Source organism: Hylobates moloch, unplaced genomic scaffold (genome assembly GCF_009828535.3).
Source record: "Hylobates moloch isolate HMO894 unplaced genomic scaffold, HMol_V3 SCAFFOLD_77, whole genome shotgun sequence".
Classification (NCBI taxonomy): Eukaryota; Metazoa; Chordata; class Mammalia; order Primates; family Hylobatidae; genus Hylobates; species Hylobates moloch.
The window spans coordinates 161,862-215,204 of NW_026652352.1; the positions used below are offsets into that span (position 1 = coordinate 161,862).

Genomic DNA, 53,343 nt, shown 5'->3' on the forward strand with positions numbered 1-53,343 from the left:
CTCCACCTGCAGCCCCAGCTGTGGGGAGAGAGGAAGGCTTCAGGGCTACCTCGTAGGGGAAGCCCAAAGCCCAGGCTCCCACCAGACCACCCAAGAACCAACAAAACAACTGTCCTCTGGCAGCAGGGAAAGGCCTTCTGGAACTCTGAGGCTTAGCCCCAGCAAAGGCTGGGACCGTGACCCAATTCCGGGAGGCCAGATATATCCACCTTGGGGGTCCTTTGGGCTCAGAACCTGGGCCCTTCCTCCAAAGTCAATCTGTCAGGAGGCCTCGGTGAGAGCTTGGTATCTAAACAAAAGAAAAGAGATTGCTTTTCCTTTACAAAACTCGGGCTTATCACCATCCCTTCTTCCCAGTACAAGGTCACATCTGTGCCGACCAAGTTCAACTGGCAGCTCAGGGGCAGGGGAGACTTTAACCCAGGCAGGATGTGGCGGGGCCAAGCAAGTGCTGCATGCCGAGTCTTGATATCTTCTCTGGCAAGAGTCATCCACACTGAGGCCCCATGGGTCTCATGCTATGGTCGCATTTAGACTTCTCCCTTGGTGTGCTCTGGAAGTTTTTCAGACACAAGAAATTCCCTGGTTGTCACTGAATTTTTCAAATATGGATTTGGGGCTCCTTCCTCACACAGATGATCTGGTACTAAACTTTGACCAGAAAAGAGAAGCTGCTCTTTGGCTTCCAGGCAGGTCCCCTCTGGCATCCTCAAACGTAGGTATTGGGATTTTCTGGGCAGAATCTCAGGTGAAACTGGGAGCGTCTCAAAACTTTTCCCCAGGGGACAGTCAGGCCTGAAGGGGTAGGTCACATACTCATTCTTTTCCCCTCCTAAATTGTTTTCCTGAACCATTCTTGCTTCATCTGTGAAGATTTCTTGCAGAACATTCCCAAAGTTCACCACCAACTTGTCAATCACCAACTTGTCACTGGGGGTGGAATATGGTTTTAAGATCCTGTTTCCTGTGTTCATGGAGTCATCAGACTCCTTCAGGTTTAGCTTATCCTGGAAAAGAAAAAGGGTCATCCCAAGTGGTCATTTAGGAGTCACATATGACATAGCCAAAAACTCGTTAGGCTTGGAACAGCAAATGCCCACCTCCAGAACAGCCCCCACCTTCCTCCCAGGCCCAGAAGTGGTGGCCAACCCTCTCTGCATGCCCTTCCACAGAGCTTGGAAGGAGTGGCACATTTCCTGAGAAACAGTGCCCTGGATTCAAACAATTTTTAAAATTTATTTATATACATGTATATAATTTTTTTTTTTTTTTAAGACAGGGTCTCACTCCCGTTGCCCAGGCTGGAGTGCAGTACCATGACCACCACTCACTGCAGCCTCAACTTCTCAGCCTCGGGTAATTCTCCCCGCTCAGCCTCCTGAGCAGCTGGGGCTACAGACGCACACCACCACACCTGGCTAATTTTTTTTATTTTTTGTGGAGATGGGGTTTTGTCATGTTACCCAGGCTGGTCTTGAACTCCTGAGCTCAAGCAGTCCACCTGCTTTGGCCTCCCAAAATGCTGGGATTATAGGCATGAGCCGCCGCACCCAGCCAATTCAAACAATTTCTTCGGCTAGAGTGTGCAAGGCTATTTTCCACACAATCCCATGCTCACAAAACCCAGTTAAGAGGGAAGCACCAAAATTAGAACTCTTAGTGATGGAAAAACCACATCATAGAGACAGACTTGTTCAACCTCACCAGAAAATCAGAGGTGGCCTCATGGCAGGGACAGTGACTTTGTCATTTGTATCCCTAGGGCCTAGCCCAGCACCTGGCATGTAGTGAGTGATTAATAAGTGCTGGCTGTAGAGGCCCAACCTACAGATTATTCAAAAAGCATGTTAGTTATCAGAGAGCACTGCCTATGAATCCATTTACTCTCTAAATGACATTCAATAAGCAGGAAAGTAAATGGGGGTATAAATCAGTCCAGTATACCGGACTGATAAGAGGAGGAAATAGAAAGAAAGCCCATTATAACAAAATGCCCATGCTCAAAAAAGACTTCTGAATGGGAATAAGGACTAATATTTAAAATGTGTGCATCAAGGAAAAACTGGAAACAGCCTTTCAGTAATAAGGATTTAAAGGTTATATTTGATTGGGCTTGTTTCTACGTAAGCAAGAAATTAAACTTTAAAATTTCCCTAGCAGTTTTCCACTTAAAAATTTATGCAAATGGAGGGTTTCTAGTTAAGGAATACTCACTAGAAAACCCCAGTGCCAGTTAAATAAAGCCTGACTCTGACCGTCCCCAACCTGAGAAAAGCAACCTGAGGCAGCCTCAGACTGCCATGCCCATCGACATTCCCTGGTGATATTTAGGCAGTCTTTAAATTAATGTGCTCCTGGCTGCTTTGTAAATGGCTTCAAATCCTATAGCCAGGCCTCCTCTCTCTCTAATTAGCTCATCAGGTCAGGAAGGGTAGGGCCAGTGTGTTTATTCTGCAGCATCCTTTATGGGACCAGTTCCACCTGGGAACGCACTGGGTCCTCATGAGCCTGGTGAAGCCCTTTCCCCTTGTCAAAGCATGAGGTCAAAGCCATTGCAGGAAGGCTGATTCCATCTGCCCTGCCTGCCATTCCCTGAGACTTTTCAACTCAAGTTCTCTTGATGTGAACCTCGAAAAAAGCTCAGCCTAGGACGCTTGCCCCTCTCCATTCACCTTGTCTACCTCCCACGACAATGATTTCCTTAATAAAAACAGGAGAGTTTACCTTGAAATCATCTCCACGCCATGTGGCTATACTACTCTCAGCAGGGTTGGGAACGCTGGGCCAACACAGGTGAGTCAATTTGCTAATGAGAGAGAAAATGTTAAGATGGGAAGTGAAGCCAAGAGGCATTAGCACCATATGGCTGAGTGAAAAGAGTGAGGCTGTGCTAAAGGGAATTGTAAGGTTCCCTCCTAAATAAGGGCATGTCCGCCTGACAGAACCTGGGAAAGTGGAGTTGTTTTGCAGTGTGTGTTGGGGGATGACATTGCAAGTTCTCTGTGGGATGTGATCAAAGGAGATTCTCCCCATACAAAGCTTATCTTCCCCTCTCCCATCCCGGCATCTCCATACCTGGTCCCGATGCTGTAAATTGCACCATCACAGAGTCATTCCTTTGAGGCTTATCCTCTGGGAAGGACAATATTTATAAACCTTATAAGCTACCCACACTTTCCTGCAGTGGTTCTCGAAGTGTGGTCCCAACTAGCAGCATCGGGATCACCTGGGAACTTGTTAGAAATGCAAATTTTGGGGCTTTACCCTAGAACCACTGAATCAGAAGCTTTGGGGGTGAGGCCTGATTCTGATGCATGCTAAGATCAAAATGATTACTTAAGTGCATAATGTACAAGAATCTACGCTGGTGGCTTGGTTATTACCTACAGTTGGTAACTGAGGTTGATATTAGCTTGACCATTAACTAAGTGCAGCTGCTTGACAGAGATGACTCACAACTGTCTAATTTGGAGAGACAGCTCAAGCAGGGAAGGACCGTTAGGGTGCCATAAGGCTCACTGCAGAGAGAGAGTGTAAGACCCTGAAGACATGCTTTCTTCCCCACAGTGCCCAGGGCAAGCGGGGTAAAGGCCCCTGCAGCCAGACCCTCAACACTGCACCACAAGCAAGCAATAAGCTTGCACTCACAGATGACTGGCCAGCACTCCAACACCGTGGAGACACTGCTCCCTGCTCTGCCTGAGATAGAAGCTTGCAAGAAGGCCTCTTGCTGCAGCCAGGGGCCCCACTAGACACTGAGAGAAAGGGCCCGCTCTCAACTCCAGTCTCAGACGGCAAATGGAGCAGACAGAGCCTGTGGGGCAGCTGGCACTCTCCTGGCCTCAAAAAGGCCTAGACCTGGGCATGCAGCTCTGGGAAACGAAAGTGCTCTTGCTTGGTCAGAATTCTGATGAGCCACTGAGCGTGGCCTTTAATAACCTCAATAAATAAGCACCAAGTTAATAAATGAATGAACACCCCTTAATGGTAGAGTGCCCTCTCCTACGAAGCACCTATGATGACTTCAACCCCTTTTTGTCCCTGATTTTTAAGGCACCCACTGTTGTCTGCAGACTCACTTGGGTTTTTTGAGACCATATGCCACTGTCAGGATAATGAGAATAAGAAGGCCTCCACCAATCAGAGAAGTTATAAGGATAATCTCAAAGACACCTTTGAAAAAGAAAGAACAAAAGTCAGTAGTGAGTTCCTCACCTTCTTGACAAAAATCAATGATTAACTTTTTCTTCTAGTATCTTCAGCAACACAATTTCTTATTAGTTTTCTTTCAATTAAATTCAATTTCTTTCCACTAAAAAGACCCCAGGTCAGGAGTTTGAGACCTGCCTGGCCAACATAGTGAAACCCCGTCTCTACTAAAGATACAAAAAATTAGCCGGGTGTGATAGCGTGCACCTGTAATCCCAGCTACTCAGGAGGCTGAGGCAGAAGAATAGCTTGAACCTGGGAGGCGGAGGTTGCAGAGAACGCTGATCATGCCATTGCACTCCAGCCTGGGCGACAGGGCTAAACTTGATCTCAAAAACGAAAACAAAAACAAAAAACAGAATTTTGTGCCTCCCCATCTAGGTGTCTTCCTGGCAGCATTCATTCCAACAGCATTCATTCAGTGAATATTTATTGAGCACTTACTTTTTAATTTTTATAAATATTTTTTTGAGATGGGTCTCGCTCTGTCGCCCAGGCTGGAGTGCACTGGCATGATCATAGCTCACTGTAGCCTCGAACTCCTGGGCTCAAGCAACCTCCTGCCTCAGCCTCCCAAGTACCTAGGACTTACAGGTGCAAGCCATCATGCCCAGCTAATTTTTAGATTTTTTTTTTTGAGATGGAATCTCGCTCTGTTGCCCAGCCTGGAGTGCAGTGGTGCATCTCGGCTCACCGCAACCTCCGCCTCCTGGGTTCAAGTGATTCTCCTGCCCCAGCCACCCTGGTAGCTGGGATTATAGGCGCCTGCCACCAAGCCCAGCTAATTTTTGTATTTTAGGTAGAGACTGGGTTTCACCATGTTGGCCAGGCTGGTCTTGAACTCCTGGCCTTGAGTGATCCTCCTGCCTTGGCCTCCCAAAGTGCTGGAGTTACAGGCATGAGCCACTGCATCCAGACAGCAACTTTAGCTAAGGTGTCCAGGGCAGGAGTGAAATTCAAGCTGATCTTAATAGTGTGAAGGATCCAGCCACGCAAAAACATGGAGAAAAGCATTCCAGGCAAAAGAAACAGTGGATGCAAAAGCTTTGAAGCAGGAACAAGGTAAGGAAGATAAACAGAGGCAGAAAGCAGCAGGAAAAATGAAGTCACTAAGCGATAGATGATGAAAGACCTTGAAAGTTATAGGAAGGAGTTTAGATTTTCTTTAAAATATAATAAAAGTCACTGGTGACTTTTAAGCAGAGAATTCAGGGTTTGAAACTCTGGCTGCTGTGTGGAAAATGGATTATAGAGGATCAAAAATGGAAGCAGGGTGATTTATAATCTATAGACCAGGGTAGGAAACGTCTAGGTTCCAGGGCTTGATCTTGCCTTCATTTAACCCTTGGAGAAAACTCTTTGAGCTGATGAAATTTGTGCCCAGTGTTGCAAAAATTCAATATAGCTTTAAAAGATTTTAAACAGCATATCAAAAAGAGTTCCTAGAAGGCAATGTTAGTCCATCAAAACAGAATATGTTTTCTCTGTAAAAAAAAGTCATACTCACATTTTCCAGAGTCATAAAGCAATTTTATTCTTGAAAAATGTGATGCATAAGAGGCTTTCAAGAATATTTCAAGCAATTTTTAGCTTGCCTCAGTTATTGCAAAAACTTGGCAGTGTTCCTTCATTTTTAATCTAAAAAGTTGTTCATTCTTTAAGACAGTTTCAGTACGTACTTAAAAATCAAATCTCTGTCACTCAAGGACTTAGCAAAATGAGCATATTTCTGTTTCTCCCATCCTCCTTCCTTCTTTCTGCTTCATCCCCCTCCTCATTCCATCTGCCTGCCTCTAAATCTCCCTTAACCAGCCATCGTATGAAGCTACATTATATTTTACATTATTTGTTGTCTCTAGTAAATTTTTCTTGCTATTTTTTAATGTAAAAGTGGGTAAGTTAAATATATCATATGTCTTTTTGCTCAAAAAAAAACCTCCACAAATGATGAGGTTAAGCCCCTTCCTATGGGTCAGTAGTCCTGAGTTAACCCAAGGTTTTCCCTTGAAGGCCCTGTTGTACAGTAATATGGTTTGGCTGTGTCCCCACCCGAATCTCATTTTGAATTGTAGCTCCCATAATTCCTACGTGTTCTGGGAGGGACCCAGTGGGAGATAATTGAATCATGGGGGCAATTTCCCCCATACTGTTCTCATAGTAGTGAATAAATCTCATGAGATCCGACGGTTTTATAGGGGGAAACCACTTTCACTTGGTCCTCATTCTCTCGTCTGCCACCATGTAAGATGTGCATTTCACCTTCCACCATGACTGTGAGGCTTCCCCAGCCACGTGGAACTGTGAGTCCATTAAACCTCCTTTTCTTTACGAATTACCCAGTCTCAAGTATGTCTTTATCAGCAGCATGAAAACAGACTAATACATACCGTAACCTATAACATGCAGAAAGTGGTGACTGTGAACGGGGAGACAGCCTTGAGATGGGCGCTGGTTTGGTGCTAAGACTGAAGTTGGCATTAATTTGCCACCTCCTCCTCCAGATGATTTGTGGCTGCCCATGAGAAACGACCAAAATGACCAGCGTTTCCAAATTTGGCTCTCAACTCGCCTGCTCTCTCCCTCCCGTCTCCTCACCTATATGCTTTCCAGGAAGGTTGGTGAGCCAGAGAGCAGGGCGGCTCTTTTCACTAGGCACTGCCCTTTCATTTGGCTTTCTCCAGCTTTTGGCAGATGTCATTTCTCTCTGATGTAAGGTAAATATGAGGGAGAGGTACCTAAGGCTTGAAGGAAATACTCACTGAATGACAATGTCTTGAAATTTATGCTGGTCCCGTTGGTTCCCCCAGCACTGGTGCTGGCCATGACCTGAACAGTGTAAGAGGTCTTTCGTTGCAGGGACTCCAGGCTGTACTGCAAGATGCTGGAATTGACTGTCTTGGCTAGAGGAAAAATACAGAGGTCAAACACCACAGCCAAACCAGACTGAAAATTGTGTCCCAGTAGCACCAAAATAAGAGCATTGGAACCTGTGCTTCCAAGCTCAGCTGTCTCATATTCTGACCCCTATTCATGTCCTGCTTAAATATCAAGATGGATCAAGGACCTCAATATAAGTGCTAGAACTATAAAAACTCTTAGAAGACAGCATAGGATAAATCTTCACGACCTTGAATTTCACAATGGTTTCTTAGATATGACACCAAAAGCACAAGCCGCAAAAGAAAAAAATAGATTCAGCTGGACTTCACTAAAATTCAAAGTTTTTGTGCATCAAAAGATAATATAGAGAATGAAAAGATAATCCATAGAATGGGAGAAAATATTTATAAATCATATATCTGATAAATAACATATCCAGAATATAAAAAGAACTCTTATAAATTCAATAACGAAAAGACAACCCAATTTAAACATAAGAAAAAAGATTAAAAAGACACTTCTCCAAAGAAGATATACAAATGGGCTGGCCGGGCGCAGTGGCTCACACCTGTCATCCCAGCACTTCAGGAGGCCAGGGCAAGCAGATCACCTGAGGTCAGGAGTTCGAGACCAGCCTGACCAACATGGAGAAACTCCATCTCTACTAAAAATACAAAATTAGCTGGACGTGGTGGCACACGCCTGCAATCCCAGCTACTTGGGAGGCTGAGGCAGGAGAATTGCTTGAACCTGGGAGGTGGAGGTTGCAGATGAGATCATGCCGTTGCACTCCAGTCTGGGTAACAAGAGCAAAACTCCGTCTCAAAAAAAAAAAAAAAAAAAAAAAAGAAGATATACAAATGGGCAAAAACTACATGAAAAGATGCCCAACATTATTAGTCGGTAGGGAAATGCAAGTCAATGAGACAACCACCACATACCTACCAGGAAAGCCATATAATTTTTTTTAATGAAAAATAACACATATTGACAAGGATGCAGGGAAATGAAAACCCTCATACATTGCTAGTAAGAAATGTATAGTGTGGAGTACTCACTGTGGAAAACAGTTTGGTGGCTCCTCAGTAAGTTAAACTAGAGTTACCATATGATCCAGCAATTCAACTTCTAGGTATATGCCCAAAAGAACGAAAAGCACAAACTCAAACACATATTTGTACACAGCAGCATATGTTCGTAGCAGACATCTGTTCATAGCAGCCCTATTCACAGTAGCCTAAAGGTTGAAACAACCTAAATGTTCATCAACTGATGAATGGATAAACCAAATATGGAATATCCACACAATGGAATATTATTCAGCCATAAAAATAAATAAGTACAAAATCATGCTGTAACATGGATGAACTTTGAAAACATGCTACATGAAAGAAGCCAGACACAAAGGCCACATATTTTATGATTCTATGTATATGAAATATCCAAAATAGGCAATCCATAGAGACACAAAGCAGCTTGGTGGTTGCCAGGGGCTGTGGGAGGAGAGGAATGGGGAGTGACTAATGAATGGGTATAGGGCCTCTACTGGGCAGAAATAGAAGAGTTCTGGAAACAGTGGTGATGGTTGCACAATATTGCGAATGCTTCTAATGCCACTAAATTGTACACTTTCAAATGTTTAAACTGGAAAAATATTTTACATGTATTTTAGCATAAGAAAAAATTATTTAGCCTAAGCAAGAATCCAAGCCTTGCCCAGTATTTAAGATGTCAGGAGATAAGGTGGATTGAAAAACAAAAGCATGATTTGGCAGGGGCAGTAGAAGTCATGGTGACAGGGTCTGTTCCTCCTCACTCTTTAAGCCAGGCATGCCATTCCTGGGAATGATGGTCAGGGAGCTCCCGGGAGGTCAATTCAGGGCCCAACCAGGACAAATTATAACAACTCCTTCCGTTTCCTCAGGACTCTCCTCTCAGGTACTGTCACTTCACTCTCATTTAACCCCCAAAACCCCAAAAGGCGGGTGCTCTTGACCCCATTTTCAGAGAGATTTAAAGAAGCTAAGTGATTCATGCCAGGTTGCAGGTCACAATGAGATGGGGGAGCCATGCCTACAACAGGTCTATCCATAGCATCTATCTGGGGCTTGGGGTTTTTTTCCACTTGGTTATGGGTGCGCTTACAGAATCCTTTTCCACCTTCAGCTTGGTAAAAGATGGTATAGTTGCAGATGATACCCTTTCTCTCACTCTTGGGAATCTCTTTCCATGCAATCGTGACCGTCTTCACGCCAATGTTCTCCACCTTGGTCTCAGGACCTTCTGATGGAACTGGAAAGGACAGGGGGATAAATGATAATCAATGAACCGCACTCCAGGAGATCGTTCCCCCACAAAGGCTCTGGCCAGTACTCAGACCAAACCACAGTGCTGGAGGCGAGGGGTGAGGGGTGAGTAGGGAACCGATGAATCAGCTTGTTTGGGAAAATTGTTTTCTAGAGCCATCTCTCTTAAGCAAGAAGAGAAGTGGCAACAAGATCACTTGAAAAAGTCCTTTCTTATAGATGTCTCACTCCAATTTGGTACCCAGCTTTTTCATTCATATCTGTAAAGTGTAGTTATTATCAAATAGTTGAAGAATATGGCTCCATAGGCTACCTTTGAGTGGCAGAAGATATTTTCCAATGTTGAATCTGGAAGACATGAACTTCCAAAAAGATAAAAGTAAAGCTTGAGCCATTTACCAGTAAAGCCTTTGCTTATTGCTACATAATTAAAAATAATTTTTTAACATCCCTAGCTTAGGATGAACTCTGTAGGCTCCCTGATGTGGTCTTAATTCAAGTGTTATTGCTGGTAGTAGCTCTATTTGCACTGTTTATTTGTGACTTTGGGCAAGTTATTTCACCTCTCTGAGCTTTAATTTTCCATTTGTGAAGTGAGGGGATTGGACTCAATGATCTGTAATGTCTACCTCAGCTTCAGAATTCAGCAAATTCATAACATACAGAGCTCACTACAAGATGAAGCACAAATGAGCCCTAAGATGGCTGGGAATGAGCTACAGGCACTTGCAGCCTTACTGACATGTGGGACAGGTCCCACTGTTTCCTTTTCCCCACAGGGCCTTGTCCATTCATACCGCCTTCTTTGGCATAAGCCTGGATGGAATATGGCTCGCCAACTTTGTCGTGCAACATTGGATACACAGAGATGTTATAGCACCAGAAAGGTTTTAATTTATCTGTAAAAAAGAAAGAAAAAAAAAAGCATAAGTGCAGAGAATGGCACAGTGGAAGGAATACTAGACTAAGAGTTATGGCCAAACACTTATGGAAGATGTTCCATTTCTCTATAGTTTCCACCTCTGGAAAATAAACAGGTTAGGTTGAATGGTCTCTAATGTCTATTGCTTTTCTCAGATTTTCTAATTAATTCTTATTTTTAAATTTAGCTTTTTAGCTTTTTCTTTTTTGGAGGCAGGGAATTCCCGGGTCTGTTCTGACCAAATACTGTTGCAGCAGAGAGATCCATAGGATCGTGGAACACGCTGCCTAATTAAGTCCTAGAACAACATATCATCACCCTGTCGATCTCAAACACTGTGACTTCTATCTCCTCTACTTGCCTGCATCCCTGCATGTGTATTATTCTTAATATGGATGTTTGAAGCATTAAGAAATGATTGTAGTAACAGGATTAAAAGGGTAAAGCCTCATTAGGGAGGCTGAGGCAGGAGGATCACTTGAGCCCAGGAGTTTGAGGTTACAGTGAGCTATGATTGTGCCACTGCACTCCATCCTTGGCAGTCAAGCAAGACCCTGTCTCTAGAAAATAAAAATTTAAACAAAATTAAAAATAAAGAGTAAAGCCTCACTCGTGTATCCTACATAGAGCAGGAACTTTCCTGAAAAGAAGGCTATTCCTATAACAATCACCTGGGAAGGGGGCCTAACTCTTAAACAGGCAACCAGAACTGAAGAAAGTATCGTAGGTAGGCCAGCTGGGATCCACACTCTGGAGTTATCCAAGGGATGACCCAGCTCTCCGGGAAGGACTCTCTGATGGTGGGTGTTAAGATGGTGTTTTCCACCTGGAGACCGATCAGATACCTGGTCTGCTTGACACCCACGGCTTTCTGTGCCAGCCTTGCCTTGGAAATACCAAGAAGCGTGTCACTTCATTAAGCTTGCACAAGCTTGTCAAATGCTATTAACCACACTAACAGCTTTGAAGCCAAAGTTAAAGATCTAAAAATGGATGAAAATGAAACCAAACCCTGCAATGAGGGAACCTGTGGGTTCCGCCCTGGCTACCTTGCTGGATTGTCCAGTTCGTGGCCTGAGACACAGATTCCCAGGAAAGGGTGGTGGGCTCTGAGTCCACGTCTGGAAACCATTCAATCATCCAAGTGTTCACGTCTAGAGCAGAGCTTTGCCACTTCACCACTAGCTGGTCCTCAGCAAGGCAGACCTGCATGACCTCGATGCACTGAAATGCTGAAAGGAGAGAAAAGGACTGCTTCACAGCTACCCAACTCATTCCCCAAATGCAACAACCACATTGGCATCCTCATTGCCTCAGCTGTAAAACAAGGCCAAAGTTCAGGATCTCCACCACAGCCTCCCTGGATGGGGCTCTTTTCACTCCCTTTATTGCATCCTTTTTCCCTACACAACACCTTTGAGGAGTAAGTGGCTTCTTCCTTTACCTACCCCAAATTGACCTGTTTCCAGAAAAGGATCTCACTAGACAGTTGATGTCTAAAAAGACTTACCTTCCACAGGTGTCTCTGCAAGTCAAATGGAAAGGAAACCTGAGACAGAGAATCTCCAAAGGTAGAATTTCAGGCTTTGGGGAATTGTGTGGCTGGGAAGCTGGGAGATGGAGACCTTAAAATCATACCAGGGAGATGGCTTTACACTTTCACTATATAGTCTGGCTCTACACAAACTGGATATGAATTCCTATCCTAAAGGCAGCAAGTATTGCATTTGTACCAGAAAGATAAAGACATTGCCATCCAAATTACCTAGTATGGATCAATACATAAATGGCAACATTTTCTGCAGGACTGGCCAAAATAATCTGGAAACAGGTCACAAGGATTTATTTAATAGAAAAGTTGAGTGTGTGGCTTCCAATCCAATATCTGGAACTTAATCAGAATCAGAGAGAGATCTTATTGAAATATTCAAACACACAGAAGAGAACTATTGGAGGTGCAGCGAGGCAGAGGTGGAAGGTACAAACTGGGCAGGGCTCAGAAATTCCAGGGCGTGCTCTCCCCTCACCCAGTCCTCACCAGCATAGCACTCCTCAGCCTGCAAAACTGAAATCCATGGAAGAGCATTTCTTTTTCTTTTTTTTTTTTTTTTGAGGCACAGTCTCACCCTGTCACCCAGGCTGGAGTGCAGTGGCATGATCTTGGCTCGCTGCAACCTCCACCTCCTGGGTTCAAGTGATTCTTGTGCCTCAGCCTCCCGAGTAGCCGGGACTATAGGTGCATGCTAACACACTTGGCTAATTTTTTGTATTTTTAGTAGAGATGGGGTTTCACCATGTTGGCCAGGCTGGTCTCAAACTTCTGACCTCAAGTGATCTGCCCAACTCAGTCAGTCTCCCAAAGTGCTGGGATTACAGGCATGAGCCACCATGCCCAGCCAGGAAGAGTATTTCAATCAATGTCAGAGATGATCCTGGATACAGGCACAAAAGTGTCCTGCAAAAAAAAAAAAAAAAGAAAGAAACCCAAAAGCCTTTTGAAGCTGGAAGCCTAGGCCACATGTAGGAATCTGGGGTGGGGACTGGGGGTCCTGCATCCTGCTATTCCTTGGCAACAAACCTCAGCAGGCAGTGTGTATATTTAGGAGTCTTGTTCTTGCAAGCCACAGTTGACAGATCCTTTTCCCAAACAGGGTCCTTAGGAGACACTCCAGGGGCTAGTCCTAGCAGCAAGGCCAGGTAATTTATCAACCTGAAAAGGTAACTCTGAGAAGGACAACTGAGGCATGGAGGCAATGTGAAGCCACAGAAGGAGTGGAGGCCGGGGCAAGAAGCACAGAGCCTGGAGATGGACTCCTCCCTAACCCTAGGGCTTTGAGTTTCTCCTTCCAGCCTTCCCCTGCTCACCGCCTGGAAGCAGCCCCAGCCAGTCCTGGCTGCAAGTCCCTGCTGGAGCCTTGGAGATGTAACTAGACTCGTCTAGCAGCCAATGTTGGTGCTCCACCCAGACCCACTCAGCTTCCTTCGTACTGTGTGCGTGTGTTTTGCTTGGCAGGGATGACTATGAGATGTCACTCACACTCTAGATAGAGTTCCCTGCAAGATCCAGTGGGAACCCCCCTCCCTGGGGCTTTTATCTCAGATTGTACCTGTTACAGGTTGAATTGTATCCCCCCAAAGTATATCCCCAGTGCCACAGAATGTGACTGTATTTGGAACTAGGCCATTGCAGATGTAATTAGTTAAGACAGTGGGCGCTTTGTGAGAAAAGAGGAATCTGGGCATGGAAACAGAGACACACACAAGAAGCTAGCCATGTGAAGACTGAAGGAGACATTTATGGAAGTTACTGGAGCTACCACAAGCCAAGGAATACCTGGGGCCACTACAGGCTGGAAGGGGTAAGGAAGGATTCTCCCCTAAAGACTTTAGGGAGCATGGCCAACCAGCACCTTGATTTGGGACTTCTGGCCCCCAGGACCATGAGACAATAAAGTTCTGTTGTTTGAAGCCCCCCAGTCTGCAGTGCTGTTTTGGCAGCTCTGAAAGCCCACCTTCATCTCAGCCTCTGCCCTGTCCTGGCCTGCTTCCGCAGCTTCCTCATCTCCCTGGAGGCACTTTTTAAAAAAATGATTGCCCACAAATCCTGGCCTGAAGAAGCCAGTGTTGGTGTCTAACCCCACACTCCTTCTCACCAACGCTGGAGCTCTGTGGAGCAGGGAGAGCCGGTCTAAAGCGCCAAGTGCACGTCAGGGACTGCAGAGACCACAGGGGCGTGGCGCCCGTCCCAGGAAGCCATGAGTCAACCTTGAAAGGGGAAAGCCTGGCCACACCAAGGGGCGCCAAAAGGGAAGTTTCCAAGTCATCACTCTACTCAATAGAAACGAATCGCCAGGTCCTTCCATCATTCAATAAGAGCTTTCTGAGCAATGACTCCAAACATCCCCAGGTGTGGTAGGAAACACAGATCCTTCCTTGAAGAAGCAGGGAGGGGCTTTGACTGTGAAAGCCATTGATTTCTTGTGATCTGCATAAAGACAGTCACTGAAGCTCAAGTGCTGGTGCTGCTTCTCCTTTGCCAACCGTCCTGGCCCATCCTGGGCTCTGCCTCACCTTGGGCCCATCTTCCTCCTCCAGCCTCATGACACAGTGGCCGGGCTTTCCCATGCCCTGCCTGGGACCACGCCGCCGCCGCCTGCTGGCTCAGGTCTCACAAAACCCAGGGCGTGCTGAGCAGAAGGAACCTCATTCCAAGCCCTAATTCCAAGAGGGAAACATGGAGGCCCGCACAGGTCAATAACCAGTTCAGTGTCACACCGCATCTGTGACTGGAATTCAAGTCACTTTATGAATAACACATCTAATGTTGTGGGATATGGTACGAGTTGGGAATTCTGCAGATCCGAGCTGGAATCCCACTCCAGAGACCTTGGGCACATTACTAAGCTTGCCTGAATCCCTTTGCCATCTATAAAATAGATCTCACACCATCTACATCATGAGTCATGTCAAGGCTAAAATGGGAAAACCTATGTTATCTTAGCACAATTCCTGACACATACTAGTAGACAATGTATGATAACTATTACTTATTGATAGTTATACTTACAAAAATTATCTTATTATTCTGTAGTTATTATTCTCATTCTCCAGTTGCCTCCACTTTAGTAAGCAAAATTCTGTAGAATATTACTTTCTTTTGTTTGTTTTTGAGACAGGGTCTCCCTCTGTCACCCAGGCTGGAGTGCAGTGGTGCAATCTCGGTTCACTGCAGCCTCACCCTCTTTGGCTCAAGCGATTCTTCCCCCTCAGCCTCTCAAGTAGCTGGGACTACAGGCACATGCCACCAGGCCTGGCTGATTTTTTTATTTTTGTATTTTTTTTTTTTTTTTTTTTTGTAGAGACAAGGTTTCACTATGTTGCCTGGACTTGTCTCGAACTCCTGAACTCAGTGATCCACCCGCCTTGGCCTCAAAGTGCTGGGATTACAGGCGTGAGCCACCGCGCACATCCAGAACATCATTTTCCTATATGTCTGGGACTAGCATCTGTAAAGTTTCTCTGCAAAGAGCCAGATAGCAAATATTTTAGATTTTAGGTTTTGTGGGCTAGGTCATCTCTGTTATAACTATTCAACTTAGCCACTGTTGCACAAAAGAAGCCATAAACAATATGTGAGCAAATATGTGTGGTTGTGTTAGAGTGAAACTTCATTTATAATAACAAGTGTCCAACCAGATTTAACCTGCAAGCTGCAGCTTGCCAATACCTGATCTAAGACCCTTATAATTGATGATCACACAGTCGTATCTGACACAAAGCCAAAAAAAACTTAAGTGAATTTAGCATAACTTTAAAGTGTATTTTATATTTTTAAAGTTGATAATCCATGTCTAACAGAAATTTGATCAATCAGAAATTTTATTAAGAATGACAATAAGCCAGGAGCGGTGGCTCACGCCTATAATCCCAGCACTTTGGGACGCCGAGGCAGGTGGATCACCTGAGGTCAGGAGTTCGAGACCAGCCTGACCAACATGGAGAAACCCTGTCTCTACTAAAAATACAAAATGAGCCTGGCGTGGTGGTGCATGCCTGTAATCCCAGCTACTCAGGAGGGTGAGGCAGGAGAATTGCTTGAACCTAGGAGGCAGAGGTTATGGTGAGCTGAGATCACACCATTGCACTCCAGCCCGGGCAAAAAGAGCAAAACTCCATCTCAAAATTAAAATAATAATAATAATAACAATAGTAATAATTAGCACCAAAGCATTTTACATACATGATCTCATTTAATCTTCACTACAGCTCTGTGAGGTAGGTATTATTATACAATAGCTCCATTTTACGAGTAGCTAAGCTTCAGAGAAGTTAGGTAACTTGCCCAAGGTTAATGGTATCTTGTGGAAGAGCAAAGATTTGAACCCAGGGCCGCTGGACTCCAAAGCCCATGCTTTTATACCTTACTCTTTACCGCCTCCCATCCTGGGGCCACACTGGGAAACTGAGGTCACTATTCAACAGCACCTCCATTAACAAAGAATGTGTGCCCCAACGACACGTGCATTTGTCAGGAACTTCATCACTAGGGTGTTGGACAGGCAGGAACTAGGATGTCAGGAAATGAGGACTACAGGGAGCACTATTAAATGCTAACTAAAATAATATCAAGTGTAGCTCAAAATACAAAAATATAAATATCTAGGAATTACAAAATGAGGGCTGAAGGAGAAGAGATGGAAGGGAGCACAGGCAGAGAATTCCAGAACTGGTTGTGTAAATGTCTGAACCAGTCTAGGTGTAAGCAAATAGAGAAAGGTGGTGAATTGGAGAGAACATTCCTAACTATGATACGTTTCCACAAATAGTTACTGCGCACCTGCTCTATGCCAACTGCTCTATGCTATTTTAAGTGTTGGGAATTAGGTTAAAAAAAAAAAGAAAAGAAAAACAGACAAAAAATCCCTGCCCTCATGGCATTTACATCCTATTGAGGAAGAAAAAGGTAGTAAAATAAATAGGATAATTTATAGAATAAGGGATAGTACTAAGTTTGAAAGAGAAAAATAAGAGAGAAAAGAGGAAATCTATTGTCTGCAATTCTTTGAATGAAAATTTTTTATTCCAAAACAGGATAAATATGAGTTGGCCTGGGAGCAGTAATATGTCAAAAACTACTTAACCAAAAGTGTAATGAACAATCTATTGGCAAGTATAAACACTAGAATTTTTCCATAGTGACAAATGGAAGGGGAAAAGGAAGAAAACAGGACAGCAAGCATTAAACCAAGGATGGGGATGTGGTGACTACCTATTTGTGGGGAGAACAGTTCAAAAGCAGCTTCGGTAACAGAGGACAAATGTGAGAAATAGGACAGTTTCATAGGACTCGACCCAGCTTACATTCACTCAGACCAGAACAAATCAAAGCTGCACACAGAACTTCTAGGCATATGGCTTTGTATTCTGTAATTTATAAAGTCTCTGATTTTTAACAAAGGCTTTGTTCCAAAGGAACATGACTTCAAGTGATTCATTGATTACCAGCAAATTCTCATTGCTTCACCACAACCTAAAAAGTCCCCACTCCATTTTCATTTTGACTCAAGAGAAACAGCCACCCTTGAAAGCACAGGGACTGCTCCTTGGCCAGTCGATGGGACCAGGCACCTAAGGAAGAAGTTGATGCTCTACTTACGTTTTTCCTGAATAGCTGGAATCCTCAGGGTGGCCACTGGAGACTTCCCGAGAGAATTATAAGAAATCACAGACACCCAATAGCTCTTGCCTCCCAGATGCAGTTCAAGCTGCTGGTTAGTGGTGTTCATTGTTTCTGTGAGGTTAGTGTTGTTTTCTGGATAGTACCATATGTTGTAGCCAAGTGTTTTCTCTAGGACTGGGGCTCCTCTTGCCTTCTGAACCCAAAGAAAACAAAATTTATTGCCAACAACAAAGAAAAAGAAAGGCATTGAGACAGTGAGAAGCGGTGGGGGTGAGGGTGGGGAATAAGGCTAACTATTAGATACTAAACTACAATCAGGTAATTACCCTCCAGGGATGAATAACACATCCTGGGCTGTGATAGTAACGCTTCAAGTGCCAGAAGAGGGGATTTACTAAATTTCGTCTAATTCCATGAGGCTAAACTAGAATGCCGAAAACAATGTAAACAAGCCACCCTTATTTCCTTCTGCCTGTATCTTTCGCTCCATCCCACTCGTGTAGAGGAGTAAGGGCTAAAAAGCTGACACATTCCCTCTGAGCCCATCCAAGTCTGGTCCGGCTCTGAGTCATCTCTTGCCTGGAGTATCCAAGGGTTGGAGAGTACCCTATGCCCTAGTCTTTTATTTCCATGCCTCTCCCTCTGAGAAGAGCCAGCTTCCCTGGACCAGGCACCCCAGCCAGGCATCCTAGCTAAGAGGGCTGCCCTGCCAGTCCCAAACCCTTGGTGAGAAGTTTAAGGTGGAATCCTGAGGACTTTAAGCTAAACTCTTATTTTCAGCCTTGAACTTGGGCCCACTCACCAGACATTTGCCTAGGAGACAGCATGGTGAGTATTTCCCAGAATTTATAGGGCTTCCCTTTCTGTTACTGATTACACACATAGATGGAGCGTAATGCCTGAATATAAGTCCAGGACTTACAAGTGGGACTTTAGCAGGCACTTCGTCCCACTGCCTTCCCAGTTCAGGAATTTCCTTTACTTTTATGCCTAGGCATAAAAGGTCAGCTAGAATCTTCCTAATGACCAGGAGCCTTTTATCTCTCAAGATGACCCATTTTCTTTTTTATTTTATTTTATTTATTTATTTATTTTGAGACAGGGTCTCGCTCTGTCGCCCAGGCTGGAGTGCAGTGGCCTGATCTTGGCTCACTGCAACCTCCGCCTCTTGTATTCCAGCAATTCTCCTGCCTCAGCCTCCCGAGTAGCTGGGATTACAGGTGTGCACCACCATGCCCGACTAATTTTTGTATTTTTAGTAGAGACAGAGTTTTGTCGTGTTGTCCAAGCTGGTCTTGAACTCCTGACCTCAAGTGATCCCCACACCTTGGCCTCCCAAAGTGCTGGGATTACCGGCCCAGCCCATCCCAGCCCCACTTTCTTTTTTAAATAACACATATTTTTTTAAAATAACATATTAACATGTTATTTAAAATCTTTTTAAAATAACATATTAACATTTTAAATAACATTCTTTTTTAAATAACATATTCTTTTTAAAATAATAAAAATTGAGATACAATTCACATTCCATAAAATTCACTGTTTTAATGTGAGTTCAATGGCTTTTATTAATAGTATGTTCAGTCATGCAACTATCACTATTATTTAATTTTAGAGCATTTTAGTACATTCTTTTTTAACCAACTCAAATTCTTAGAGAGCTCTTTCCTTTTGAAGGTGCGGTGGGGGGGGGGGGAGGGTGGAGAAAAAGACCAGACCCAACAAGCGACGGGGAGGAGGCGGGCACTGAAATCCTTCTTCTCTACTTTGCAAGCTGCCCTACTTGGCCCTTCGCCACTGCTATGTAGCTAAGACCACATGTGGGCGTGTGTGGTTGTTGGCTTTCCTCCCCCAAAAATGTGTTGCCACAATCATTTGTTTTCATACTTGATGGCTGAGAAAGACAGCACAGCATCTGGGATTGATTCTCTAGGATTCCCCGCCATCTCTGGCTGTTGTCCCATGCAGCTGCAGCGCTGCCTACGCAACCCAGGGAGTCCCATAGCCCTGCGGGTGTGGAGGGAGTGGGCGATGGTGCGGGAGCCTCCAACCCTGAGGTAATTGGAATATCATCTGGCAAAGCAGGGCACTTGCTCCATTTTCAACAGGATTTTGAACTTGCCTGGACTTCAGCAAATGTGAGCTAACATCATGAACATTTCCTGGGAATTCTGGAGGCACACGGATTCTGGCATCTCACTCCTCTCCTCCTTCTTATTCCCCATCTTTTCACTCTTTTTTTCTCCATCTGCCCTTTTCCTTTCCTGTTTATTCCCTTGTCCCCCCCATTTTCTACTCCTTCTCTCACTTCCCTCTCTCAGGTCCTCTTCCCTCCTCTTCTTCTCTGCATTCCCCACCTGACCTCTCCTGTTCCTCACTCCCAGGCCTCCGCCCTAGAAAGTACCATGTGGTCCCTCTTCTGTTTTTGTGCCCCACTGTTTCAACACACGTGTGCCATATATGTTGCCAATGACTCGAGGACACACCAGCAAGCTGACCCTGATCAGAGCTCTTCTTAGACAGCTGGGTAGGGAGGGGGGTTCCAGAGACTTATGCTGCCTTCCAGCAGAGGCTGGTCTGTGATCGTTTCCTCCAGAAGGTCATGGTGCCTCCTGCACTTTCACTTTCTACCCACCCCGAATGTTAATGTTTCAGACCAAAGAGGAGGGGGGCCAGCCTCTGTCATGCATGTTTGGGCCATCTGCAAGGTGACCTATAGGGCTTTTTTGAGCTGGCCAGCCAATGTGAGATTTGGGGCATCATAAAGCCCTCTAGGGAAGAAAATTCTGGAGGTAAAATTTCAAGAATCACAGTTTTTGGAAGGGTAAGAGACCAAGGGCTTTTAAACAGGATGAAGAAACAGGCTGGGCATGGTGGCTCATGCTTATAATCCCAATGCTTTGGGAGGCTAAGGTGGGAGGATCTCTCGAGCCCAGGAGTTCAAGACCAGCCTGGACAACATAGCAAGACCCAGCCTCAACCAAAAAAAAATACATATATATATAAAAATATATATAAATATATATATATATTTATAAATATATATATAAATATATATATATATTTACAAATATAATATTTATAAATATATATATAAATATATATATATTTATATATATATAAATATATTTTTTAATTAGCTGGGTGTACTGGCACACTTCTGTAGTCCCAGCTACTTGGGAAGGTGAAGTGGGAGGATCACTTGAGCCCAGGAGTTAAAGGCTGCAGTGAGTTATGATTTCACTACTGCACTCCAGCCTGGGTGATTGAGCAAGACTCTGCCAAAAAGAAAGAAAGGTGGTGGCAGGGAGGCAGGGAAAGAGAGAGACAGGGAAAGGAAGGGAAGGGAAGGCAAGGCAAGGCAAGGCAAGGGAAGGAGAGGGAAGGGGAGGGGAGGGGGAGGGGAGGGAGTGGGGAGGGGGAAGGGGAGTGGGAAGGGGAGTGGGGAAGGGAGGGGAGGGGGAAGGGGAGTGGGGAGGGGAGGGGAGGGGGAAGGGGAGTGGGGAGGGGAGGGGGAAGGGGAGTGGGGAGGGGAAAGGTGAGGGGAGAGGGGAGGGAGTGGGAGGGGGAAGGGGAGTGAGGAGGGGGAAGGGGAGTGGGGAGGGGGAGGGGAGGGAGGGGGAGGGGGAAGGGGGGAGGGGAGGGGGGAGGGGGAAGGGAACGGGGAGGGGAGGGGGGAGGGGGAAGGGGAGGGTGGGGGGAGTGGAGGGAGGGGAGGGGAAGGGGAGGGTGGGGGGAGTGGAGGGGGGAGTGGAGGGAGGGGAGGGGGAAGGGGAGGGGGAGGGAAGGGAAGGGAAGGGAAGGGAAGGAGGATGGAAGGGAGGGAAGGGAGGGAAGGGAGGGAAGGGGAAGAAAGAGAGAGAAAAAGAATCCAGAGGGAGGTCACCTTCCATAATAACCGCACTGGCCTTCTTCCATCTGCCTCAGCTGGTTTCAGGACTCTCCACAGTTCCAGGCCACATGGAGCTGTAAGGAACAAGAATGAGGTACTCAACCCAGAGAGAAGGGAGTTGCAGAGGAGACAGGGAAGGTTAGCTGGGCAGTTGGGAAGGATTTGCTTGAGGGAGCCAGTGGGAATAAGGTGAGGAGTGGAGGGATGGCAGCCTTGCAATGACCAAAGATGTCTTCATTTTGTGGTCAAGGAACTGGAATCAACCAAAGATAAAAAAAAAAAACTGCTCTTGAGTCTGATGATTTAATGTAAGATAAAGGAAAAGTATAATAGGCCCCATTGTAATATAATTTGTCACCCAAATCTAGATCAAAATGTGACTATCTCATGTCCTCTAGATCTAACATATATATTATAGCTGGGAATGACACAGATAACTCACAGGGAGATATATGTATATACAATTTATACCAAGTCTACTTCCAAAAAAATAAAACTACATACTTGAGATGTTATAAAATAAAAGAAAAAATTAAATGACAAAGGAATAATAAAATAAGCTTCACTAGGTCCCTCCATGAGCTCTAAATTTAATGCTGGTTTTCCCAAAATAAAAAAGAATCACGTTGAGGTGCCTATTTCTCGTGGCCCAATAAAAAGGAAACCTAGAAATTCATATGAAGGGAAACTATTTTCTGGCTACGAACACTGAAATCAGAAATGGAATTTATCACGTGGATCTTTTCAAAAAGGACACAGAGTAACGTAAAAGCCAATATCTGCAATCCCAATAGAGCAAAAGCACAGAAATATCATATATGTGCATTTTTCATAGTTGTTTTCCATAAATAGCCAGGGCATAAATCCTGACACATGCCTTTTCCCAGTAAACAACACAGTCTGAGACAATAGTCCAAGTGTACAGGCTTCTGATGATCTAACCATACAGAGATGAAACTTACAAAAAACAAGGAATTTACATTTCGCTTGATTTCTGGACTGTATCTCTCAAATACCCTGTCGCAAGCAAGTTTTGTCAGGAGATGGCTCACTGGCAATTTATAGTTGAACGCCCTGACATGCACCTGAGATATCAAAATGCTGAGCTACTGATTAGAGAATGTTCCACCCACCTTAGCCATGAGAGGAAAGCAGAGAGTTCTAAACAAATGTCAAAAAGGCTAGTGGCCCACGATTTGAAGAAGACAGTAAATGTCCCTGGTCAAAGCTGCAGTAGTTGCACTCTGAATTTTTTCCTGAGGAAGTAGCATGGCTGGAGATAATGTAATTAGGTCCACAAAGAATAAGTCTACCACTCAGACCAAGATCCAAACTATTTTTTAGAAGTAAGAGATTGTCTTCAGGGATCTTTTAAACTGTAGGTGATTGGATATCTTCAAGTAAAATTACTGGCTGGGCACGGTGGCTCATGCCTGTAATCCCAGCACTTTGGGAGGCCGAGGCAGGTGGATCACTTGAGGTCAGGAGTTCGAGACCAGCCTGGCCAATGGTGAAACCCTGTCTCTACCAAAAAATATAAAAAATTAGCTGGGTGTGGTGGTGTGTGCCTGTAATCCCAGCTACTCGGGAGGCTGAGGCAGCAGAATCGCTTGAACCCGGGAAGCGGAGATTGCGGTGAGCTGAGATCGCGCCATTGCATTCCATCCTGGGCAACAGAGCGAGCCGTGTCTCAAAAGAATTGTTTTAAAAAAAGTAAAATAACTGAACTCCAACTAAAGACAATTTTATAATGAGGAAAATGTACCAAGTACAACTGAGTTAATAACTTGTTTTGCCTTTAATGGAGAGTCACACTTCTACAACTACTCTTGCAAAAGCCAAAGTCTAGTTAACACAGTCTAGCTGTTAGGCCCAGGATCTCCCAATGAGATAAATGCAATTCCATTAGAATTGCTTATAAGGAGATTGAACTGTGTTGACTTTACATATTATTTCATCTGAATCCCACTGAGGTGTCGTCTCAAAAGCTCTGCCATGAGTTTTCTGATTTCTCAAAGGCTTTTATTGAATCAGAAGACAGGACAGCCAGCACTCAAGTTTCTCAGACAGGAAGCAACAGGCTGGTTTCACCCTGTCTACAAGCCAATGAGATGTAAGCAGTGGCCACGTTCCTCCCAGAAGACAGCCTTTGTACAGGGCTACAAAGTCATTAGACCTTCCAAGGAAACCCACAGGATTAGAGGGACCTTCAGTCCATCTCTCACATGCAGAATCTCTCTGTTCCAGTCATGTGGAGAGTCAAACCCAGGGCCAGTAATATTGAGAGTAAGAAAAAAAAATCTAAAGACAAGGTGTTCATTACTACCCAGTCCTAAATATTCATCTCAAGGATAGATACAGGCAAAACTAAACTGATTATTAAATAATCATTCCAGGCACTTGACTAGAAATATGAGTGAAATTCTTCTTGGATTTAGCCCATAGGCAAGCTGGGCATGGTGGCACACGTCTGTAGTCCCAGCTGCTCGGGAGGCTGAGGTGGGAGGATCACTTGAGCCTGGGAGGCGGAGGCTGCAGTGAGCTGAGATCTCACCACTACCTTTCAGTCTGGGTGACAGAGTGAGAACCTGTCTCAAAAAAAAAAAAAAAAAAAAAAAAAAATTATCCCATAGGCAGCCATTTTGTTTTCGTAGATGGTAATAATAAATGAGTTTAAATTGATATTTTCTTCTTTCATTGAGGCCACTATTTCCTGCAGATATGGTCCAAAGAGAGACAGTCTTCTCAGTATAGACTTCCTACAGATGCAGCTGTTAGTGAAACTGCTGCCTCACTAGCATGTAAGTCTTCTATAGTTATTATAGCCAGCTTTCCATTAACCATACATTGATAATGGATTTTCAGTTTAATCAAAGGGGGAAACGTAAGGACTCTGAAAAAAAAATTAAAATATTCCAAATCAACCAAAATATCTACATATTCAAAGGCATCAATTGTCTGGACTGATACAGCAACAATTGATGCTATACTATTTCTATTACAATATGGGTATCCCCACAACCACCACCAGTTAGACATATACAGGTACCCCTGCTAAAGACCAACAATAATAAAAGCTAACTCTTAGCAAGTGTCAGTTTCTCTGAATTTTCTTATTTAACGCCCACAGCCCTGTAATTAGATACAGCAATAATGTTACTAATTATCATTTCTGAAGCATAGAGAAATTAAGCAGGTATTCAATATCACAAGCTTTTAAGAAATAAAGCCAGGATTTGAATCAAATTATATCTGTATCATGTAGTGAGTAGATATTTAAATGCCTAAATATGGGTAAATAACTCTAATAATCAATATATTGAAATCCAAAAGAAAATAGACAGTACTTCACATTCAACCTAGAATACATGTTTTCAAACAATTAGAAAGGTTTGAAGTGGTATGCATTAAACAAATGGCATTTCATTGAAATAGGAAAACACACGCTTTATAAATTTGAAAACAAGAAATGAGGACTGGCTGGGGGGTGCATTTTAATCAGCTTCTTCTGGGATCCTGAAAAAATGAAGAAGGACACAAGCAAAAGTTCTCTAGTGGTGACTTTGATAAATAAGTGTTGATTTGGTTTAATTAGCAAAAGGCATAGGTAACACCAGCATCTGGTGTTTGCTAATTAAATCAAGCTAGCTGAACTAATAAATCAGATGAAATAGTAAATCTTGTTTCTGGCAGCAAAACAAGCTGAGAAAACTGACACGAGGGACTGGCTGGTCTGTGATAAGCTTGAGACTCTGAGCCACGATGGCACCAGGAGGTCACTAGAAAGAAGAGTGACAGCCATGGCAGGGGAAGAGCTAGGCAAAATATAATGGCACCCAAGGGAGCACTTAATCATCAGCTTGCCTGCTGAAAAGTGAGGCAAAGGAAGAGAACTACTTGCTAAATGATACTGCATGAACATCTCCAGTAGGGAACACAAAATTCAGAAGGCATCAAATTGGTTCCAGGCATCTGACCATAGGGGTGAATGCACCAAACGTCTGTTAACACTAGTGTTAATACTGGAAACTCAACCAGGATCCAAAGGAATAAATCATTATTGTGTGGATGAGGTAGCACAGAAGTTGACCCCAGATGTTATCTGAGACCAGTCTGCAACTTGGGTATGAGACTGAAATCTAATTTTCTATTACAATATGGGTATCCCTAAACCACCTGAAATCATGAGGCCTGAAATCATGGCCATGGGGGAATTCATATTCTAAAACTCACATCCCTTATAAATAAATAAGGTTAAAGCCTCAGAGGAAGGTTAGAAGGGTGGGCATTTAAAAATTTCTTGTCCATAATTCAGAAGAAGATGTGTGGCCATCACCAAGTATTCATCCAATTAGTCATTCGTTTACTGTTAGGCTGAAAAATGGCCCTCAAAATATCTCGTCCAGGCCGGGCATGGTGGCTCATGCCTATAATACCAGCACTTTGGGAGGCTGAGGCGGGCAGATCATGAGGTCAAGAGATCAAGACCATCCTGGCTAAAATGGTGAAACCCCATCTCTAGTAAAAATACAAAAAATTAGCCAGGCGTGGTGGTGGGCACCTGTAGTCCCAGCAACTCAGGAGGCTGAGGCAGGAGAATGGCATGAACTCGGGAGGCAGAGCTTGCAGTAAGCGGAGATCGCGCCAATGCACTCCAGCCTGGGCTACAGAGCGAGACTCCATCTCAAAAGAAAAAAAAAAAAAAAATCTTGTCCAAATCCCTGGAACCTGTTAATGTTTCCTTATATGGTAAAAGGGACTTTGCAGATGTGATTAAGTTAAGGATCTTGAGATGGGAACATTATCTTGGATTAGCCAGGTGGGTCCTAACTGTGATCACGAAAGTCCTTATAAGAGGGAGGCAGAGAGGTTTGACATACAAGAGTGGGGAAAGGTGATGTGATGATGGGGGGATAAGTATTGTAGATGGAAGAAGGACCATAAGCCAAAGAATGCAGGCAGCCACTGGAAGCTGGAAAAGGCAAGGAAACAGATTCTCCACTCAGAGTCTCAGAAGGAAACGGCCCTGCTGACATCTTGACTTTAGCCCAGTGAAACTGATTTTGGACATCTGACTTCCAGAGCTATGAAAGAGTACATCAGTGTTGCATTAAGCCACTACATTTGTATTGTTACAGCAGCAATAGAAAACTGATACATTCATCACACATTTATTGATCATCTACTGAGGGTCAGGCTCTGGGCAAGGCTCTTGAGAAAAGTAACACATGCTGAGTGACCCTGAGCTGTTTATTAGTGTCTCTGAAACTCAGTTTCCTCATTTCCAAAATGGGAGTGACTCTACATATGTTATAGTGCTTTTAGGAGGATTAAAAATAATAATAGGAGGATAAATAATAAGAATAGGAAATCTAGCAGTTAGTGAATATCTACTATGGGCTACACACATTATTTCATTTAATCTTTAAAATAATACTAAAAAATAGGTACTACTGTAAACTCAACTTACATATTCTATTTCAATATAGAAAAGGGGAATAAATGTGAGGAAACTGCTGAGAATGAACTGAGAGATTAGGTATCTTGCCCAAAGATACCTGGCTTGGGATTTAAGCCAAGCCCACTGACTGGAAGCGTTGCTCTTAATGACCATACTGACACTTAGTGTAAGCACTCCATCAACCTGCAATCCACGCCTCTTTCCTTTCCTCACTGTCATTAAAAATGTGATTTTTTTTTATTGCATTAGTTACACCTTTATTTATTTTTTGAGTAGTAGCTCCAGGGTTCACAATATGTATCTTTCATTTATCACAGGATACCTTCAAATGATATGATACTGGCGGGGCACAGTGGCTCATGCCTGTAATCCCAGCACTTTGGGAGGCCAAGGTGGGTGGATCACCTGAGGTCAGGAGTTCAAGACTAGCCTAGCCAACATGGTGATACCCCTTCTCTACTAAAAATACAAAAATTAGCCGGGCGTGGTGGTGGGCCCCTGTAATCCCAGCTACTTGGGAGGCTGAGGCACAAGAATCGCTTGAACTCGGGAGGTGGTGGTGGCAGTGAGCCAAAATCACACCGCTGCACTCCATCCTGGGTGACAGAGTGAGACTCCATCTCAAAAACAAAACAAAACAAATGATATGATACCCTTTCAGGTATAGTATAAGAACCTCTTGAGTATTAAAATGTGATCTTTTGCCTTTGGGTCACAAAGTTGTGCAGGCTCACTCTCGGGAGCACAGGGGGCCCCTGGGGTCATGAGATTCCATGATTCCCAACCAGGACACTTGACAAACCCCACCGAGTCTAGCCCAAAGCAGCCCTACACCAGAGCAGACAGGATGGGAATTGCAGGGAGTAGCTTGCCTTCTTCCTCAGTCGTTCCTATTTTTTCTTGGCTCCAGTCACTCCAGAACTTTGACTCCTTGACTGCACATTGCAGAGCTACGACATATTCTGTAAAAGCCTGCAGCCCCGTGAGGTTGTAGGTTTGGTTTTTATCCTTACGGTTCTTAGCGAAGTTGACTTCCATCTACAAGACAGAGACAATCCTAAACTGAAATGGAGACCACACATGTTATCCTCCCATTTTCCTCTTCACTACCCAGCATACTTTTACATTTTTAGGACTAGTAACACTCTAAATCAAATTTTAGAATATATCATTTTCATTCACAGACTTCCATATGTGCCTGGCAACAATTGGTACCTACACAGATATGAACATCCCCATGAACCACCAACTCCCTTCCCATTTCCTGTATCTAAGCTTATGGGGCAGAGATTCCTGCCTCTGGCCTGGTCTGAGCGAGCAGAGCTCTGCTGCTTGCTGTTCTAGAAGACGCAAGCCTCATGACCCAGGGCAACCTGGGCCTAGGAGGTGACTCCAACACCTAGAGACACTGCCTCATGGAACAGCAGAAACAGAGACCTTAGCTGCATCAAATGCAATCCTCATGTCATCCACGAGACCCAGGAAAGTTAAATAACCATTTAAATGAAAGTTAGAAGATCTACAGAATGGGATCAGAACACAGATTTCTTCACTCCTCGGCTTTTTCATTTTACCCAAATCTTTCACCTCAAAGCATTGGTCTTTAGGTGACCAGTCAAGCTGCTGAAAGTCTCAACGGCCTGAATGTATAAATTAATTTTGATACTCTCTTGGGGAGAAAAGAGGTAAATAAATCAGTTATTTTCTCTAGATGTCAGCTTCTCATTGGTAAAGTGAAGGTGTTGCTTTATATAATTTCTGGGACTCAGCTCTCCAAGAGAAACTAACATTTAGCTATTCCTTTTCTGAGCACAGTCATTTTTGCTGCAATATAAACCTTTAGTTCAATATAAACATTTAGCTCAATATTAGCTTTATAAACCTAAAGTTTATAAAACCCAAAACCTAAAGGTTTATAAAGCTTATTTAGAGCTGATTAATAGAAAATAAACTGCACTAATAGGCACATCTATTTAACTAGTATGCACACAGCATAGTCCCATGGATCCTGCAAGAGAAGGAAGTCCTGATACTACTTACATCAATGTCCCAGCTGTGAAAATTAGTACCTAACTGCAGGTCCTGTGCTTTAAGGAAATTGGGCAGAAGGAGGATATGTGTCTATGCAGAAAGCTGACAGCCGCAGATGGACTTTGGAACTCCCAGCCTGGTGAGATGGAGGTGGAACAGGAAGAGGCAGTGACACTTTGGGGGCTAAATCCCAGGTTCCCTGAGCATCTTCTTCAAACAGGCCCTGGAGATGCTGTGACAGCAGACTAGGTTTTTGGAGAGTGTAACTTGAGACACCTGTTGTTAATTAGGGATCCAACTAGAACAGGATTAAGACTGCCAGGAAAGGCCCAACCACATGGTGCCCTCCATATGTGATTTAAAATAAAAACACTAATCCATACAGCAAGTGTAAGGAAGTCTAATAAAGCTCTATTTTACTTGTCATGCTTTAAAAAATATATAATATTCTTCTTTTTAACCTTTCAATTTTTCCTCCTGCTTTGTTGTACCCTTAGCACATGCTCAGCCTGTGTAGAGGTTTTCATCACGTTCATACTTAGAAAGTTCTGCCTAATGTAGCCACGGAAGCCTCTTTCTCCCAGCCCCTGCCTCAGAGAAGATGAAACCACTGCACAGTCTTTTAATCAAGGTGCCTGTAAGGCTCCTTTACTTTGTTATTTTGACCTGCCAAAGTGCCTCTGGCCCCGACAGGATCCAGGATCAATTTTGATCCTTTATATACAGGCTTAGATCCAAAACTTCCCCAGCTCCACACAGGCAATGGAACCCTACCAAAACATTAATTAGCTTCATCAGGTTCACTGTTAACAATCTATGCTTTGTGCCAAATCTTAACTCACCCAAAGTGTTTGTCTTAATAGATGAGTCAGAAGTTCTGATACAAAACCTAAATCAAATTCTGTGTGTGTGTGTTTGGTTTTTTTCTGACTCTGTTGCCCAGGCTGGAGTGCAGTGGCACGATCTTGGCTCACTGCAACCTCTGCCTCCTGGGTTCAAGCGATTCTCCTGCCTCAGCCTCCCCAGTAGCTGGGGCTACAGGTCCGCACCACCACGCCGGGCTAATTTTTTTTTTTTTTCCGAGACAGAGTCTTTCTCTGTCACCCAGGCTGGAGTACAGCGGTGATCTCGGCTCACTGCAAGTTCCATCTCCTGGGTTCATGCCATTCTCCTGCCTCAGCCTCCCGAGTAGCTGGGACTACAGGCGCCTGCCCACACGCCCGGCTAATTTTTTGTATTTTTAGAGGGACGGGGTTTCACCGTGTTGGCCAGGATGGTCTCAATCTCCTAACCTCATGATCCACCTGCCTCGGCCTCCCAAAGTGCTGGGATCACAGGCGTGAGCCACTGTGCCCGGCCATGCCCAGCTAATTTTTTGTATTTTTCGTAGAGACAGGGTTTCACTATGTTGGCCAGGCTGGTCCCTAACTCCTGATCTCAGGTGATCCACCCACCTCGGCCTCCCAAAGTGCTGGGATTACAGGCATGAGCCACTGTACCCAGTCCATAAATCAAATTCTTAAAATAGTTTTGAGATCCCTTTCTAAGAGGCTCACATGGCTTTATTATATAAAGGTGCAAACCCTTTAGACTAGGGCCACAAAAGAATCTGGAGGGTGTTGAGGTATGGTCACATGGATGGCAAACCTGGGAGACAGAAAACCTGAGCTTAGGTTTGCAACTGACAAGCCCTGTGATCTTGAATAGACCATTTGAGCTTTCAACATCTTGATTTCCTAATCTGCAAAAATGGGGATAGCAAGGCCTCAATTACAGGATATTTGCAAGGATTAAATAATTTGGAGTATAAGGAAGCTCTTTGTTACTCATAATATCATACAAATATGGGTCTTGTTATATGGACATGTTGGAATTTTAGCATTAGTTTTACATGGCTACATTTAAACAAATATTTATTGAGCACAGGCATGCACCAGGCAAAGGGAAAACAGATGAAAACTAAGGTCCTGCATTTGAAGAACTTACAGTGTAACTGGAAGAGAAAGTTGAAATGCATTGCTGTTAAGTGCAATGACAGAAGCATGCAGAGGAGGGATCAGGACCAGGCCCTCAGAAGGAAATATGTCAGGCCTGAGTTCTGAAAGGTGAAGAGATTAGGGCAGGAGAGGTGCAAAAGCAGAGGGTGTTCTAGGAAGAGGCACAAAAAGAGTGAGAGAACATGATGCAAGGGAAACAAGCCATTCAGAATGACCAGAGAGGCAAGAGCAAGAGTGTGAAGGGGTGGGTAGAGGCCAGGTCTCACAGAGTTAATAATGTGGACCCTTTTCCATCAACAATGGAAATCTTTGATAGAAGGTTGGGAAGAGCAGAGTTGGGTTTAGCTGGGATTGCAACTGAGGATAACTGCTTGTATTTGAAAGCTAAGGAGAAGGCCAGGCATGGTGGCTCGCGCCCATAATCCCAACACTTTGGGAGGCTGAGGCAGGTGGATCACCTGAGGTCAGGGGTTCGAGACCAGCCTGACCAACATGTGAAACCCCATCTCTATTAAAAATACAAAAAATTAGCCAGCTGTGGTGGCACAAGCCTGTAATCGCAGCTACTTGGGAGGCTGAGGCAGGAGAATCACTTGAACCACGGAGGTGGAGGTTGCAGTGAGCCAAGATCGTGCCATTTCACTCCAGCCTGGGCAACAAGAGTGAAACTCCATCTCAAAAAAAAAAAAAAAAAAAGCAAGCAAGCAAGCAAGCAAGCAAGCAAGCTAGCTAAGGAGAGAGAAAGAGTAGTACAGACTTCCACCTTCCTTCCTGCATCCTCCAGGAAAACAGGAAGCAGGACATTTTACCTCGGGGACTGGCAGGAAGCAAAGATGAGTACAGATGTGGGTGAGTTTGTCAAAGAGACGGGGTACAGGATGCCAAGGGTTGGGTAGTTTATACTTGTTGCCCTCACTTAGTGTTATATGTGGTATAGTAATTTTCCAGAGGGACTCTGGTCCTGGTTTATTTTTCTTGTTGAATCCTATACCAGCAGCTGTAGTGACTCTGCACTCAGCCAAACAGAAGGAATTAAGCGTTTATAGCCAGTAGATTATCCCAGAAGTTTCTCAGGTTCACAGAGACCATGACATGTGGTATGAAGAGGAGCTTGTGCTGTGCCGGGGACTGCCCTGCTTAGGGGTTCCCCAAACTACAATGAATGAATCTAATGTTCCATGTAGGCAGGTTGAAAGAGAATGGTTCCAGAGCTGGCTTAGAAAGGAAGCTGGGGGGAGAAGTGGCCATTATCATCTCTCTGAACACAGTGATAGAGGCAGAAGGCAGATAAGAGGGGTTCCCAGAGAATCTCCGACCCGCCCAAGAGTTTACATCAGATGATTTTGTGCAAATGAGGAAACCTGCCCAGGGTCTTGTCCGCGCATGTCCACGACGGACTGGGGACCTGCCTGTGCACTGGGAGAATGGGGTGGAGCCACGGGAAGTTCACACTTTGTGCAGAGAGAAGGAGCCTGGCCTCTTCAGCTCCTGTGTGATGGCCTGGTATTCAATCTGTGAGGTGGTAGCCTGTTAGCAGGAGCCCATTTCACTTTGCTGAGAGTTTTTTCTCTTTTTTCCTTTTCGCCCAATAAATTCCTCTCTCCTCACCCTTCAATGTGTCCACGTGCCTGATTTTTCCTGTTGACACAAGAACCCGGATTTAGCTGAACTAAGGAGCAAAAATTCTGCATAAATAGGACAAATAATGCTTTTCTGAAAGAGTTCCGGACAAGGAGAGGATGCTGCAGTAAACAAGGTGTCTATGGGTTTCCACAAAGGAAAGGGTCGCATGATAGCCTCCTGGACAAGATAAAAAAAAAGTAGGCTGAATGATGATAGTGGTAATTAGGTATATTCACAGAAACCTGAATAAATGACCATATCCAAAGGAGGGGTTGATCCTCTGGATGGTTTCTACTGGTTTACCACAGGGCTCTGATGTAGTCACCATTTTTATTAATAATTAGGTAAAGGTATAGAAGGAAGTGTTATCAAATCTGGGGATACTGAAAAGTTAAAAAGTAAAAAGTTAATCATAAGTTTTGGGTGACCAAACAGGATTCTAAATAGGCTGGAATGATAGAAAAGACCAACATGAAGAAATTCAATAAGAATAAATAAAACACCTGAACTTAGGTTAAAAACCAACAAATGATAAGACAGTAGAGGTATGTTTTACTAGCAAGTCTTCAGGAGGTAAAAAGTCTTAAAGATTTAATTGGCTAGTAGTCGATTAAAAGTCAATAATGTGGCTGCTCATGATGGCTCACACCTGTAATCTCAGAACTTTGGGAGGCTGAGGGAGGAGGATCACTTAAGACCAGGAGCTCGAGACCAACCTGGGAACACTACAAAAAAAAATTTAAAAATCAGCCAGGCATGGTGGCATATGCCTGTAGTCCTAGCTGCTCGAGAGGCTGAGGCAGGAGGATCGTTTGAGCCCAAGAGTTCAAGGCTGCAATGAGCTGTAATCACACCACTGCACTCCAGCCTGGGTAAGAAAGTGAGACCCTGTCTAAAATTTATAAAAAGGCAATAAATGAGATGATTACAAAAAGATGATACAATTTCAGGCTGCATTGATGGAAACTGCAGAATATTTTCTTGACTTTGAGGTAAGAAAACATTTCCTAAGACACAAAAGGCATTAAGCATAAAGGTAAAGACTGATAAAACTTTAACCATATTAAAACTAAGTGACTGTTCCTCAAAAGTCACCATTAAGAGAGTGAAACGTCATGCCACATAGTGAAAGATGTTTGCAATACACGTAACAAACAAAAGACTCATAAATAGAATATATAAGGAATGCCTACAAATCACTTGAAAAATCAGGCAGACCAGCCAACAGAAAAAACATGCAAAAGGCTTAAATCAGCACTTCCAGAAGAAGGAATCCAAAGGGCCAGTAAACATGTGAAAAGGTGTGCAACTTCATTAAAGGTCAGGTAAATGCAAATTAAAGCTACCATTCTATCATGTTCATACGATGGGATACTACACAGCAATGAAAATGTATAAACTACAGCATTATATAGCATGAGTAAGTCTTAAAAGCACAATATTGAGAGATAGAAGCCAAACATTAGAAAATACAAAATATATGGATTCCCTTTATATGCTCCTCCTCTATTTCTACTGGGCGCTTCTTCATCCTGGGACTCAAGGAAACAGGGCATAGTCTCTTAAACTATGTTCTTCAGTGATGCAGGCTTAAATGGTAAAAAATGAAAGCAAAGAAGATGACCATGAAAATCAGGGTAATAGTTAGCTCTAACGGAGGTCATGAGCAAAGGGCAAGCAGAGGGCTCTGGCATCCTGGAGATGTTCTATTCTTTTTTTTTTTTTTTTTGAGACAGAGTCTCGCTCCGTCACCCAGACTGGAGTGCAGTGGCGCAGTCTCGGCTCACTGCAAGCTCCGCCTCCTGGGTTCACGCCATTCTCCTGCCTCAGCCTCTCCGAGTAGCTGGGACTACAGGCGCCCGCCACCACGCCCGGCTAATTTTTTGTATTTTTAGTAGAGACGGGGTTTCACCGTGGTCTCGATCTCCTGACCTCGTGATCTGCCCGCCTCGGCCTCCCAAAGTGCTGGGATTACAAGCGTGAGCCACCGCGCCCGGCCGAGATGTTCTATTCTTGACTGCAGTGGTTTCCACATGAGCACTGACTTAATAATAATTTGTTAAATGTAATATTATGTTTTGTTCACCTTTCCAAATGTATGTTATACCTCATGATTTTATAAAAGGTCAGAAAAATAAAAAATAAAATGGCCAAACCATAGACTCTCTGGTAGCCAACATAGCCAGACACAAACTTGGATATAATGCAGAAGTAAATTTCTCACTCTTTATTATGTCCCTGCGCTCAGAAGGCAAAAATGCCTATTGTAGAACACTCTTCCAATCTAAAAGGTCCAGATGGAAAAATGGAAAACTGGGAGGAGAAGTACTTAGCAATGTCTCTCTTCTATTTTTAATGTAAAAAGTGAAATAAAGATTCCAGGTCAACAGTAGTTGTCAATGATTCTTTTCCTCTGGGCGTCTAATAGGAATATTATTATAATGGCATAACTTACCCAGCTGGTACTATTGACTGTCCTGAATCGAAGTGTGTATTTTAAATCAGATGAAACAGGTGCCAACTCAGGCTTTATCCATTCAATTTGAATCATTCGTTTGATGCCCAAAACTGGTTTCACACTGAAAATCCGAGGTGGTTCAGTTTTCGCTGAAAATAAAAATCATACAACTCTCATATTTGCAAAAAGATAAGAATTTGCTAATAGCATCCACCCAAAATTGAAAAAAGAAAAAACCCTAGAAAGGAAATGATAGTGCATTGTGGTCTGCTATATGAAGGAAGATGGCATTTGCAAGGCAGTACAAAAGGAATGTCACCCCCCCCAACCCCAACACCTCTGAAAAAGGAATACCCAGTGAGAGAAGGATGCATTCCTGTGATTTTTCAGCAAATCAGCCTCTTATTGATTGGTCATATGCTATGCCAAGCAGAAGGGAGGTAAAAAGAGACCACACAACCAGAAAATAGGCTGTCTCTCTTATTTACTCTTACCTTCCCTGAAGGCCTCTCCTTCCTTGACCCCTAGGATGATGGAATACCCACTATAAACACTAGAAAATAACTCTCATTTTCCTTGCACACTGCAAACATTTTAGCCTTAAATTTCTCTTTGAAAATATGCATTTTTCTAGTTATAAATGTAGCATATGCTTATTATACAACATTTTTTAAGTGTAGAAAAATACAAAGAAAAACTAAAAATCATCCATTATCCCATCAACCAGAGATAACCCTTATTACCATTTTGGTATATTTCCTTTCAGCTGTTTTCTGTATAATTATTTGCATTATCTTTTAACAAAATTGGTATTATGCTAAATAAAGCTTTTGTTTTTTAAAAATAACATTATACAATCAGCATATATCCCCTTGTATTAATAATTCTTCAAAACATGATTTTTAAGGTTCATAATATTCTACTTTATGGATGAACATAATTTTTTGACTTATGTTCTACTATTGCACATTCATGGTATTACAGTAGGTAGCTAATCAGGCATGAGAAAGACAGGCGAGGGCTCCCCCTACACCCCACCAGGAAAGTCAGGTGACCATCAGGTGATGCTCAGACCGTTGTCATGCTGCTTTGCAAACCTAATAATTGGCTGTAGCCAGCACCAGGGAAAGGCAGTTTCCCAATATATAAAAACACCTGTAACTGGTGATTGGAAGCTCCCCAATAAGATCTCAGGAATTGGGCTGGACGCAGTGGCTCACATCTGTAATCCCAGTACTTTGGGAGGCTGAGGCAGGCGGATCAGGAGGTCAGGAGTTCAAGACCAGCCTGGCCAACATAGTGAAACCCCATCTCTACTAAAAATACAAAAATTAGCTGAGCATGGTGGCGGGCGCCTGTAATCCCAGCTACTCAGAAGGCAGGAAAATCACTTGAACCCAGTAGGCGGAGGTGGCAGTGAGCCGAGATAGCACCACTACACTCCAGCCTGGACGACACAGTGAGACTCTGTCTCAAAAAAAAAAAAAAAAAAAAAATCTCAGGAACTGGGCGAGTGGGCTCAAGCACGGCCATTAAGAGGCAAAATGGCAGAGTTTAACTGGTATATGAGCTTCTGGGGGCATTCCACTGGAAAAGGGAAGAACGCCTCAGTTGAGCATGAGTATGACTCCAGTAAATACACTGCGCATGCTCACCTCTTAAGTGCTAGCAGGCCACCGTGCAAGTGGGCAGCTCACGGTAAGGGAAGAATCAAGGGAAATGGGACGCAAGATGCCAGAAGTAGGCAGGCGTAGAAAACCCAAGGCGTAGAAAAGTCCAAGGTCAAACGGGGCACTTTGACCTCCAGGATGCCCACTTGGCCCTCTTCCAAGTGTTCTTTACCTTCTTCCTTCTTTCCATTCCTGCTCTAAAGCTTTTTTTTCTTTTTCTTTTTCTTTTTTTTTTTTGAGATGGAGCCTCCCTCTGTCACCCACGCTGGAGTGCAGTGGCGCGATCTCGGCTCACTGCAAGCTCCGCCTCCCGGGTTCACGCCATTCTCCTGCTTCAGCCCCCCAAGTAGCTGCGACTACATGCATCTGCCACCACGCCCAACTAATTTTTTGTATTTTTAGTAGAGACAGGGTTTCACCGTGTTAGCCAAGACGGTCTCAAGCTCCTGACCTCGTGATCCACCCGCCTCGGCCTCCCAAAGTGCTGGGATTACAGGCATGAGCCACCGCGCCCGGCCTCTAAAGCTTTTTAATAAACTTCCACTCCTGTTCTAAAACGTGCCTCAGTTTCTTCTTCTGTCATATGCCCCTCAGTTGAATTCTTTCTTCCGAGGAGGCAAGAACTGAGGTTGCTGCAGACCCATACGGATTTGCTGCCGGTAACTCAGATAACTTCCACCGCTAACAATAGTGTTTCTAATTTTTCATTTAAAACTCCTTGAGGACAAAGGCTGGTCTTGATCACAGAGTCTAGAATTAATACCTGACATTTAGCAGGTATCAAATATTTGTTAAGTGAATGAGTAAATGGATGATGGTTGAATTTTCCTTTACATCTCTGGTGGTTTCCTTAGACCCCTTAGCATAGGCTGACTGGGTAAAAGGGCATGACCATTTTTAGGGCTGCTGTCACACAGTGCCATTTTGCTTTCCAGAAAGGTTATACCAATTTCAGTTTCCATCAACATTGTATGAATACCCATCTCACCAGACTCTTGCTAGCTAGAACTGAATAGTATTATCTTTTTAGTCTTTGTAATTCTTTTTTTAATTTTTAAAATTTTTAATTTTATGAGTACATAGTTGGTGTGTATATTTATGGGACATATGAGCTGTTTTGATACAGGCATGAGATGTAAAATAATCACATCATGGAGAATGGGGTCTTTGTAATTCTTGAAGAGTTTTAGAAAGCAAAATCCCTACTTAGAGATATGGACTTTAAAACATTAACTGGGTAAAAATATTCAGAAAACTCTTGGTAGCTACTCAAAAAATAATCAAAAAATAATTTGTACTGATGCCTGGACTAAAGGGTGGTCATCAATCCGTGTGGCCACTGGTAAGTAGAGCTGTATACAATAGACATATTAAATATTTCCATAAAATTATTGATATGTGTTGAGCACTTGATAAGTATTTTTTCAGGTGAATCATTTTGTTGAATCCTCTCAACCACCTAACATTTATTATATCCATTCTACAGAAGATAAAACTGGTATTGGAAAAGGGAAAATAACTTTCTAATAAGAAGCTAATCTAAGACTCATTTGTATCCACACCAAAGTTCCTGCCCTTGCTCATTACACTAAACCACCTCCAGTCAGAATAAACACAAATACCTACTGTAGTTCCACTTAACTCTAATACTCCATCACCAAGGAGATAGAAAGTATTAGTTATTCCTCTGAATAAAAATAGCTCTCAGAATATCTCATTAAGAACTGATTTATATCAAGTGACATCAGCAAAATGGCAGACTAGGTAGCTCTAAGTTCTTGTTCTCCCATGAAAACATTGGGAAAAAAAAAAAAAAAGACAGGGCCGGGCGTGGCGGCTCATGCCTGTAATCCCAGCACTTTGGGAGGCTGAGGCAGGTGGATCACAAGGTCAGGAGATCAAGACCATCCTGGCCAACATGGTGAAACCCTGTCTCTACTAAAAATACAAAAATTAGCCAGGTATGGTGGCACGTGCCTGTAGCCCCAGCTGCCTGGGAGGCTGAGGCAGGAGAATCGCTTGAACCTGGGAGGCGGAGGTTGCAGTGAGCCAAGATCGCGCCACTGCACTCCAGCCTGGATGATAGAGCAAGACTCCATCTCAAAAAAAAAAAAAAAAAAAAAAAAAAAAAAAAAAAAAAAAAAAAAGGGACAGAAACTGGGAACTAAACTTGTAGGAGCTCTGGAAATCAACCCAAGGTTTATAACCATTATAAACACCAAATGAAGACAAAGTCACCTTCAAAGTGGCACAAAAATAGGTTTGTGGCTGTCTTACTTGCCCTTGCCCCACCCTCTCCCTGAAACATCAGTGGTCTTGGTTTGAAGAAGGTGGCATCTCAGCTCCTATTTCCCTTCTACCAACTGGAGAGAACAGAGCACACTTACTTACATTCCAGCCTGTCTGAGGGCAGACTAAACGACTGGTCTCTGTTTTGCCTAACTTTAATCTCAGGCAGGAAAAGAGCCAGGCACTGCTCATAAAAGCTACAGGGAGACTACAGACGCATGGAAGCCTGGGGCAAGAGATTATGTACGCAGACATACAATAAATTATACAAAATCATAAGGAGAAACTGGGTAAGACTCTTTGGGAAATTAAGACATTCAAAAGCAGCTGTGGCCAGGCACAGTGGCTCACACCTGTAATCCCAACACTTTGAAAGGCCGAGGCAAGCAGATCGCTTGAGCTCAGAAGTTTGAAACTGGCCTGGGCAGAATGGTGAAATGCCACCTCTACAAAAAAATGTAAAAATTAGCCAGGTGTGGTGTGTGCCTGTAGTCCCAGCCACTTGGGAGGCTGAGGTGGGAGAATGGCTTGAGACCAGGAAGGGGAGGTTGCCATGAGCTATGATGGCATCACTGAACTCCAGCCTGGGCAACAGAGCCAGACCCTGTCTCAAAAAAAGAAGAAAAAAAAAGCAGCTGTGTGTATATACAGTGTAACTGAGAAAGCACCATCCGGGCCTATGCAAGATGTATACTCATAAAAGAACTGAGAAGACTTTAAGTTTTCACCTTGGGCTGATCCCTAGGCTCAGAGTAAGCCCAGCTAATCTATGAAGAACAGCCCCAGCACAGAGTCAGTCTGCAAAGACTTGGAGAGGTAGCTGTTTTTTCCAATGCCCAATTTTTAACAACAATGACAAAAATTGCAAGGCATACAAAGAAACAGGAAAACATGGCCCATTTAAGTAAACAAAATAAATCCACAGAAACCGTCCTTGAGGAAGCCTAGCCATCAGAATTTCTAGACCAAGACCCTAAAATGATCACCTTACATATGTTCAAAAAGCTAAAGTTAAACATGGACAAACAACTAAAGGAAATCAGGAAAATAATACATGAACAAAATGAGAATATCAACAAAAATATATAAATTATTTTTTTAAAAGAAGCAAACAGAAACTCTGAAGTTGAAAATCACAATACCTGAAATACAAATTCACTACAGGGGTTCGGCAGTAAATTTAAGCAGGCATAAGAAACAATCAGTAAATGTGAAGATAGAACAACTGAAAGTATTGAGTCTGAGGAACAGAAAGAAAAAAAATAAGGAAAAATAAATAGAGTCTAAGGGAGCTGTGGAACAGGATCAGGCCAACCAATAAATACATTTTGGGAGTTTCTGAAAGAGAAGAGAGATAGGAAGTGGTGGAGAGGTTATTTGAAGAAATAGTAGCTAAAAAGTACCCAAATGTGATGAAATACACAAATCTACAAATCCAAGAATCCCAGTGAATACCAAGTAGGATAAACCCAAAGAGACCCACACTAAGACACATTACAACCAAACCCCAGAAAGACAAAGATAGTATCTTGGAAGCAGCAAGAGAGATACAACTCATCACATACAATGGATCTTCAATATTATTATCAACTAATTTCTCAGCAAAAACCTTAGAGCCCAGAAGGCAGTGGGATAATACATTTAAAGTGCTGAAAGAGAAAAAAAAATTGTCAACTGAGAATTATATACCTGGCAAAATTGTTCTTCAAAAATGAGGGAGAAATTAAGACATTCCAAGATAAATAAAAGTTGAGAGAGTTCATTACCAACAGGACTGCCCTATAAGAAATGCTAAAAGGAGTCCTTCAGGTTGAAATGAAAGGACACTAGACATTAACTTGGAGCCAGATGAGGATATAAAGATCTCTAGTATAAATACACGAGCAAATATAAAAGCTAGTATTATTGTAATTATGGTTTATAATTCCTCTTTTTATGTTGCAAAGAATTTAAAAGACTAATGTATGAAAAACAATTACAGCTTTATGGTATACAATGGATACAGATTTAATTTGTGACATCAAGGACATAAAGTGGGGGTGGGGAATGAAGCTGTGTAGGAGTAGAGTTTTATATGCAATTGAAGTTAAGTTGATATCATTTCAAATTAGATTGTTATAACTTTAGATGCTATTTGTAGTCCTCATGATAATCTCAAAGAAAGTATCTATAGAAAATACACCAAAGGAAATCAAAACATGTCACCACAAAGAAATCAACTAAACACAAAAGAAGACAATAATGAAAAAAATGAGGGATAAAAAAGCTATAAAATATAAAGAAAAATTGTTAAATGTCAAAAGTAAGTCCTTCCTTATCAACGATTACTTTAAATGTAAATAGGTTAAACTCTCCAACCCAAATACACAGATCGGCAGATAATTAAAGAAAAAAAAATCCAACTGGCTGGGCACAAGGGCTCATGCTGGTAATCCCAACATTTTGGGAGACCAAAGCAGAGGGTTCATTTGAAGCCAGAAGTTCAAGACCAGCCTGGGTAACATGGCAAGTCTCTATAAAAAAATAAAAAATTTAAATAAAAAAAAAAAAAGATCTAACTATATGCTATCTACAAAGATTAGCTTTAGATCTGAAAATACAAATAGATTGAAAGTGAAAGGATGAAAAAAGATGTTCCATGCAAATAGCAAACAAAAGAGAGCAGGGTGGGCATACTAAAATCAGACAGAATAGATTTTAAGTCAAAAACTGATGCATATCGAACATAGCTAAAGTTTATTTATTTAGATACCACTAACTGTAATAATTTATGTCAGTGGCTGGACCAAAGTAAACTCTGGCATTATCTGTGAAAAAGGTTTAAGCAAATTACCACTGTAAACTGAGGGTAGGGAGGACATATTTCAATTAGAGATCAAAATATATATATATTTTGAGATGGAGTCTCACTTTGTCACCAGGCTGGAGTGTAGTGGCATGATCTTGGCTCACTGTAACCTCTGCCTCCCGAGTTCAAGTGATTTTCCTGCCTCAGCCTCCTGAGTAGCTGGGACTACAGGTGTGCACCACCACGCCCAGCTTATTTTTGTATTTTTAGTAGATACAGGGTTTCACCATGTTGTCCAGGATGGTCTCAATCTCTTGACCTCATGATTCGCCTGCCTCGGCCTCCCAAAAGTGCTGGGATTACAGGCATGAGCCACCATGCCAGCCCAAAATATTTTTAATTGCTCTTAAAAGCACTGTCATAGTTCTATCCACTTGAATTTAAATAAGAAAAGTTCTATTGAAAGTAATGTCAAAAACCACAATTACTTTTGTACTAATCTAATTATTATAAAATTATTATGCTTATTATTCTGATATTAAATGCTTTCATTAAAGGATTCCAAAAAAAAAAAAAGTTAGTACTCAGCAACACTTTACCAGGTCCTAGAAACATATTATAAAGCAGAGTTTCTTCAGAGGTTAATTTTATAATTCCAGTATTGTATCAATTAAGGTCAAAATTCCTCCTCAAAGTTTTAAGCAGTGGAAATTACAGAATATTTAAATAGATACTAAATCTAGTTGAAAGAGGGACTAGAAAGTTTGTTTTGTTTTGAGTTTTCTTTGTAACTGAATTTGCTTTTTAATATTTTAATTGTTAAAGTAATAATACACTTATTTTAAGAAAGTAAAAATAGTAATAATGAAGGTTTTTGAGAAAAAGTGAATAATATTGTCCCCTTCCAGGTCCATCATCATGAATTAACACCAGTGTTTACAGTGTGGAGTAAGTCTTCCAAAGGGAGTTCTTAAAAAAAAAGTTTTATAAAGAAATCAAGTCAAAAACTTCCCACAAAGCAAGCCCAGGCCCAGATGGCTTCACTGAGGAAATCTATTGACAGGTTTAAAAATAATTAACACTAGTCTTTCACAGACTTTTCCAAAAAAATAGAAGATGAGGAAACACTTACCAGCTCATTCTATGAGGCCAATACTACCCTGATACCAAAAACAAAGATATCACAAGAAAGCTACAGACCAGATCCATGTTGAATATAGGAGCAAAAATCCTCAATAAAAAACTAGGAATCCAAATTCAGTGACATATAAAAAGAATTATACACCACAACCAAGTGGGACTTATTACAGAAATACAAGGTTTAACTTATGAAAATCAGTCAATGTAAAACACCATTTTAATAGAAGACAAAACCATATGATCATCCCACCAGATAAAGAAAAGGCATGTGACAAGATCCCACACCTATTCACAGTAAGGAAATGCTCAACAAACTATGAGTGGAAGGAAATTTTCTCAGTGTGCAATAGGTATCTACAAAACCCATAGCTAACATCAAACTTAAATGGTGAAAGAGTAGATGCTTTCCCCTTAAGATCAGGAACAAGAAAAGGATGTTTGCTTTCAACACTTCTATTCAACGCTATACTAAAAGTTCTAGACAAGGCAACTAGACAAGAAAAATAAAATGTATCCAGATCATAAAGGAAGAAATAAGATTATGTTTGCAGATGACATGACCTTTTATGCAGACAATCCTAAGGAATCCACCTAAAAAACCTATTAGAACCAATAAACAAGTTCAACAAGGTTGCCAATTACCAAATCAATATACAAAAATCAATTGTATTTATATACACTAACAATGAACAATCTGAAAATAAAATTAAGAAAGCAATTCCATTTACAACAGCATTTAAAAGAATAAAATACTTTGGAATAAATCGAACCAAAGAACTGTATGACTTCTACACTGAAAACTGTAACAAATTAATGAAAGAAACTGAAGGAAGCCTAAATAAATGGAAAGATACCCCATGTTCATGGATTGGAAGATTGTAGATTATGAAGATGACAATATCCGTATTGAAATCGCAGCTGACTTCTCTGCAGAAATTGACAAGCTAATACTAAAATTTATATGAAAATGCAAGGGACCCAACAGCTAAAACAATCTTGAAAAAGAACACAGTTGGAGGACTCACTTTCCCAATTTCAAAACTTATCATAAGGCTACAGTAATCAAGACAGTGTGGTATTGGCCTAATCACAAAAATATAGTTCAATGGAATAGAATTGAGGACCCTGAAAAATATCTTACATTTATGATGAAATAATTGATTTTTACAAAGGTGCCAAGACAATTCAACAACATGGGGTGGGGCCATGAGGGCAGAAATCACCTTTTCAACAAATGATTCTGGGATAACTGGATATCCACATGCAAAAGAATAAAGTTAGACCCCTATTTAACACCATATACAAAAATTAACTCAAAATGGATCAATAATTCAAATGTAGGAACTAAGACTTCAAAACTCTTAGAAAAAACTACAGCAGTAAATCTTTCTGACCTCAGGCTAGGCAATGGTTTCTTAGATACGACACCTAAAGTACAAACAATCAAATAAAAATATATACATATTTTTGACTTCATATAAATATTTTTCTACCTTAACCATTTAAAAAGTAAAAGAAAACCCACAAACAGGGAGGAAATATTTGCAAATTACATATCTCATAAGGAACTTGTGCCAAGAATATATAAAGAATTCTGGCCGGGCGCGGTGGCTCACGCCTGTAATCCCAGCACTTTGGGAGGCCGAGGCGGGTGGATCACGAGGTCAGGAGATTGAGACCACGGTGAAACCCCGTCTCTACTAAAAATACAAAAAAATTAGCCGGGTGTGGTGGCGGGCGCCTGTAGTCCCAGCTACTCGGAGAGGCTGAGGCAGGAGAATGGCGTGAACCCGGGAGGCGGAGCTTGCAGTGAGCCGAGATCACGCCACTGCACTCCAGCCTGGGAGACAGAGCGAGACTCCGTCTCAAAAAAAAAAAAAAAAAAAAAAAAAAAAGAATTCTTAAAACTCAACAATAAAGACAACTCAATTATAAATAGGCAAAGGATTTGAATAAGCATTTCTCCAGAGAAGATATACAAATGGCCAATAAACACATGAAAAACGTTCAACATTATTAGACATTGGATAAATGCAAATCAGAACCGTAACAAGGTATCACTTCACACCCACTAGGATGGCTATAATTAAAAAAAGACAGACAATAACAAGTGTTGGTGAGGGTATGCAGAAATCGTAACCTTTATAAATTGCCAGTGGGAATGTTAAATGGTGCAGCCACTTTGATAAAGTTTAGCAGTTCTACCAAAAGTTAAACATTGAGTTACCATGTGACTCAGCAATTTCACTAGGTATATATCTAAGAGAATTGAAACATGTCCACACAAAAAATTGTATACAAATATTCACAGCAACATTATTCATAATAATCAAAAGGTAGCAACAAGCCAAATGTCCATGAACTGATGTATGGGTAACAAAATGTGGTATATCCATCCAGTGGAATATTATTTAGCTATAAAAAGAAATAAAGCACTAATACATGCTACAACATTGATGAACCTTGAAAACATTATGCTAAGTCAAAGAAATTAGATACAAAAGACCACATATTATATCATTATATTTTTATAAAATGTATAGGCAAATCCATACAGGCAGAAAATAGATTAGTGGTTGCCAGAGAATGGAGGAAAGAGAAAACAAAGGATTTGGGACTGACTGCTAATGGGTATGAATTTTCTTTTGAGGGCAATCAAAATGTTCTGAAATTAGACAGTGGTAACGTTTGTACAACTTTGTGAATACGATAAAAACCACTGAACTGTACACTTTAAAAAGGTGAAATTTACATAATGTGAATTATATCTCAATACAGTTATAATTTTAAAAGTATATGGTGAAAATGAGTCTTTGAAAAAGATTTTTTTAAAGTCAGAAGTGGTGAGGCATTTTAAAAAATAATAATTTTATACTCTTTTCCTTTATGAACAATGACATCGGCAGGGTGGGGTGGTGGGGAGAGACCTTTTTGTTTCTTTGAGTGCAATTACAAACTACAAGAGGAAACCAGTGACCCACAAAATAGCTCTTGTTTCTCATTCCTTTTTTCTCATTTGGTGAATCCCTCCCTCCCTCCCTTCCTTCCTTCCCTCCTTCCCCCACTTCCTTTCTTCTTTAATTAGAAGACGAATTTTCTGTATACCCACAACACATATCCTTGAACTTGATGAGCCTACTTTTGAGTCCACAGATACCTCTTTAACAAAGAAGGAGGTAAACATTTAATAAAGAGTATATAAGAATGTCAAATAACACTCACCTATGTCCTCTAATCTCCAATATGTCATATCAGATTTAATTACACCATCTCCATTTTCAGCTTCCACCTCAATGGTATAATTATCTGGGATCGTTATTCTTGGAAGGAAAAAAGAGCACGAAGCACGATTTTCACTTGTAGAACTATTGGTTGTACAATTATCATGTTTTTCTCCAAAAGCGCTTTGAAGGAAAAAGTGATTCCACATGAGTTTAGTACAATGGTTTGGAAACATAGCCATACTTAATGTATTAAGCAATATTTGTTAGTTTTTCTCTGGGTTTCTCTTGAGAACTGTATAGTCCAGGATATTTGGTTATCCTCTTTCCAAATTCCTTCCTCACCTCCAAGGAAAGGTAGAGGTTACCTGCTTTCTGCCACCTGAGATGCTTTAGGAGCCATGAAAACCTCTTTGGATTCCTGTAAGCCATGAAAAGCTACAGTTGCAATGCGTGTCCTATTGGCAAGAAATCATCAGTAGGTCCCTGAAAACTCCAGATTCTAGCCTTAAAAATTTATTCTTTTACATATGTATGTAAAAATATATTCATATATATAAGGATTTGTTAAATACATTATGGTAGATACATAAATAGAATTTAAATGATGGTTTTTAACATACTGTATTTATTGATATGGAAAGATGCATCTACTGCTGGTAAAAAAAAAAGTAGGATGCATATCATGTATAGAATGATCACAGTTACATAAACATATTTACATAACTATTTGTGGAGATATCTAGAGAGATCATCATGTTCAAGCTGTTACCTTTGGTGGTGGGATTCTGGGTAACTTTTTACATTCTTTATAATTTTTCAGGTTGAATTTTTGAACATTGGTATATATTGTTTTCAGAAAAATCTTTAAAACAGATAGATAGATGATAGATTAGATAGATACTATCAAGCTGTAACTTAGCGAAAACAAATATACATATTAGTGGGAATCAGATGGGTGGTTCTAGCTATAGTACACATGGTTCTGGGGATTGTGGAGGAGATAAAGCAGGCTGAGAACAGAAAAGAAGGCCCACCTTGCAAGGCACCAGTGTTTGCTGGTGCGCGGGAAGACATATACACATAGAATACATACAGGAAGACAGAGACACATAGAATCATGGAATTTTGACACTAGAAAGGACCTCAAGAGTGGTTGATGGTTATTTTACAGCACAAAAATGGCCTCCAGGGCAATGTGTCATGGTTATAAGCACAGGTTCTAGAATCAGAACAGGTTTGAGTCATGGCTTTGCCCCTATTAACTGTGTGACTTGGGCAAGTTCTTGAACCTCTCTGTGCCTTAGTTTTCTCATCTGTAAAACGAAGACAGTAATATATCTATAGCATAGGGTTATGAGGATGAAATGAGCTAATACACATAAGGCACTTTTAAAATGTCCAGCACAGAGTCAACAAATGTGGGCTGTTATTACTATTATTGTAGTTGAATATTTCTGCATTTATTCATGCTGTGACTTTTGAGAAATAAACTTTCTCTCCTTTTCCACACCTCTAGACCTTCTTCGAGCCTCAGTTCAAAAATCACTATCTCCATGAAGGCATCCCCAACTCTCCAGGAAAAATTATTTCCTATTGTTTCTGAACATCAGAAGGTTTTTGGCTTATTCCATGACCCACTGAAAAGTGCTCCCAGGTAGGCCATCCACAGGGAAACCCTTCCACTTTGCTTGGAAGAGATCATCTTGGTGATAAATTCACAAAAATGCAAGCAGCCTAGGAGTTCTAGAGATCCTAGCTGGCCTGAGGCCATCAAGGGGAGCTGGGTACAGGCCTGGGGATGCCCAGGCATTTTCTATTTCTCCATGTCCAACTGGTGATAATAATAACAATCCAAAGGGAAAGGTGGAGGAAGAGGGGAAATGTCTCTATAAGACAGAAAAATAGGAGTAAACCTATAAAGGTGCCCCGATTCTCATTCTACTAGCAATTGATATTCAACACTGGGACTAGAACTGACAAATCTGGAAGAAAAGTCATTTGGATCATGGGTTATTGGGCCTTTATCATTCTTATTTTCTAAAACAGGGATGAGCAAACGACAGCCTGTAGGTCAAATATAGCCCATCTCTTGCTCTTGCACAGCCTGTAGGCTTAAGACTATTTACATGTTGTTAATGGTTGAAAAATAAATAAAATGAAGAAAAATACTTTGGGGCGTGTGAAAATTATATAAAATTCACATTTCAGTGCCCATGGGTAAAGTTTTATTGGAAAGCAGCTGCACCCATTGGTTTATATATTGCCTATAGCTGTATGAGTGCTGTAACAGTAGTGTTGAAAAGTTCTGACAGAGACCGATCTCCTTTTCAATATTACTATATTTACCATCTGGCCCTTTAGAGGAGAAATTTGCTGACTCTTATTTTAAAGCATCTCTCTGACATAGGTGCTCGTAGCTACATCAGTGCTGCAGAGAATACTGCTTGCTTTTTTTCATTTCTTCCACTGAAAACATAGAGTGGACTTCCCTTGCAACGTGAGATTTTGCTTAAAAACAAAGAATTTGGAATCACAGACTGTTTTGAAATGAAAAAGACTAAAGATCATCTTACAATGCTTCCCAACATGGGCCCCCTTATTCATTATTCACAAGAAGGAAGTAATGAGCTATGTTAAAAATTTTTGTTAAAAAGGACAGGCACAGAGTGGCTCATACCTGTAATCCCAGCACTTTTGGGAGCTGAGGTGGGCGGATCACTTGAAGTCTGGAGTTCGAGACCAGCCTGGCCAACAAGGTGAAACCCTGCCTCTACTAAAAATACAAAAGTTGGCCAGGTATGGTGGTGTGCACCCGTAATTCCAGCTACTTGGGAGGCTGAGGCAGGAGAATCGCTTGAACCTGGGAGATGGAGGTTGCAGTGAGCTGAGATCACGCCACTGCACTCCAGCCTGGGTGACAGAGTGAGATTCTGTCTCAAAAAAAAAGTTTTTTTTAAACCTGCAAATATTTACTTAAAACATCTAGCTTTTGGCTAGAATTATAATTAAAAATTATAAAATTTTCATTCTACAGAATTGGAATAAAGAGGGATGCTTGAGGTAGTAAAAAAAATTGGGGAATCATTGTCCTGTGGAATACTGTTTGACAGAGGTCACAAGCAAATTAGTGGCAGACCATGGTCAATTGCCTCTTAGTTCTGGGTTTACAACCTTACTTACTCTATCTGGATCCAGAAAGAATGAACAGTTTTATAACACATTCTGGAAAGAGGCAGGGTATAGTTGGGTGTAGTAAGTAAACAGATTTTTCCACTGTGCTTATAACTGGTGACTCATCTCAGCCAATGGGGAATCCAGGAGGAGGTCAACACTGGCTATGCCTCCCCTCCCTCTGCAGCTCCAGATCCTGTCCACAAGCCGCTGGCTGCACACAGTGATCACCCATAAGCTGTCATTGAGGAAACTTTTGCTTCATATGGGATGTGAATCATGAATGAATCAGAAGCCTCTCCCTCCCCCATGCCCTGACTGATAAAACACAAGCTCCTGTACTTACTAAGTTCTCTTAGCCGTGTACTGGGTATAACTGGTTTCCTTTCCTGGACTCCAAGTGCAGGTTAAATTTTTCCTATAGTAGTAGACACAGGAAATGTTCTCAGGCTTAGCTGGCAGAGCTAAATAAATTAAAAACACACACACACAAACACAAAAATTTCAGTACACAATAAATATTGCCAGCATTGAACATTTTTAATGGAAAATATGCTGATCAAAACCTAGATTTTTTTGGTTAGTTGCTAGGTGTAACCTAGCAATCAGGTTCAATGGAAAGAATCTAACTTCATCTCTTTAATTATTCCCTTTCAAGAGCTAGATTTCTACTTTTTAAGAAATCCTTTTTTACATTCTTACTTACAAGTAACATTTGAGAAGCAAGCATTTTTAAAACACCAAGAAATACATACAAAGTATTTGTGATATACTCAGTAAAGCATCAAATGGTAGAATCACTCTGGATAATTCATGGGTAACAGATGATGTGGGCATAAGCAAGAATACAACCATGCCACACTTCAACCATGTGTATCAACAATTTTCTTTTCCAGAAGATTGTACAATAGAGAAATTTATGAAATATCTTCAACTGTATCTTCATATCTTAGAACTCTTACTCCTGAGAGCTCCCCACCCCATAGCATCCACACTTTCATAGGGAAACCAGATATTACCATCTAGAACGGGGACCTAGACCTTTAAGGGGTCCATGGGTAGAATTCAGGGGTCCATGAACTTAAATGGGGAAAATTTACATCTTTAATTTTCACTAACCTACTGTTGAAATTTAGAATTTCCTTCCATCGTAAGTGTAATCAACAAACTACAGTAATAGCATCATTGCCTGTGACTTTGTCACCATTATAAATCACAAATATTTTCATATTATATTTTGGTTGCTGCAGGTACCTTAAAATATTTATGTGGTTTGGTTGTGTCCCCACCCAAATTTTAACTTGAATTGTATCTCCCAGAATTCCCATGTGTTGTGGGAGGACCCAGGGGGAGGTAATTGAATCATGGAAGCTGGTTTTTCCTGTGCTATTCTCATGATAGTAAATAAGTCTCATGAGATCTGATGGGTTTATCAGGGGTTTGCGCTTTTACTTCTTTCTTATTTTCTCTTGCTGCTGCCATGTAAGAAGTGCCTTTTGCCTCCCACCATGATTCTGAGGCCTCCCCAGTCATTGGAACTGTAAGTCTAATTAAACCTCTTTTTCTTCCCAGTCTCAGGTATGTCTTTATCAGCAGCGTGAAAACGGACTAATACAAATAGGAAATACTATTATCACTATTTCTGAATTAAGGTAATTATTAATATTAGACCAAAATTAAGGCAATTATTAGGTCTTCTTGTTTAATGTGTTAATAAAGAAGACCACATATTACCAGATCACAAATTTGTTCCTTTAATATTTTGATGATTTCATTTCAGTATATTTTGGTATCTTTGTAATGCTATTTATTTCATTTGTGCATTTACAAACACTGTTTTGAGAATCAGCCCATAGACTTCACTAGATGACCAAGGGGTTGATCATAAACACACACACACACACGCACGCACACACACACACACACACACACACACAGACATGCACAACTAAGAGCAATTTTAGACTAAGGGCCATGTTCAGCTCTGGGGTTTATACTAAATTCTTTGTTGAGCCTTTGGCAAGATCATAGTCTTAAGAAGCAGGCATTTTTGAGAGAGGAGGGCAACTTCTTAAATTACCTTTATATATCAAAGGAAGGTCTAGTGCTTCCTAGGAAGGAAGTCTCTACCAGACAAGAAGTAGGAAAAAGCTGATCACTTCTAACAAGTAAATATGGGGGCAGGGATGGGGAGGGAATGAAAGGAAGGTAAAGCAAAGAATTCTGATGTCAGTGTTCTTGATAGAGCAGTACAAACATGCGGATGGGTCCCATGCACCAAGGTCATCTGGCTGGTAGCCTATTTCACAAGGTACAGCAAGCCTGGGGGAGGTTACCAGGCTGCAGTCTAGCAGGATTCCTCAACCGCTGGGCAAGGTACGGGTCCGTGGCCTGTTAGGAACTGGGCCACACAGCAGGAGGTGAGCAGCAGGTGGGCGAGCATTACCGCCTGAGCTCCCCACCCCCACCCCCATCCCCACCTCAGAACAGCAGCAGCATTAGATTCTCATAGGAGCTGAACCCTACGGTGAACTGTGCATGTGAGAGATCTAGGTTGCTTGCTCCTTATGAGAATCTAACTAATGATATGAGGTAGAACGGTTTCACCCTGGAACCATCCCCCAACTCCCAACCCCACCCCCTGTCCATGGAAAAATTGTCTTCCATGAAACCAGTCCCTGGTGCCAAAAAGGCTAGGGACCACTAGTCTAGGGGAAGCCTCATGTTCCACTAAGCACCAACTCTATGGAGGCATGGAAGTCCTAACAACGTGCTGGCAGAGGGCGGCCTGGTGCAGCTCCTCACGTGAGCTCCATGCAGGTGAATTTAGCACACAAGGATCCAGAAATTTCCCTGTGCCCTCAAAGTGGGGGGCGAGGATACAGCTGTGAGACTGGACCAGGCCTGGGATGAGGATGAAGCAGCTTCCATCCACAGAGGAACTTCAGGACCACGGGCAAACAACTGGAGCATAAGCTGTGGCCCAAAGCACAGGCAAAGCCAGCTGTCCCACGGCAGATGGCAGAGGGGGATCAGACCACACCAGACAGTTCAGGGAAGACAGAAGGCAACACAAGGACTTGTTCCCACACATCCAAGACTGCGGTCACATAAGCCTTGCTCATACATTCAGACACCATCTTAAGGAGGAGCAGAGGGCAAGGCAGGAACCCCAGAGAGACTGAGCTAGCCAAAGACATCTTAAACCAGAAGAAATGATACAATGTTAAAAAATTTAAGTGCTACCCACACCCTCCTCTTTCTCACCCTTGCCTGACTTTCCAGTGGTAAGGGGACTTTAGAAATTGACTTGTTTGATCATAGAAAATAGGGATGTTCCATTTCTCTGCACATCTGAATAATATTATATATATTTCAATTCTGTCAGAGGTATTACCCTATAACAAAAAGGTGGTGTAAAGGGGTTCCAGAATGGGTAGCATTCATTGTTTTGTTTTGTTTAGGTTTGGGATTTTATAAGGGCTGTAAATGTGTGTGTTTGGGTATACATTGATGTATTTGGTCTATGAACTGAGCATTGTCTACATGGGTAAAGGAGCCACTGAGAATGACAAATGAGGGTGAGGGAGAGCTAGATGGCTTCCTGTTGTGTCAACATTTCTAGCTCTCTCCAGAGAAGCTGCCTTCCTCCTAGTCCTGCACATGAGCTCGGCACCCACAGCACCCATCCAACAAGCAGTTCAAAGGCTTTCTATCCTTGCTACTTGCATGCTGAAAACCATGAGAAAGCCAGCGATCTCCAGATCTAAATGCTTAAAAAGACCAAAGTTAACTGGATCTGAATCAAATAATACTGCATGTTACATAGAGATTGAAAGCTACACCATTAACACATTTCTCAAAGAGCCCACGCAGCTTGGAACCCTCCCTGAGGATTTTTGGGGTCAGCAAGCAGAATGTTAACAAACCCCATGCCTCCCAACTGTCAGGAGGAAGTGCAAAGTCCTACAAGAGGTGAACCAAGGGTTAGCTTGCAACACCCAGGAGGAATAACTCACATACTGTCCCACTTACTCCCTGTCTCCATGGCTCAGAGACAAGGGCAGTGTGTGTACAATGCATGTGTGTGTACGGGGGG

The 53,343-nt window shown here is 42.2% G+C and overlaps 1 protein-coding gene across 3 annotated transcripts; it reads right to left on the minus strand.

Annotated features, from left to right (window-relative positions):
* Positions 1-223: 223 nt before the first annotated feature.
* Positions 224-49,710, minus strand: IL31RA (interleukin 31 receptor A). 3 transcript variants are annotated; one of them, XM_058434917.1, is made up of 14 exons: positions 47,108-47,606; positions 46,843-46,935; positions 46,072-46,253; positions 34,960-35,111; positions 27,726-27,891; positions 21,387-21,466; positions 17,474-17,690; positions 11,367-11,549; positions 10,193-10,294; positions 9,235-9,381; positions 6,969-7,109; positions 4,080-4,173; positions 2,725-2,806; positions 224-1,007 (listed from the first exon to the last, which is right to left on the minus strand). In XM_058434917.1, the coding sequence occupies exons 3-14, from the start codon at positions 46,097-46,099 to the stop codon at positions 531-533; spliced, it is 1,869 nt and encodes a 622-aa protein (XP_058290900.1). In that variant the 5' UTR covers positions 46,100-46,253; positions 46,843-46,935; positions 47,108-47,606; the 3' UTR covers positions 224-530. The 3 variants fall into 3 exon arrangements, with proteins under 3 accessions (XP_058290900.1, XP_032003091.1, XP_058290899.1); XM_032147200.2 differs by lacking the exons at positions 46,843-46,935; positions 47,108-47,606 and adding an exon at positions 49,591-49,710; XM_058434916.1 differs by having other exon boundaries at positions 46,843-47,606.
* Between the last annotated feature and the right edge of the window lie 3,633 nt (positions 49,711-53,343).

Coding starts and splice junctions, on each gene's coding strand:
- IL31RA (XM_032147200.2), bottom strand. CDS start 46,099: ATGACATATTGGAGATTAGAGGACATAG. Junction 11,550..17,473: donor TCCAGCTATTCAGGAAAAAC/GTAAGTAGAGCA, acceptor CTCTCCTTTCAG/CATTTCAGTGCATCGAGGTC. Junction 4,174..6,968: donor TTTCAAGACATTGTCATTCA/GTGAGTATTTCC, acceptor TCTTTTTCAAAG/GTGTCTTTGAGATTATCCTT.